The 67,800-nt window shown below is 39.2% G+C and overlaps 1 protein-coding gene across 4 annotated transcripts; it reads right to left on the bottom strand.

The window, feature by feature from the left end:
* Nucleotides 1–8,087: 8,087 nt before the first annotated feature.
* On the bottom strand, nucleotides 8,088–66,614 carry LOC148016199 (Plastid-lipid associated protein PAP / fibrillin family protein). 4 transcript variants are annotated; one of them, XR_015688122.1, is made up of 13 exons: nucleotides 66,276–66,613; nucleotides 65,970–66,023; nucleotides 65,636–65,710; nucleotides 65,430–65,549; nucleotides 30,745–30,936; nucleotides 30,579–30,662; nucleotides 30,406–30,498; nucleotides 30,271–30,324; nucleotides 27,929–28,011; nucleotides 27,743–27,850; nucleotides 26,764–26,844; nucleotides 8,478–8,530; nucleotides 8,088–8,175 (listed from the first exon to the last, which is right to left on the bottom strand). XR_015688122.1 is itself a non-coding variant. In XM_087664398.1 (12 exons), exons 1-11 carry the CDS (start codon nucleotides 66,519–66,521, stop codon nucleotides 26,769–26,771), a joined length of 1,185 nt encoding a protein of 394 aa, XP_087520524.1. In that variant the 5' UTR covers nucleotides 66,522–66,613; the 3' UTR covers nucleotides 17,368–17,580; nucleotides 26,764–26,768. The 4 variants fall into 4 exon arrangements, 3 of the variants coding, with proteins under 3 accessions (XP_087520524.1, XP_087520525.1, XP_087520523.1); XM_087664398.1 differs by lacking the exons at nucleotides 8,088–8,175; nucleotides 8,478–8,530 and adding an exon at nucleotides 17,368–17,580; XM_087664399.1 differs by lacking the exons at nucleotides 8,088–8,175; nucleotides 8,478–8,530 and having other exon boundaries at nucleotides 26,531–26,844; nucleotides 30,579–30,638; nucleotides 66,276–66,614.
* Nucleotides 66,615–67,800: the final 1,186 nt, after the last annotated feature.

Here is a 67,800-nt window from a genome sequence, read left to right as displayed (position 1 = left end):
GAGTGAGATAGAGAACAACAAAGAAGAAAGAAAGAAAGAAATATTAACATCCTCTAAGCTACCTCAAAGGTGCTTGTGATTTCAAGAAAAGAAGTACTAGAGTTATAGTAGTTATTATATAAGTAAATGATCCTAAAGTAGCCTAATGCTTTTGTCTGTCTTAAAACTCTAATGTCGCTTGGTTATTTACTTATTTGGTGATGCACCATCATGGTGTCATGTGATTGAACCATTGATTTTCCAATGTTGGCCTTAGTTTTGTTTCTAACCTATATGACTCCAAATATTTTTGGTGATTTTCATCCTTTAGTGCCTCTTGTGTTTCTTCATGCCACTCATTAGGAAGGCCTTCTAGCCTGCATGAGATGTAATCATCTTTTGGAATGAAGCTTCATTAACTATATACAAAAGACCATCTATCTCTCATACCTTGCTTATATTCTTTATTCCTTATTTTAATTTCCTTCTATGCCTCCTCTTGTACTACTCTTATTGCCATATCCTTGATTTTGTCTTGAATCTTCTTATTATTTGTAGTCACCTCCATAGTCAACTTCTCTTCTACTTGAGCCAAGCACATGTGCACCTTTAAAAGTGATCCTTCAATGCCACATTTTTCTACTTCGAGATTGTAAACTCATGGATGTAGCTATTCCTTCCATGTGCTTGGCTCTTGAATTAGCTTGGATGGTGTTTCTAGGACAATTGAGAAAGTCATTGGGTAAATCTTACTATTAGGGTAAAAATTCAACTCTAATCCTCTCCCTTAGATGGCACCTTTCTATAGGGGGAGATCAAGAGATTGAAAAAATTATCTAAAGATGCTTATGCATGTGAATAAACTCTTATCTAAGAGATGGGGGAAGAGTTCCAAGAAATGAGCTACTAAGCATTACTCACAATTTCTCTTTTCACAAGCGATAAAAGCTAGAGTTAAGAAAATAATCATTGACAATAATTGCAATTGACCTTAGAGTACCTTGGAGCCAAATATTATGAATTTTTTCATTTAGGACTTCAATTGAGGAAGGATATTTGATTGACTTGGGTTCCAGAACCTACTCCACTTTGAAATAATAGGATCATATGGTCACTCCTTGGCCCATCAATATCAACATAACTATTGGATATAGGATTGCAAGAAAGCAAGTACATAGCTTGGATAAGAATAAGCTTGAGAAAGCACAACTCAAAGTGTATTGAGAAGCATCAATATAGAAGATTTATGAGATTAAGTATGCCCTAAAAGAGAACTTGTATATATACAAGAACGATGAGAAAAAACCTCCTAAAGAAGGAAAAAGTGCCAAGATGGCCCTAAGTATGTTCACACAAATCACTACCAAAATATTGTAACAAATCTCTCTTAGGAGTGATGCATAAACAAGAGTTTGCACTCATATATAGGGAAGTACCATATCTAGTTGATTAGATCAATCCACAAAGGGGAGTGAGCCCAAAGCTGCGGAAAGTCTTGAACTTCTCAAGAGACAAAGCCTTAGTGAAAAGATCTACAAGGTTGACTTGTGTTGGCACATAGGCCAAGCTAATCTCTTCTACAAAGAGTCTCTCCTTGACATAATGCTAGTGCACCTCACTATGCTTAGTATGTGTATGGAACACTAGATTTTGTGCAATTGCTATGTTGTTGTGAAAGTTGTATTGTACTTAGCTTTACAATTAGAAGTGGCCACAATGGGCTACTTACTCAAACATGATATACATGAGTTGCTAAACATAAAGCAAAAACCACTTGTGAATACTTTAGTGTCGTAAAAGCTAGCTCAATTAGAATCCAAAAAAGCATGTAAATTTTCAAGTATTTATTCTCCTTTCGAATAAAATAGCCCAAGGTGCCGAGTATTACTCAAGTAGGGAAAGATCCACCTCATTGCTTGCCATTGCTTAGTGCCTAGGTTATGCATAGACATGCTCATTTGTGGGAATGAAAATTGAATGTTAGGCCTTGTAATGTATATATAAATCAACCATCCAATAGTTTATTGAGACAGACAGACATCAAAGTAGTCTTTAGCATTATGAATAATCAACATCAAATTTGTTTCCATAGAAGTAGCAATATGCAGAGTAAAGAATATCCAATGCATTGGTTATGGTTTCATTGTACCATATTTCTTTTGTAATAAAAATGATGTTTCTATATTAAACTATTTATAAGAGTTAAATGACATAAATACATTGGTTATGATTTCTATAATTACATTGACTATATTTTTGGGAAATGCATGGGTTCTTTTTTTATTGTCATAAGGGCCATGTGGATTTGGTGCTATCCCCATCTTCCTCCATAATAAAATTATGGGAAGCTTTTCATGAGTGCAACATCCAACAAAATGAATACCATAAATCTTAACCATCAAGCTATACGATTATTGATGAAAGATGACATGGATCCTTTGTAAATAGCACGTCTTAGCAACATGAAACAAGGGTTTTGCTCATTATAGGAGCTAGCCAAAAATGCCCAAATTGGACATATCAAAAGTTGAATTCAACTCAGCTTCAAAATTAGCATTATGTGTTTCATTAAGACCAGTAAGAGTAGTATATCATCAAGATTGACCACAATGATTAGAGGCACATCACGCTCATGTCTTACATATAATCTACTCTTAGTGGGACTATTTTGAAAACCAGATGTAGTCAAGCATGCATGTATCTTGTCATAACAAGCTCAAGCTGCTTGCTTCAAAATATACAGAGTCTTTTTCAATCTATATACTTTGTTTTCTTGCCCTTTTCGAACAAAACCATGAGATTGAAAAACACACATTTTCTCATGTAAATCACCATTCAAAAATGCAGTTTTGATGTCCAACTGATGTACATTCCAACTGTTATGAGTCGTTAATGTGCAGATGGTACAAATAGCTTTCATATAGCAAGTGGGAGCAAAGGTTGCATCAAAATCAATGCCCTTCTACTAAGTATAACCCTCTGAAGGAAGTCTAGTAGCGATGATCAACGCTATCATCTCACATGCACTTTAACTTATAAACCCACTTTGCCACAAGTCTATCTTTGTAGCGATCAAGATTACCATCTAGCTTGTAATTTTGTTGAGCATGACCCTTTGCCAAAATCCTAGCTTTGTAGTGATCCAATACTACCATCTAACTTGCACTTTAACTTGTAAATCCACTTAGTACCAATGGTTTACTAGGAGCCAAATCAAATAAGAACCCAATACCATTTTTGACAATAGGATCATACTTAGATTGCATAAAAGTCATTCAATTTTTTGAAATTTGTGCCTCTTCAAAAGACAAAGTCTCATCCTCATCACTTAATTTAGAAAAAACCAATGGATAATCCCAAATGAGTATGACTACCTAACAATGCATCTAAGTTACTATAATGTAATGTTTACACTAGCCATTTTGGTACAGTCCTAGAGTGTTCAGTCTCTACTCTCTCATTAATAAGTGCATGATTCACATTTGCATTAGAATTAGGCTGATTTATGTTATCATGAGAAGTTTGCGTACGCTGAAAATTTGTCTCATTTGGCACTACATGTGACTGGATACAATTGAAAAGAGGCAACAAAGTATTATATATATAATGTGGGCATGCATCTATCTCTTTTGTACATAAAATTAAAGGTTGAAAAACATAATCAACCACAAAGATAACATCATAGCTAACTAAGATACACTTACTTTGTAGGTAGTATAACTTATGACCTTTTGCTTTCATTACTATACCCAACAAAAATACATTTTACAACTTTGGCATCCAACTTCATGTGTTATTGCATTGGTCCAAGCCATAGGCCAAGCAACCAAAAATAGGTAAGTGAGTCACAGATGGCTTTATACCATGCCAACCATCATACAGAGTGATAGATTATAAAGCCTTAGTGGGATGCATGTTAAGTACATAAGCTATACATAAAATAGATTCTTGTAAGCATACATCTATCTCTTTTATACATAAAAGTAAAGGTTGAAAAACATCTTCAACCACAAAGATAACATCATAGTTGACTAAGATACGATTACTTTGTATATAATATAGGTGATATCCTTTTGCTTTCATTACTATACCCAACAAAAATACATTTTACAACCTTGGCGTCCAACTTTTTGTGTTGTTGCACTAGTACCAAACCATAGGCCAAGCAACCAAAAATAGGTAAGTGAGTCACGGATGGCGTTGTACTATGCCAAGCCTTATATAGAGTGATAGATTGCAATGCCTTAGTGGGATGCCTATTAAGTACTATGGCCTACACATAAAATAGATTCAAGTCAGAAAGTATGTGGCAAAGCTTGAATCTTAATAATGCATCGTGCCATCTCCATGGTTGCTCTATTTTTCCTCTTACAATATTTTTTTATGGTGTATATGGCATTGATTGATTTTTTGTCTCGTGTTCAACCAGATATGTATTGGTATTAAAGATCAGAACACGAAGAGTGCCCACTTTACATCTTGACAAATTTTTAGCCATGCTAGCAAATTGCTTGAAGCACAAAAATGCTTTGGACTTAGCTTTATACTCATGCATGCTTGGAGTAGTAATCAATGAAAGTCATGAAATACAGGTTGTTGCCAAAAAATACTATTTACATTGGACCATAAACATTAGTATGTACATGCTATATTTTGTGAACATCTCTCATTGAACCATTGTTTAAAAAATGAACCACGCCGCATTTTATCGAATATGTAGCCTTTGCAAATGTGTTTCCTAGATATCTCAAGAATAGGTAGTGAAGACATCTGATGAGATTTCTTCAAATACATCAAACTAGTAAAGCCTAGATTACCAAAACATGCATGCCAAAGTTTTGCATTTGAAATTGCCTACGAATCTAAACTACACATGCCATATCTTCCACATATTTTCCATAGTTATTGAGCTTATATAGTCCACAATATTGTGAACTAGTTGTATCACCACAAGAGAGATCATGAATTATACATCTATCATCAAGGGGCAATATCAAGAGAAATGAACATACTGTATAAAGAAGTAATATGCTTTGTGGCACCACTATCAAAGTAACATATGTATGAATCCACAACAAAGGGCATAGTGCGTTAGTTAACACACACAAGTCCATTTTCATAAGCACACTTGCAAGGTTCTTTTGCATGCACGTGTTACCACAAGCACATAAGTTCCTCCTTGCGTTCCCTTGTGCCTTTGAAACATGTCTTGATGTATGTCAACAAGTGATAGAGTTACTTATGCCTATGTGTGTCATGGAGTTCATGAATTCCTATTTACAAGGTGTAGGATCCTAAGTGCTATGTAGCTAAGTGGTTGTGTATGGGTATGGTTGACGCACAACAAAAATTCATAGAGTTACACAAGTTCTGCAAGTATGCTCCAATGCGCACAAGTGCATACAACTACACATATACGGTTGCTCTTTTTACCTTGTATCTCACTATGCATGGTTAGGTACATGTGTATATGTAAAGTGTTGGATGGCTTGATGCACTTAATATAGGCTATGAGGCTAATTCTTTTTGCATAAAAGTCTTATGGATGGGGATGAATGCAATCGATTGTACTACATAATGAGTGGATGCATGTGTGTGGGTAAACAAACAAGGTGAATTTAGGTGGGAAAATGAATGCATTGTGGGATATGTTGCCTAAGGTTGACTAAGGTTTTCTAAGTTACTCAATGTGTGGTGGCAACACAATACAATGTTGAGGCGTAAGTGTGGTGAGGCATGAATGGATGCACACGTAGAAGATGCACTTTTAGTAGATGCACGCTTATAAGAATGGATGCTCTATAGGGTGGGTGTCTGTAGGGGTGAAGAGGCTAACAAAGTACAAATGCACCGTGCTTATGAAGTGAATGCATGTTAAGATTATGGCTGCACTAAATGAGTGTAAGTGAGGCTATGTGGGTAATAATGAAATTATGGATGCACAAGGGAGTGATTCTACATGGATATACTAAAATGGATACACCATGAGTTAATGAGGTGAGTGTTTTCTATGCGTGGTTGGATGACCATGAGGTCGTCTCCCCCCCTCCTCCATGGTGGGTGTGCCTCATGGAGCAACCATTGTTTTTGCCTCCTAGCATGCAAAGTTCTCATTTTGATTGAGGTAGCTCGGCCCCCTGCTCCGAGTTCAAGTTGACACGACTCATTAGAGTTGAGAATTTTGAGGAGAGGTGGGATTGACCCGTGTCGCTCCTGTGGCGGGCCACCGTGGTCCAAGATGGTTGAAAGTGGATCCTTGTGCCCAAAACTCTTCTATGGCGAGATTCAGTGACTTCAAGCGCCAAGTTGCCTATGTGTGAGTTAGACAAATGTGTTACTCATGCTGTGATGCAATGGTGTCTTCCTTGCATATCTTGTGAGTTGGCTTCAACTGTGTGTTCAAGATGCGATGCGAAGCTGCGTGCCTGCGAACCATGTTACTTGTGTGGGATCCATGCTACAGACCCATAGGACCGAGACAACATCATCAAAGTGCAAATGGATGTAGTAGGTGGCTACACATGGGTTGATGGATGCACAAGGGTGAAGGTGGATATACTATGAGTGGTTGGACACACACAACTAAAGTAGACAAGGGTAGAAAGGCAAGCCGTTGCTATTTTGAAACTCATCACTTTTCTATGTACTTGGCTATCCTGAAAACAAGACATATAGTGGGCCAATTTGATGTTTTCCTGAATCATTGCTATCATAAATTGAAAGACTGATGTTTAGGGCTAAAAGAGAGGTATTTTGGTGATCAAGAAGGATTATCATGTCTATTTGGGCTGAATAAGTTTCAAATTGTTCATATGTAGGTACATGGTTATTTTTGAATTGCATATATACATTGTTGTTGTCCAGACTAGTGTATGTGTTTTATTTGCATATGGGGCTGAATATAGTTGGGTTTATGTTGAGAAATAGTCTCAAGTTGTTGTATATGATAATATATATATTTTATGTGCACAAAACTATTCCAAAATCTCTATATAGCTCTCTCTTCTTCATAGTACCCATGCAAAAGCAAGGATGGAGTAAGTAGAACATCCCTACGTTTGGGACTATGTATCATATTGCCTCATCCCATTGTACTCAAATACAAGGCAATCATAGGTGTAATAATATAAGGGGAAGTATTATCAAAGGGTAAGGGGCTTAAGGCCTAGGGCCCAAAAGCAGAGCTTGTAGTCTGATGGCTAGTGCATGAGAAAGGCATGCATGAAAACAATCGACTAGAAGAAAAGAGAGACACTAGGTTGACACATGCAACTAGATTTAGATTTTAGAATTGTGTGTTTTTTGTCCAAGTCCTTGTTTTTTAATATTTTGGAATAATTCGGCATACTTTTCATTGTTTGAAAACAATAATTTAATATAAATACATTTTTGAAAAGAAGTGTGGATAATGCATACATCACTTAAAATGAAACTAAGGTAACATATCTAGTGCATGTATGTTGAATGATTTTTTAGAATATTTTCATCAAGTTTGGTTGATGTTTCTACATTGAAAAGAGTACGCATTTGACAAAGGACTTCTCAGAATTGCAAATAGTTCATCTGATAGATTCTACATGAAGGATTAAAAATACAATGAACATACTTGAAGCATATCAATATTAACACAATCAACCATTAAAAATGGGTCTTTGGCAAACGCCAGTGGTGCACACTGTAAAAGAAAACTCCTCTCATTTGACCTCACCTATAAGTACTACATCTTTTGGCTACAATAGTAATGCATGGAGTAACTTCTTTTAGAAACATTAACTCTTTACAATTACATCTTACCAAATTGAAGCAACTTTTATCCATATCTAGGCAATATGAATGTGTACCTTTTGAACTATGTATGAGAAATGAATGTGTGCTTTTTATGTATGATATTAATATTGTTGAATTGAAATAGGCATATCTAAGAAATAAAATGTTTGTTTTAAACTATATTAGATGAACACAATATTTAGGCAACATGAATGTGCATCTTTTGAACTACATATGAGAAAAAATCTATATTTAAGTATACAATATTACTTTTACTAAATTATTTTTATTTTTAGCCATATCTGAGTAAAATTAAATATCTATTTTAAACTATGAGTTCAATGAATAATACTCATTAGTTTTTAAAGCTAGTCATATTTGGCCAGAAACTTATCGTATGGTATGAGACATCATGTTGATGAAGAGTACCTTGCAAAACATAATTAAAAACCAAAAAGTTGCTTGGATAAAATCTAAATGTGGTAGCTCTCCAATTTTGCTAACTTTTTGGTTAATAATTAACTCATTACTTCATAAAAGCACAGTGTTAACACAAAAACAAAAAACATAAGCATGTTAAAGAAGTACCATGTCAAACAGTAACACATATCTCTTTGTTATTTCATTTTATTATGGGAAAACGTGTCATTCTCGCATATTTTGAGAAGATATGCACTTTTCATTTTTTTAAATGTTAATTATGATAAAAATGGAAGAAAATAGATTCTAACCTTGTGAAAGCTTTAATGTATCGAGATTGCAATCGCCTTTGCTAAAATCAATGCTATAATGATGAGACAAAATCGAATGATCAAAATATCTTCTATGGGATAACAATTATTAGTCTTATATTTAAAAAAAACAATCAATTATAAAATTGTTAACTTAAATAACACATGTATATTTGACACACACACACACACACACACATACTCTCTCTCTCTCTCTCTCTCTCTCTCTCTCTCTCTCTCTCTCTCTCTCTCTCTCTAGCAACACTATAAACTAACTAATTATGTAACTAGTTGAATAGGTAATTAACTAATTAGTTATTATCTACATACAACAATTACACAATATCTCTAACTAATTAGTTAATTAATTACAATACTAGCTATGACTACCTATCTAATATTATTGAATACGAATTTTTCTTTCAAAATAACAAAAAGTACATATGTTTCACTATACAATGTAACAATGACTAAACTACATAAGAATGTCGAAACTATTAGTTTTAACTATGTACGATATAACAAAATGAAACTTTGTACCTAAAACATGATGTTATTATAAATTCTAAATGAAACTATATAAGTACTTGAAGCACAACATATTTATATACCTAACTACAACTACGTACCTAAAAGACTACATAGCTAGTAACTAATGCAACTACGCTCCTAAAACTAAATGTAACTATGTAACTAAAACTAACTATGTATGTAAAATTAACTATATAACTAAATGCAACTTTGTACCTAAGATAATACATACTTGTAAATGAAACTATTTACCTAAAACACTATATAATTGCATAGTGTAACTATAACTATGTGCTTAAAAGATGACATGACTACATACCTAAAACTAATTAACTAAATATATTTATCTTACTTTACATTAGCGAGTGAAACTAATTAATTATAATGAACTCATTAACTAAATATATTAGACCCTGCTAAAAATAAAGAACAACAACAAGTAAACACTAAACAATCCTCAGCTTACCCTACTTAAACCTCCCTTTGCATCCAACAACTTACCCTCAACTTACCCTACATAAAAGACAACCTTACTAAAACCTTACTCTCCCCCCTCCTACTGTAACTCCCCCCAAGCCCTCACTATTAGCATCCCTCCTATGTAACTCCCTCCATCACCCTACCTCACATCACCTTCCTCTTATATGTAACTCCCTCCCTCACGCTACCTTCCTCTCATGTAACTATAAGCCTGGCATTGCAATTAGCTTATCCAACTCTTTGTAGTTATATAGTACATAGTTAAAACTAATAGTTTAGTCATTCTTATGTATTTTAGTCAACCTTTGTATAAATTAGCCAACCTTTTGATCTATACTCATATCCTTGCTATATCAAAAGGTGAGTCTGAGAGGAGGAGGCAAGCCAATGAGGGGCAAACACCAATTCTCCACCTTAGAGGTCGCAACGGGCTGTCACAAGTTTTTGAGAGTAATATGGGAGTCAAACAAGGTTGCCCGCTCTCCCCTACATTATTTGGTTTATGCATTGATAAGCTAGAGGAAATACTTCTCACGCCTATGAATAAAGAGGAAGCCAAAAGCCTGCATATTGGTATGTTTGCCATCTTGCTCCTACTTTATGCAGATGATGTGGTCTTCTTTACATATACTAGGAAACGTATGCAGCAGTTCATGGGGATCCTTGAATGGTTTTGTCAAGATAGTGGTTTGACGGTGAATGTAACAAAAACAAAGCTAATGGTTGTGCGCACCAAGCAATCAAAGACCCCACCAAAAGTACATTATGTGGGATAGTCTATAGAGGTAGTATCTACTTTTGAATACTTAGGGATTAAGATACCTGCAGAGACCACAGATGGCATACATGTGTGGAGCAGCAATTAGTGGCAGGGAAAAGCAAGTATTATCACTTTGAAAATAATTGCAACCGTCGTTCAGATACTAAATGCTGAAAAATACGATGTATGATTTTTTATGTATATATTCTACTGACGGTATTATATGGAGTGGAAGTGTGGGGGGGAGCATCTCCTCATCTGCATGGAACAACATTGAGAAACTGCAAAAAGCTTTTATTCGTAGACATTTGGGCATCAAAAGCACCACACCATATGTACTTACTCTTTTGGAAACTAGTTGTCGGCCAATTGAGGTACATGTTATGATCCGAGTACTGAGATATGCCACCCGAGTACGTCAAATGGATGATAGTAGGCTCCCCAAACGGGCATGGGATGCTAGCACACACCTACAGAAAACATGGAAAAGTAAAGTGATTTCAATAAGATGGGTGTTGGTTGGATATGCGAAAATGGTTTAAAGGGTGGGTAGTGGATAGATATCTAGATATGGCATCTGAAGATATATGCATGGACACATTTCAATCAGACCTCTTACGAGCGTACCAAGCAAAAAATCAAAGCAAGGAAGCAAATGGCAAACTTGCTTATTACAATATGCATATCTATCCTTCATGTTGGGAATCCTACATGTAGACAGAGGCACACACGCAGTCATACATAGCCAACCCGCTCTCAGTGGTATTTAGAAGGAGTATTGTACAACTTCAAACTCGGTCATACACTTTATTGATCGAGATGTGTGCATGGAGTGGATAGGCAAGAGAGACGAGGTTATGCAAGCTATGTGGAGGACTACATAGTGTAGAATTGGAGGAGCACATGATTATGACATGCCCAACATATGCACACATATGAGCTGACTTTGATATCCCTTTATAGGGGCCACTTCACCAGTTTTTAACTACTACTCCTATATCAAAGTTAGGGGCTCTCATCACCTGCATGTTACACTTTCGGGAGAACCACGCTGTATAGGTCATTCTCTCGCTGTATAGCTACCCTTTCCTGCCACGGGAGAGGAGAATCATTGTATATCTAGAAAGGTCCCATGGGTCATAATTTGGCCTTCCATGGACGATAATAAACTACTCTACTCTACTCTACTCTACTCTCTCTCTCTCTCTCTCTCTCTCTCTCTCTCTCTCTCTCTCTCTCTCTCTCTCATTCATGTTAATTCTTCCAAAATCATTGTGACAACTTACAAGGCTAATGTCGCCAAAATTCCCATTCACCATCACAACAAGAGTAGAGGGAGTGGAGTGAAAGTGAAAACAAAGTGGATGGGGCACCAAGATGGAACCCAATGGATAAAACAAAGATGGCCACAATAGCACACTGGACAACCACTTAATTGAACAACCAAAATAATTGAATGACCAATCAGAATTATACTCACCTAGGAAGCTGAAGATGGATTGTGTTGATGACCTACAAAAGATTGATTGTTTATTTGTATAATCACAATACATGATGTTATAGCTTTTGTTGCTTTCTTTTCTAGTGTTTGTTGCTTTATGTGCAGTCTTTTAGTTTAGTGTTTAATGAGTTTGCAAAAGAAAAAAATTAAAATTTAAAAAAAGATAAATCAAAACAATAAATTAGTTGCACAAGCAAAAAGAAATTGAACTAAGGGTGCATTGACTAGAAGAAAAGAGAGAAAAAAGCAACTAATTAAGGTGAAGGAAGCCTTATGATGGATGGCCACATACAATTGATCAAAATATAAGGCACATAACAAACATAAGGAACTTAAGAAAAAATCATATTTATCCAAAGCAAAATAGTTGTTTCCTCTTGTTACTGTCCACCTTAGAGTCCATCTTGGAGGAAGTAGACTTTGGGAGGGAATTCATAGTGATGACCTATGAATCTACAAGGAGAAGGCATGTCTAATGTGCCTAACTGAAGTGCCTTCAGTGGCGTGAATTTTGGTGGTCTACTAAGAGACATTTCTAAGTGACACTATCCAAAACTCTTGAAATATCAGGGAGTTTGTCACTTAGGTTCACTTGAGTCCACCTCATATAGGAAGGTTCTGACCATACCCATAAGAATAAACCTGAATCTGAATCCTACATAAGCTAAAGCCACATAATGGTCTTCTAACATTGGTCTTCGAGTGGCTACTTTGTACAAATCCACTCGACCCTTCCATGTAAGGAGTGAACAAGCTGTCATTGTCTTCTAGGAGGGCCAACCTTTACATGATAAGGAACACACTCTTGAAGATAATTCAAGAGAGACTGAGTTGAAGGAAGATTGAAAATATGTCTAGGATGCAATATTTAAATTGATAAAAAGACAAATATAGCATGAAAAAATGATGTAATCATGGACTATGGCAACTCCTTCACTATTACAGCCTCTACCTAGGTGGTAGCCTTTAGTTTCTACTCTAGTATTAGGGAAGGAGGATGTCATAAATGAGTTGGTGAAGAAAGTGAGAGATTTGGAGATTAGAGTGACTAAAACTTACCATCCTAGATGTACAAGTCCTTGACAAGCTCCTCATAGAAAAGATTATGTGAAAAGATGCATTTGTAGTGATAGTCTTGAGCATGAGCACAAAAATTGTGAGTCATTTAGAGATGCTAAAAGAAAGAATTAGGTTTTCTAGGGTCAAGATGGAAATATTTGTATAACTAAGACAGGTATGCCTATAGCTCCAAATTTCAGTTAAGGTGGAACGAAGAAGATACTAGATGATATGTTAGTAGGGGTACAAAGCCAAGGCTATTTGTCCACTTTAGGAGCCATACTTTGAGGGCACCATTGTGCTAAACAAAGGATTGTATCAAAAGGACATCACCGACTTCAATTGATTGAGGTGGTGACTTCAGATTTAATAGAGTAGGCTGTATATTTTGGGGAGCGCTATCGTAGGAGGCTCTGTAGAGACCTAACACAAGGAACTTTAGGCACTTATCTAGATAGTAAAACAATCTATATCTAGTAAATGCACAAATTTTTCTAGTTATCAACAACTAGGGATTTTCAAATTGTAACTAGGTTTTTAATTTTACTAGATAAAATGAATCTATATCTAGTAAAATTGCAATTGGATTTTCAATTTTAAGATAAAATGACTATATATCTAGGTAAATAAGTATCTACATAGTAAAACAAGACAATTTTTCTATATAGCATCTAAAGTAGCCATCTCTATATGTAAAAATCAAGTTATAACTAGTAAAACAAGTGTCCATAGTAGTGAATCCAATTGAATTCCTATATTACATCTAACATAGTCACGCTTATATAATTAGGTTAAGTACCACATCACAATCAATGGGCTTAGCCATCAACCATCTAACACAATCTTAAATAAGATAATGGTTAATGCACACTTATAACAACATGTATGTATACATCCTTTAAGATACACTTCATGCATTTAGAGTATTTTTAATTCTCACATACATGGCATAAGTAAGCCAAACAAGTTTACATGTAGATGAATAATTACACTCAAATATCCTTTTCTTGATAATATAAATATTTTCTTTTCACATTAAAACAAAATAAACAATGAGAATATCATCTTATTCAACTCAACGATTGTGATGTTTACACAACTGCAAATAGTTCCCAATAGTTAATTGGGTGGGCCCTTCTAAACTAGGGGCATACCTATCAATTAACGTAATAGAGTTTTCACCTTATTGGGCTCTTAAGGTTGTAGCTATGGGGATTCCTTTGACCTAATCACCTATACTTGAGAAGTCACCTATTCAAGACTATTGTAGTGCTAATGTCACTATTTTTATACTCCAATTGTTACAATTATCACATCACGCAAGTGTAGAAAAGGCATGAGTAGTAAAAAGTCACTCATTCAAACACCATAGAAGCAACTTGCTCCTTTAGTGGAATGAGAAACCTATGTGCTCGTGTAAATCATATTGCTTCTTAGTTTGGTATCCACATTACTCATATTTTAAGAGTTTTTTTTTAAATTGGTCATTCCTAAAGCATACTTAGAAAGCGGTCAGTGCATCTGAAACTCAAATGTGATATAGATTACGTGGAAAGAATGACTTGCACTAGAACTAAAAGGAATTGTTAGGCAACACCTTCATGAGTTTCCATTAAGATATAAACTAATTGTTGATTAGCAAGACCATCAATCATTGTGAAAGCCATTGCAAAAAAACTTAAAAATAGAAAACATTAGATTCGATGCAAAAGTTAGGGTTTGTCCAAATGGATTTTAAAAATGGGCATTTTCCAAATAAACAAGTCAAATGTTCAAAAGTTAGCTACACTTGTGACAAACCAATGATAACACATGGTTTTTAAGAACTATTTCAACGGGAAGTGCCGCCACAAAAATAAACATTTACATCTTGGTGATGATGTGACCGAGGCATTCCGATCTAATGTGGCAACTATTTGTTTAATGTGATGGATAAAGATTTGTTCCAAGGGAGTGCTTCATATGAACTTTAGCACATCTAACTTACATTGCATGACGTATCACATTAGATATCACCATGGAATTAGAGTGAAACTATGATAAGTCAAGAGCCCAAGCCACTTGAAAACCACAATCAAAACAAACTTCTCACATAAACCTAGGGCATAGTATTGAGCACTACACAAGAAAGGATTTGAAGTAAGTCCTTAATATCACATGAATATTTATAGCACTTTACTACAATCAAATATGTATTCAGGGAGTTGCCTTGCCTTCAAAGCCTCAAAACACCCACCATCTAATACCATATTTCAAAGGCAACATCATTGGGACTCATTTCATTTTGTCATAATAAAATGAGTTCATATGAAAGAATAATATCCAACACTAGAGACAATGATTCCAACTTGAATACATCTAATTATGTATCCAAAAGTAAAATGTATCGAGGGAATGAAACCCCTTAGTGAGGGAAAAAGATGCATTGATGGTCTTAATACATCACTACCAAAGTATTGTAAGTATGGTAATGATGATAATGCAAGGATTTTGAATATTAAGATGATGCATCATACAAACCCTTAGTGGAAGTAGAATGTCAACTTAGAGAGAGAAGTGGTTGTGTTCTTCCACATCCTCTCTTAAAAGTTACATATTCACATGGATCTCAACATTATTGGTAATTTTGATAAATAAATAACTTACCAAAGATGGATATATATTTGATAAGTTATTTATTTATCAAAAATTTCTTAGTATAGATTATATCTAAATGGAATTAATACTAATGGACACAATAATATTTCTCTTGTAGGAAAATTGTAGCTTTGAGCAAGAAGATATATAAGGAAATTTGGTAAGATTTATAAATTTTCATCTCAAGTATTATCTCTTTTATTTAATTATTTTTATTATTTTTATTATAATCATTTTATTTTATTTTCTTATGTATATTTACCTTTCATTATGTATATTTTCTCTTCAATTTTAGGAAACAAGTTGCATTGTATATTATCCAGAGGTGGTGGAAGACCAATGTAACTTTTTAGAGGATAACACATCACATGTATGTACACCATTCACTTATTAATATAGTTTGATACTTGAAATTCTAAGATTTTGATACTTTCAATTTTCTAGCTTATATTAGTTGGAATCACAAAATGATGATCCACCTCTTATTTCAATTTCTAATTTTAGCAAACATAAAAAAGATAATGAAATCATGGTTGGTATAATTTGATTTATAGTCTTTTTTCATTGATTTTCTCTAATACTTAACCTATGTTTCAAGACTATTTAAACTCTAATCATACTTCTGTGGAGCTTCTACAAGGAATTCCAAGTGTATGAGGATTCTGTTCACACACACACACACACACACACACATTTCTATACTTATATATGAAAATATATTTCATTTTTTAATGTTATTTTTCTTATATTGTAGGTTTCATGCAATATTAAATACCCTCTTTGTCAAGATACATTCGAAGATCATAAGGAGGTTGAAATTGCACAAAAATTTATGAGGCTACGAAAGGTATGCTTAGCCATCTCTCAATCATTTGTTTTAATAGATGCAATTAATAAATTATATCTAATTACAAGTTGTTATGATAAGATGAGCAATAAAATGAAGCAGAGCAAGCAACATCAAAAGGCGAGTAAGGGGGAAAAGAAGAGACAATCTGAGGTACTTCTTTGCATTTTTAAAAGTAAATGTGATATAATTTTATCTTTTTAACTTTAATTTCTTGTCTACACCATAGGCTCTCACCCATATTGATCCATTTAAAAATGTGGATTCTCCTAATGTAAAATTGTCTTAAGGAACTTTATCGTGGTAACTCAATATTATTATATATTAAAATTATAAAGTAGCTAATTAACTTATGATATACTAGCATACTAATTTATATTATCTTCTTTTAATGCAAGTTGTTAATAACTTTGAAGAGAAAGATGAAGAAACAATCCTCCTAAAATATCTGGACATCCAATCCATTGATGAGCTATATACATCATTAAAGTCCACATAATATATACTTTTATAAAGAGAGACCCTAGTTTTTCAAGATGACATAATGAGCAAACATTACTAACCATGAGAAAGTCTATTGTGGATTGGTTACTTTATAGATAGAAAATTATTATCATAAAAATCACAATAAGCCTTTGAGTATTGAGGATATTTGTATCCTAAACTAATCTCTTTATTAATGAAGACAATATATTTTAATTATTTAACTTATTTTTATTTGAGCTTTTTACTATATATGAATATTTTTTACTAAATACATGATTGCAACTAGTTTTTTTACATAGAAAAATTTTACTATAGCATTGGTTTCCTATGATACAAGTCTTCCATGAATTGGACCACATCTTCTTCCTTTTGTCTTGAATAATAGCTTGAATTCCATGTTTGAAGGCTTTGAAAGAAATATCCTCTCGGAGGAGGGCACCAAAAGGACAAGAAGTATTGTTCATAACCATAATGGACACAAAAAATATAGATATTGATTTAACTTAGGGGCTAGAAATAGATTTTGCTATTGATCATATCAATAATAATCTACTACAAAGTTTTATTTCCCTCTCTATGCCCAAAACCACGTGTTAAGATTGTGATGAAACTCAGTGTCTAAGGGCAAGTTTGTTCACACAATCACATATATGTTCATTAGAAAGGTCACACCTCTAGCACCATGATCGACATGCATAGAATAACTTAGACTATAAAGCACCACGTACACATAGGTTGTCTCATATGACATGAGAGCATCTTCAAACTTGGAATCTTAGCATATAATTTGACAATCCACTACCTGTGGTTCACACACATTTAAGAGGGCATCTTTGAAGCACTAGACTAAAGGAAATACACAATTCAACATGTCATTGTCAATTATACAAATATGACTTAGGAGTTGAAATAGTAAAATTTTACTATATCAATAACTAGGAAATTTTGAAATTCCTATACATTAATATTTTACTATATCACTAACTTGTAAAGTGTTCCACTTTTACTAGTTGAGACTTTTTCCAAATACTTTGATAAGTATCTTAACAATTCCTCTTTTTTTACTATATGGGAAAGTGTTTAGAGTTCCTTGTGTATAATAGCTTGCATACATGAAGAAAAAGGCCAGTCTGACTTTCGTTGTAGCTCATCCATAGGAGAAATGGACTGCAGCCACACTAATATATTTTTAGCCTATATGCTTTATTCAAAAGGGAAAACTAGCATATATTATTTAGCAGTAGGCTTGGTTATCCTATGTTGTAGCACAATAACAGGGGAGATACAACTAATGGAGGGATGATTGTTTGCAAGCAAATTTTCTAAAAGGAGAATCATTGAAGTGAGGATGAAAAAGTTTCATCCTTGTGATTATAAGAAGCTATGATTATCATCACTAAGGCTTGCACTGTTATCAATTATTCTCAAAAACATATTGCCATTAGTTTGACAAGCTCCCACGGAGTAGAAGCTTGCACTAGTGTAAGCATTGGTGATAGAAGTAGACCAAATGTGCTAAGTTAACTACAATGCAATCTACATGGCCAACAAGTGGAATATATAACAAAATTTCACCCTTTTTCTTGGAACATCAAAATGAATGTATGACCAACACTCTCTCTCTTCTGCACATATGCATGTTATCTTCCTACACCATTCATGAGACTATATGGACCAAAAACATTTGGATCATGATTGGACCCTTTATCTTCTCCATTAGAATCCCTATGGTGGCACATAAGCTAGTTATGCAACTTCAACAATATGGTTTGAAGAGCATATGTCAGGTCTATTCCACTAGTGAGTCATCTCGTGTTGAATTTGTGGTGCTGCAAATGCCTCATGGTTCATGTATCTATAGCCTATTGAGAACCATTTGGTCATCTACATTATCCATATTGTGGCATGGTACAAAACACCATAAGGTTTTTTGTTCTTCATGAATGCCCATGCAAGAGGTCTTTAGTTTTGATGCATCAATCATATGAGAGTCGACATTCACAAAGTAATTTCTCTCTATTTCACTTAATATGGGATAACACGTATATAATCTTTCACTTAGCTTTGATGTTGATAGCACTAATACTTGTATTAAAAAGATTTGGTGTTTTGGATGCTTCAAAGAGTTTATATTTTTGAAGGAATACACTGTGTTTTGTCTTGTAGATTGGCTTGATGTGGTGATGTTTAGCATCTTGTCCTCCATACACTATTTTCTTCATGACTATCCTATTGTAAAGTCCCCCCCCCATCCCCCATGCTTCCCTCGTGACCCCCGTACTATCCCCCCCCCCCCCCCCTCCTTAATTGAAAAAAAAAATACTAGTTTAGTTCAAGTTTTTTTAACTCCCCCTCTCTCTCCCCACCAATAGCACATCGGGGAGAGAGAGAGAGGGAGTGATGTGATAGTTAAGGGGGCATGCAGCCCCTAGGTGGGAGGGGTGGCGGCCATGCCACCCACCTCCTCCCCCCTCCTATAAAAGGAGCTCTCCCCCCCCTACTGTAGCATAGCCCCCCGTCTTCTGTGCAGGCGCCGCCCCCCCTTGGCCGTGACGTATAGCGCCCCCCCTCCGCTACGGACTGCAACAGCGCCAAGGAGAGAGAGAGGGAGTAGGAGAAGAAGAAGAAGAAGAAGAAGTGGGAGAGAGAGAGAGAGGAGGGAAAAAAAAGAAGAGGGAGAGAGAGAAGGAGAAGAGAGAAGAAGAAGAGGAGGAAGAAGAAGAAGAGGGAGAGAGAGAAGGAGAAGAAGAAAAGAAGAAGAGGAAGAAGGAGAAGAAGAGAGAGAGATAGGGAAGGAGAAGAAGAAGAAGAAGAAGAAGAAGGAGAAGAAGAGAGAGGGAGAGAAGAGAGAGACAAGGAGAAGAAGAAGAAGAAGAAGAAGAAGAAGAAGAAGAAGAGGAAGGGAGAGAAAGAAGAAAAACAAATTGGGGAGAGTGAAAGAAGAAAAGTTATGCATGTTGAAGTCACATTGTTTGGGCTTAGACTCCTTGTGAACCCACGTACCACTTCCTCCCGCCAGGGCAAAAGCAGTCGATTTACCTCAACAAGGGTTGCAAGACCAGGAACGCACAAGGGTGGCACCCAAGAGACGAGTTACAAGGAGCACAAGTGCTGAAGTTGCGAATAGGTTTAGGAACATATCCAATGCAAGCAGAGACATGAATACCACCAACCCTCCAGCAACTATAGCTCATATCCAGGTTGTACCAAGATTTAGATTCTTCTCACACATCTTGAATTCCTAAATAGAGGTAGAATTGCATGTATTCGCCATTGAAGGGGTTAGGATGGGTTAATCTTCTACCCTAAATAGGTAGCCATGATTAATAAAGGTCAAGGTGAAATCACTTAGTTCATTTAAAGGAACTAGAAGGAATTTGTTAAATCGACCTTGCAAAGCCCTAACCCAAGGGGGAGAGCGAACTTTAGGGTAATTGATTCATGCTAAGCATATTGCTTGGAACTGTTGAAATGGTTTTAATGAAGGTTGATCTTGTAAAGATGGATTGTTGGCCCAAGTTATGCTTGGTTGTTTGAAAAGAGTATCTCCAAGTGAATGTCGACTAGTTGTGTTGGTAAGAGGAGAGAATCTTACTAAGGATAGGTGGTTCATAAGCAAGGTGATTGCTTGATGTGGTTTTGGATGCTAATCCAAGTTGTTTGTGATTGATGATTGCATGGCCGGGTCTGAGATGATTGATTGCCATAGAAACAAAAGGGACGTTTTCCCTAGTAAATGTTATTAAGCTAGTTGCTTCAACTGTGGTTGATTTCCTAAAGGGATAATTAAGGAAGGATGGCGCTAGCTATCCCTCGCGAACCACCAAACCCTAACCAAGGGGGTTATGAATCCGCACCGGGAATGTGGACCGAACCTGCCGCGAGAGGTCTCTCCGTGGAAATTACTTGGCATAGGAGGACGCTTGGGTGCCAATGGGAGCTCTGGCCGTAAATCCCAATGCCTCCAAACCCTACACAAGTGTTCTACGTGACTCGGGATGGGATCTCGAGGCCTTAATACTAGTTACAAGGCGGAATCTTGGTAGGATAAACCTTTGGGTTTTTATTACCGGGAGACGGAAGGATTTTTCTGCGGAGGCAGAAAGGAACACTTAATTCTCCTGTATGGGCGGGAGACAAACATTAATCTGAAGATAAGTTAAGGAAGTGTTTGATCCTGTTTTATCTTGTCTTCATGTCCGTGCCCTGAATTACGTAAAGGAACCTGTGACTAACGGGTTATTTAAGGAAATTGCTTTTATGTGTCAAACATAATGTGGTAGGTAATTAGTTAACTAAAACAACCCCCGAGGGAAGCGTGGTGGATGTGACTGTTGGGTCCATCCTACGACAAGGTGGTCTTAGTTAGCCGAGAACTTTCCTCAATGGAATTTATTTTATGCGAACGTTAGATCGACAAGGACCTTAGAACTTGTAAGTTAAAACCCTGATTCATACCGTTTTAGGGGGCCGGAATGGGACTATGCCCTACGGGCAGAGAGGTCGAGCAATGCATCCCTCTCGTTTCCCATTCTCTTTGAACCAAGTGTGATATAAGTCTGCTTTGGCCCAGTTGTGTTTGCGCAAAGTGAAGTAGTTGTAGACCAATGCTAGAAGGCTGTTAGGAAGACCCGATTACAAGGAACCTGGACTTCAGATCGATCCTAGTGGAAATGGCCAGATAAGTTCCATTGCGGAGCAGACTCGAGAGACCCTAGTTGGCAAACCCCGTGTCATTCCTTGGGAGTGCCGAGCGGCGTCTTCTAGATATATCTCTCGATGGACTGCTAAGACGTGCCCCGCAATTTGAGGAGTAGGCACGTTACACCTATATTGATGTGATAGCTTACAAGCTCCCTTATAGGTAGTGGATTTTGATGTTTCTCTAAGTGGTTGAGTGGTGGTCTTAGGGTATATTCGACATTTATTTGTTTTGTTACACTACCAAGATTACTCCAAGGGTTGTGATCGCCAAAAGCTACACATATTGAAACTAAATGCCAAGCCACAACATTAGTACTCCTTGCCTCTTCTCATCGATTTGTGTTTGGACTTTTTCCCTTTCATAACTAGCATGATAATGCCAAGTCTCTCCATATCTTAGATGAACCTAATGTGGAAGGCCAAAGGAAGAGTTCTACAGCATGATGGAACCTACAAATGTCAAATTCGTCCAACATGTAAATTTACAACAGATCATGAAAGATGTGCGACACATAAGCATTAAGAGGCTATTAAAAATGCACTTTGAGTCAATTATGGATGAATTGCAGTAGTTTGAAGGCCAAACCATATCTTACTACTTGCAACTCTATACAAAGAAGTTAGAATTTGTTAGGGTTCCTACAAACTAGATAAGCATGTAGCTTCAAATATTGGATCTTTTGTAAGAGTTATTTTTCCAAATCATCTCACAACCTAGAACAATTCTCAAAAGCAATCAAGGATGAGTATTTTATGAAGGACATTGAACGAATAACAAAAAGAACTTTCTTGGAGTGGATTTCTAAGCCTAACATGGGATTACCAAACATAATTCCTGTTAGAGTTTGGGTGTAGGTACAAATAGATGAATAGAACAAATCAATTGACATTAGAGATGGAGAAAGTGGAGTTCATTTTTTCAAGCTACAAACTCTTCATTACAATGCAATCTTGAAAAGATTTTAGAAGATGATGATGCAAAGCACGAGCTAAAGACAAGAGACTGGAAAGATATATGGAATGCAATGTCAAAGCTTTAAAAAGATAGAGAGGTAGAGATAAATTGGCCATCGCAAGAGCCATTCCAATTGCATAGAAGACAAAGAAAGTAAGCAAACAACCATTTGTGACTGCAAACTCCTACTTCAAAAGGTGATACAATGGAAGTGCTAGTGAAAGGAAAGCAAGATTTATAGTTAGAGTTTGCAAGGTTGGTAGATAAAAGTTGTTTTATAGGACCTTCTGGATCTAAGCCTCCAAATCTTGAAGGATTTGTGTACCAATGCATTTGGTATGATAGTACATAGAATGCACAAAAAAGTTGTGACACTTACAAGGATGATTCAAGCAAAGATTTAATTTTCTTCAAAGATGGGAAGATTCATTTGCATGAAATAGGACTGCCCCTTTACCAACTTTGAAAATAGTGGTATGAGAAAGCTTTTGGAGCATATGTTTGTCGAGCATGCTTTTGCAGCATTTGAAGCTTTGACTCACGACTTATAATTTGAGAATGTCATAAAAAGTGATGTAGAAAGTTTAGGCGTGGCTAGTGGCAAAAATGAGCTTTGGTAGTTCCAAATTGAACGATGCAAGTAATTGCATTAGAAAAATGATTGGTTGAAAGGGTCATGTAGATTCTTTTTCTATGTGTGCATATATTGCTAAAATCCAAAATATAAAGATTGTCGTAGAAAAAATTTGAAGAGGAGGTGATGGTTATGAAGGGATATCAAAGAGGATAGCTAGAGGAGCTATTAAGCCTAATTTGGAACAATGTATATCTCTTGCAAGCTCTTCACCTAATGTAACCATGGAAAATGCATCAAAACAGAAAAAGCAAGATCCAAGTAGAGATAAAGCCAAGCATCTAACTTGTAAACTATAGATAGACATTGAGATAACTAGTGATCTAAAGAAACTCTTAGAAGAGAGGGTTTTAAATAATAAAGTAGAATTTACCTTGGTGAAATTTCAGAATTGCAAAGAGAGAACTCCATGATGAAATCATTGATATTATCAAGAGGAAGCACTAAATTGTGGGTGAATCCATCAACACCACCTTGTATAGTGAAGAATATGTATTATTGTAGGTTATACAAGATATTCAAAATTTGTAATGTAGCTCCTTACATTATGTGTCAAACATGAGAGAAATTGTGATAGTCTTTGGGAGTATCTAGTGCCCCCGATTCTAAGAAATTCAAAGAGTCATGAGAGAACGGACTATCAACAAGTTCCATTATAAAATAAGACTATGATGAACACGTACTATCAACAAGTTCCATTATAAAATAAGACTATGATGGTGTTCAAAGGAAAGATTCTCCTCTCTCTTTTTGCAAATAGAGATGCTTTTTCTACAAGGTTTGTAAGATTTTTAGTAGATGGTTCATTTTGCTTTCAAAAACTTGAAAATGTGCATAGACATGTAGGGCAATATGTTCATAAGGCTCAAAGAAGCTAAGGAAAGATGGGTTTCTTGATTCTAATGAATGTATTTTCGTAATTTTTTATGAGTTGTCATACACCGATATTATGGCAAATCTTGCTATTGTGATTAATTCTAGGCTACATGCAAGCATGACATTATTGAAGTATGCTCTTTTGATACGTAGTGATAGAAGATTTTGAAAAATAAGCACAAGGATATGTAGATGAATGGTTATAGGCATAGGTTGAAAGGATATATACAAATGTGAAGTTAAAGTTGTTGCTTTGGCACTTGTCAATAGATATGAATGTTCAAAGGAGGTGGATGTTGTGTAGCTTTGAAGATAGACATTACTCTATGCATGCAAGCAGAGAGATAAAGCAAAGTTATAAAGGTAGAAACTATAATGAGATAAAAGTTGTTGTATGTTGGTTTTTACTATCATAAACTAATGCAAACAAGTCTTTTGAAGTAGCTCGCTATTGTCAAAAACCTCTTCTCCATTTAAATACATATTTTTCTAAAACTTTTACTGTCGTGAAGAACACTACAACCTTGTTTCAAGAGAAAGAGTGAAAACCTTAAGTCATGGACCGACGTATGTTGGTTTTTGACAACCAAGAACCAAAGCAACAATGGCATAATATTGAGCTAAATTTGCTTGAGTTAAATAAAGCATTCTCAAAACTCAAAAAATTAATGAAATTAAACATTTATTTAAATGAAACGTGGTCCTAAAGAGTCTCCGTCTCATATGTAAATACTAAAGCTTTGCTATCTACACTTCATTTGAAAAGAAAATCTCAATCGAAGTTGTCCTCCATTATTGTTGATCAATTAGTATCTACTATTTGACCTTCTACTATAATTTACTATGATTCCCAACTCCAATTCAATTACTACTAATGCTGATGAAGTAATTAAATTTAAATTATATTCTATTGTCAAAAATAGCCATGTACACCACTCATTGTTAGATAAGTATCCACTACTATACTTGCTACAACCAAACACCTTCCAAGATTGCCTTCTTGCTTTTCGAGTTCCATTAGGAGTATGACCCACTCTCCATCACACCTTGATTCTTAAGACACTAAGTTCAAAAAGTAATATTCATTCGCCACATAATGTATTCCTTGCATTAAGTATTGTATATTATTCAAATTAATTCATTTGATTATTCTATGTGTTCACCATCTCTGAGTTACTCTTACCCTAGCTATATTCTATTATCAATTTGTGTTTCTACCAACTTTGCAAGGTTTTGACACAATTGGAGATTCTTCTAACTACATTAAAAATGTGCTTCACTATTCCAATACAGATGAGAAGCTACAAAGCTACTCATAGCACACAAAGCCAAGATGATCAAAGACCTACATAATGGGATTGATATCACACCAAAGCGAGATGGATGAGCATCTCTCAAGACTCGCTTCGTAAGTATTACTTTTAAAAGCAACAATGGAATCAATATCACACCCAGGGAGAGATTGACAAGCATCCTCCAAGTAAGTGTTGTGCATTATAGTTTTTATAATTTTTTATTTTGCTAATTGCATTGATAAACTCTCATTTATAATGTTCTTTCAAGAAGAGCAAAAACCTAACACGAGAAAAGACATGGGGCAAGGCATGAGTTACCTAGCTTCGTCGAGAAGTTATTGGCTCAGAGGGGAAAGGCATATTACTATTCAATTTCAATGGATTGATTGGTGTGTAGAAAAATAGAAGATATCTTACTTTATTTGTTTAGTGTTAGAATCAACAAGGGAGCCATCCATGAGAGGAGAGTTCCGATTAGGAACGTGTGATGGCTGATCAAAGCAAAGTGTCGCTCTCATAGTCTAGACTCTACATGGCAAGACCTGGTATGCTCTGTTTCTTCTACTTTCAGATTACTTTTGTGTGATGCATAGACCTTGAACATACATAAAAGCCTTAGTGATGAATATAATGCAATGTCAATATGTTGCATTTGTTAGCTGGTCTATATAATTTATGGATTATATTGTTGGTTGGTTGGCCGATTTCTGGGTAGTATGATGTTGACAGAAGGTATGCTGAAGGGATATCTAGATGGCACGTGGGTCATGCCACATGGTACACATACACATGCAACGGCTGTGCTATTAATAATTATCGTAAAGACAGAGATACAGCAATGCTTCTTCAGCTCATGGGGAGAGGAGACACGAGAGGATGTAGGTTTGCCCAAACTATTACATTGGTTGAAACTCCAGAGATCATGAGCTCCACCAATTGTCTTTCAATGCATGACCACCATCATGTCAGTGCCACTCCGACAGACCTACGATGCAGCTTCATCATGCTAAGCGACTGAATATCACTTGGATATTCAGTCAGAGATGCCAGATACAACAGATGGAGATCAGGAACATTCCATATGCACATGCCCCCCCTTCCTACTCTGCTACCACTGCCTCCTCTAGGAGGTATATTTGATACACTGTGTCATGTAAACATTCCCTGACCACAGATGCCTAGGACTCTTTCTTAATGTACCATCTATACATACATACTGATGAAATATTCTTGTCTATCTTATACATTAAGATATTTCGACTAATCAATGTGAATCTGTGGTTCCATCTCCAGGAAGTTCTTAATTTGGAAATCTAAGCTTGACAAAAACATCAATGTCTGAAAATCCCTCGATGTAATGAACACGTCACGAGATTTCCACATGCTAACCATTCAATCCTTACCAACCCAAAAATCACCTCCTAGGAATATCATTTACCTTTTTTCCGAGCCTGAAATCAACCCATTCAAAGATTGCATATATTACAAATCTTCCAAAATGCTACAATGGGAGAGACTTACCCTCTCTACTCATCATCTCTAACATGCACAAAGGTACTGCCCTTATTGCCACGAGTTATCCGAATTTTGGAATCCAAATACCTGTGTATTCAAAGTGAGGAACACCATTAGCTTACTCTTGGAACATCAAGAAGCTAGTGCTCTTAAAGGACTCCACACGCACTGTTGCATATGTATACAATCCCACCATCCAACGTTAGTAGGCATGCAGTGTTACATGTGTTTCTAATTTCCACCTTCCACACATTCAAATTTTCCACAAAGCATGCCTAGTTGCAGTTTTTGGAAACACTTGAATGGTCTTCTTGTGCATAAGTGCCTCCGAAAAATTACCATTCATAATAACTTACTCATTATGATAGATACACTGGGCGATTCACAGCACTATGCCAGACTCAGAATTATCTGAAAATCAAGCACGAAGCAAGGCAACACAAAGAAAATTTCCTCATCTATGGGCAACAGCCTCTCCCTCCAACTGTACCTTGAACCTGGGGGTAAGCCATCTACGGGTAAACATCCCTTTTTACTGTAAGCCTAGGTGTGTAAGCACCTGATCCGCAGCTAGAAAAAGGCTTGTAAGGATGTAAAGGATTATTCATACACTTTACATCGATCGCTCTGCCTTCTGTTGCACAGCTATTCACCACCTAGAGTTTAACCTCGTCCTCTGCTCTGTTCTAGAGCTTGGAGTACTGCACCTGTTTAGACTAGACAGCCATTCCTTCACAACATCTACCGATCTGCCTGTAAGACTGGTGCAGTAGACACAACATCAAGTCCTCTTTCCTTCTGTAGTGGCTAGTGCAGTAGACATATACTCAAATTCACTTTCCCCTGTTTAGTTTTGATTCAACCAGCTTTCGAAATCTAACCCTTGGTGCTTGAACCTACGCTTCAATGATTTCTGCTTTTCTCATAAAACATAGTAATAGAAGTAGAGTTGCTAGTTTCGTTCAAGACATAGTATTCCACTTACAATATATCTGTGAAGCCAGAGCCAGTAATGTTCAGAGGCACCGTTAATGATCCCAGCTCCAAAGCTGCTCCTTCAATATTCACGTCACGCCGTTGTTTTGAACTTACTCTGCCAAGATTACGACCTTCAGTCTGAATAAAATAAAACAGATATAGCTATACATCTCAAATTTGAGTGAAATCTTACTCGGATCTGGCTTTTGCCCTAAGCCTTAGACCTGGGAAAAACTCAACTAGATTCTCTAATCTGCCACTGTTTGCCATTACTATCTGCACAAAATGTTAACTGTTGAAATGTCTGCTTTGATGACTTGAATTTGATGCGCCTAAATGTTGAAAATAGAAATAACCAATACTTAGAATGTGGTGTCAGCTTAACTTGCAAAGATGTTTATTAGGTCTGAGCAATATGCCTTGCCGACAAAGCACAAATACAAGTGCCACTTCACATCCAGACTGATCACTGGGAAAAAGGGAAATGGGGAGTCAGCTTGCCTTGTCAAAGTGTCTCTTATGTAAGTGCACAGAGTTTGCCTTTTGGGCAGAGCTCAAACAAGCAGTGCTTCACATCCATACTGCAGTCTGAGGGCTCTCTATGTCAGTGATTAACAATTTTCCCCCCCGATCCCACAAGAGGGATGGGGAGGAGGAGGCACCTCCACTACAAATATTAACCGAGAGAGTAAGGTGATAGCCATGTTGGCACTGATCCTATTACTATTCATAGATTAATAGCTCACCAGCCAAATGAGCAATGAATCTTGACCCACTCGCATTCTCCTCCTAGCTGACCCTACCACGGAGGGGAACCAACCGTATTCAGGTGGGTAAGGTCCCTGAATCAGATGAACACACCATGTGAACATAAGCATTCAACCAAGTGATGCACCCGACAAGACTACAATCCACAAACTAGCAATCATCAGCCAAGCTTTAACAGCTAGGACATCACCATTGGGATGTTGGGAACGTATTCTCCTCTACAAGACTGTGAGACAGGTCATGGAGAAGGTTCTTGTGCAGTGGTTGGACGAGAGGCTCTCCTCAACAGGAGATTCTAGAGCCACTTGTTTGATGCTCAAATATCGAAACATTATTGGCAGCCTTACACGGTTGCAGACATGAAAGGCATGGTCCTAGTTCTCATTCAAGCACTAGTGACTATTGTTTTAGCTGAGCGTCAGAGGTCATACATTTACTCTCTCAAAGGTCATTGGGACCAGTTATTGTGCAGAGACTCATACCTGCAAGAGCTCACATCCCTATTCCTTTGTACTTAAGGTAGGAACACCTCTTCTTTGTGCTGCTTGATGGCAGCTCTTGGGAGGATACACTACAGTCTGAGAAGAGTTTAGCATTTGTTCTCTTTCTGCCTTCAAGCCCATTGGCTATGACAGGCTCAAAGGCTCCAGACACTCCAGTAGGTTGTCCGTATTGGCAAGATTGTGTACTGGGAGCTTTGATACTTAGCCTTGGCCATACCAAAGTCAGCTATTAAAGCCCTTAGCCTGCCATTGTCTGAGAGATCAGGAGAATCCCTACTGACCAGTACATTGAGAGCTTTCAGTTCTCAGTGCATGATACATACACTGTGAAGGTACTCCATCCCTTGGTTATCTGAAGCATAATGTCCACTGCTGTGAGATGGGAAAGAGAAGGATTGAAACCATCAGAGTGCCTGTTCGTTTATCATACTTCTTAAATCCCCTTCCATCAGCTCCATCACCAGGCTGCATTTCTTTCAGGCTGGATTGCCTGTGCAACAAATCATTTGTAGCACCTTAGGATAACTCATCCCGGATTGAATTGCAGCCTCCTGGTAAAGGACTGCTCATCCACATTAAAAGTCACTTTTTGGCCATATGATTTCCCACAGCATATGCACCATGTCCTAAAGACTCCTGGATCAAAAAATCAGTGGGATTTACCCGAGGGCACAGTATAATGGCTGATTTTGCCTTGACTTGTGGGTGTGGGTATGCATGCAACCACGCACAAAGAGCACACTACATTGCATCTTAATAACCCATCCCTGGCAATATGCAAATATTTACTTTACTTTTGCGCTTGAAGAACATGATGCAATGGTTCAGGTCCAAACCCATTTGGAAGTCCTGTATAATTGTAATAGACACAAGAAGTGTAACTTTCTTCTTCAGAGTGTCCAACCTATCCCCATTATCCTTGGAATGAGATGATTCAATCCCTCAGGCATTGGCTAAGCCCTCTGTTACCATGATCTCTATCTTTCAAGCCAAGGAATATCCTGGGCTGCAACTTCTCCTGATACCCCTCAAAGTAAATCATAGTAAGAATATGTTACCTTGTGATATGTATTAAAGTTGTCAGTAACTCAACTTAGTAGGAGGAGCCATATACCCTGCCACGAGTGCTCCTAAAGCATCAAACTGCTAGGTCCCTCCTAGGCATCCTAGCCAAAATGCAGCATGAAAAATCCCATTTATGCTAGACAGCTATCTTTTCACTCAAAATCAACTTTATAAAGGTCTGAGGCATGATCCAAGATACCTGCCAGCTCGGGAAACCTGTAGTAGACTTTTGTAGCCAGTTGGCATCAGCGGCCTGGATATCACCAACCTTAACTTTTATTGGAGGATAGAAGATACAAGTCATGATCTAGAAGGACGAATTAAATGAAGTTACCTGTGAGCTCCATACTAGCCTCCATTTTCCAATGAAGAGTTCTGATTCTGCAGGATTTTCTACTGGGTTGGTAGAAACAAGCTCCTCTATAACCTGTAAGACGAGCCAGGTTCAAAATAGGAAAATATGAGCAGTAGACTTTATGGATGTTGGACACACACTTAGATCAAAACCTCCTGCACTCCTTGTCCAGCTGAGATTGCTTGAAGCAAGCGCTGCCGTAGTTCAATCTCCTTTTGCAATACAAAGGTAGTCCCCTTCAGGCACCAGTCAAACCATTAGTTGGGACAATTTAGAGATATACATGCATATGCAGGTGCTTCAAGACTGATGAAAGACCTTGTTCCCTTTGGAGATTCGAAAGTTGCCAGAAGGAGAAAGGTAAGTAGTGTCCAACCAGCCCTTTGCTTCATCACCAAGTAATCGGAAGGGTACCGGATATGGCACTTTGAAAGGTAGAAACTTGAAGGAGAAAGCTGCCCTGTCAAATTGGAATAGAATGCGTGTACCTGTGGCTACTGATGCAGCAGCCTAGAAAGATACAGCAGCTATTTAATGCCAAAAATATAGTAAGACATTGAGCATTCATCTGAAAAACATATAGCATTCCAGCCAAAAACTGATCCTCTGTAAAGTCTTTACAGACATTTATGAGCTAGACTCTTCTGCATTGTGTCAACATCTGTGTGTATGCTGAAAACACGGTAGCAATAACAATATCTATTTCTGTGAACCACATACAAACAAATGGGATGTTTGTGCCATGCGATTCAGTTGGCTTGCTTCAGATACTGTTTCACAATGTATAATAAGGATTGAAGACTTAAAAAGAACACTAATCCTGTTCCCCAAAAATTCACCAATTGAAAAAGCCTCACTGTGTTCCTATGGAGCCATCATGAGGGATCAATATTCAATACCCACACAAATGTATATCAGTTTATGGAAAACACTGTGTCAATAATAATCATCAAGATTTCAGACATTTTGCAAAGGACCATCACAAATTAGCATGTCCTCTGGCATACAACCTCAATAGTCAGGCTCTTATATAGATGTGTACATCTGTGTCTATATAAACCTCTTAAGAACATCATCATGTGAAGGCCAGCAGGCTTCTGTTTGTAGCACTTCCAAAGCAACAAAAAAAAAGTTTACTTCTGAACTCCACATACTTCCTTTTCTCCTTTCAAAATTACTATTCTACTGATTGTGCTACGAGCGAGCTCTGGAAAGAAGTTGGCAGCAATGGTACAAAATATAAACCCAATGACAATAAGTCGTATGCAGCGGAACAAGGGTAAGATACATGCGTAAGTGTAATCATCATCATCATTTTACACAAGCTACTGATGTCAAGAAGAGTGCATTTTTTGCCTGCCCATCCACATGTCAAGTGGCACCACCATTGCAATGTCTTATTGCCCTAAGCAACTCAGAAGAGAGAGGAGAATGTGAAGAGATGAGGGGATCTGAAGGAAAAAGCAGCCAACAGCAAATCTATATTGCACTCCAGCCCGTATGCAATCCTACAGCCAATGAGCACCCTATGTCCAATGCTATGCCTCTCTAGGGTGACCCTTTGGGCTCCCAAGGTAAGATAGCTATCAACTCTGTAGTCTTGGTAAGTTGGTAGGCCCTTGGCAGCCGACATGCACCCCATGCCCTAGCTATTTTGGGGTGGGACACCTTGGGGTATTATGGCCTTAGCTATGCTTATAGTCCCTTTCTAGTTGTCATTTTGGGCTGAAGAGGGAGTGTTAAGCTAAACGACATTACACATTCAATCTTCATTAGCTCATTGAAACAACCCCAAAACTGAAAACATTACCAAGTTTCTATGTCCGATAAGCCAAAACCCTAATTTGGAGAGGATCCACATCCATAACTAGAAAGTTGCCCAACCACTCTCCTTATCCCTTGTGTTGCAAGTTACACCAATTCTTCTTAGCCTCCATTCATCAAGAGTCTCATTCATCCTATGTCATGGTGATCCCAACTATTGCTCTTCTGCCGGCAATTCCTACAAGCTATGTTTTGCCCCAACTTGTTGATGCCATCATCATCTATAATAAGTCATTTTTGCATTGTCAGTACTTTTCTTCATTAGCCTCTACTCCAGCTGGTAAAATCAAAGCACTTGGAGTCTGTCTCTAATGGACAACTCACATTGACACCTCCCTCAACCTGCTCCCATGAGAGCCACCAAATATCGAACTACTATGCCTTTGAGCATCTTGTACACTCTTTTCTTCATTTTCAACATTCATTCATTCACCTCAGAGTTCTCTTTCTTCTCTATTTGTGTTTATGCGTTTTGTTTTGCATTTTGCATCTTGCATTTTGTGTTTGTGTTTGAGTTCTTTGTGTTTCAATCATGGTTGTACACTTAAGTATTTCCTTTTGCAAACTCTAGCATATCTCCACAACCTCTTATATGACACCTTAAATTTCGCATTCCACATCAGCCTTAGCCAAGAATGCATTCATTGGCAAGACTCATTTTAATGAGTCTAACTACACCACTTAATCTAATCTCATGACACATATCTTAGATTCATAGAACTCATTGGACATTGTTCACGGGTTGGAACCCCAACCATAACCCTATTGGGCTCCTCCAAAGGTTGTCCATGCTTGAAAAACACAAAATGCTTCTGCTATTATTGAGTTGATGCAATGTCTACTACCTAAATTTCACTCACAATTGCAACATTTTAACCTAGCATCTAGATGGTGGAAACACTTGACTAACCCCTATGCGCTTAAGGTAGAATCCATCGTATCAATCTCAACCAAGACTCTAAGAGTTCAAAATCACAAATAGGTATGACCCTAAGGTAACGTCCTTTGATGATCAAGTCACATTGTTTCTTACTTCAACTTTTTTTGCAACAAGTGATCTCATAACCGACCGTGCCCACTTTCTACGAGTTTGAGTGCCAACTACTATATTATGCATGGTAGTTTGACCAATTTCATAAGAGAACTCCTCTCACACTTTCGAAGGGGGCCCTTGCTTCCACTTCTCAAAAGGGAAAGAAAGGGAAGGACAAGAAAGATAAAGACCAAAATCAAGAAGAGAAGTTGATTGAATCACAAGGGTACACCCACTCACAACTCAAACAGGGATGGCAAAATGTACCACACGGAAAATTGGCATTGTCAAAAGCTTGGCCATTTTGTTAACAAGTGTCGTTTAAGGCAAAAAACACATAACCCAATAAGCCTATTGTAGGCGATCTCATGGACTATGCGTTGATTCCCTTTGATCCATGATTTGGGCTCCCTAAGTTGAGCTAAAAAATGCATTATATACAGCAGCCCCAAAGTATGCTTATTACTAAAAGCTTCAATAGATTATCACTTTCTAGAGAGTGTCTGTGTCCCACATGCCACACCCTAAGTTGGGAAGATCCACTCATCTATAAATAGATAGGCTGGCCGCTGCCCACCACTCAGCCCAATCTTGTCTTGCATATTTTTTGTACCCTATCTTTGCTATCCACACACCTTCACCATAGGATATCTCAATTGTTGCAACTATCCACATGCCTTCACCATAGGATATCAGTAGGTGCCTACATCCAACCCTCCATTAGCCATTAGTGACTATTTTCAACCCTCGAAGCTTGCATTTACTGCTGGCAATTGCTGATCAAACATCAAGCAAAAGTTCCCAACCTTCTTCTCCTGCCTAGCAACCATGAGACTGTTGTGTTTTTACTGTTGCAAGCATCCCCAGTCTGCATTTTCTAATCAACAACTATCGCTTACCTAGCAAATCATCGTTTAGAGCTGCATTTGAAGAGAGTGAGCCCTGAAGTGGAAGCACGGAGCGAAAGCAAGAGCTATGGTAGGAGCAAGAGTAAGAGAGAGAGACACAAGATGTGGGAACTCCAATAGTCACAATGTGTGTCCGGCCTTCCCTTTATTTAAATGTCACTGAAAGAACAAAGAATAAAGTGACAATGATGGGCGCATGCCACCTACAATGTAGATGTGTGCAGCTAACTAATACACGGTGCAGGTTCTGTCAATGTAACTAATGCACGGTGTTGTGATGATATGCGGACAGAGTGTGAAAAACTCTAGAATGCATCATCATCCGACTTTCTTATTGATCAAGAGAGTCGACGTGATCTGAGTCATTAGTACTAGTGTAAGTGGCATGGATTATCTAAAAATACTAGATTTTTAGATAATTTTAGCCAATTTTTTATATTATTTATTATAAAAATCCGAAAAAGTTAGGAAAGCTTCTAGATTAGGATGGCATGCAAAAAGCAAGTTGCTTTTTCAACCAGTTATGGGATTTTCATAAAAAAGACAGATTGGCGAAATCGCGCGCGTCGCAATCGCTGTAAACAAGATGAAAACTGCAGTTTGAACTAGAAGAGGAAGAAGAAGTGATCTGGGAGATCCGTGACCAACGTCCTGGACTTTTACCCCCCTTTCGGAGCCAACGGAGCCATCAAATTTGGGTTCCAAGCAGCAGCAGAGGAGCTGTAATTTTGATGCACATTTTGTTTTACGAAGAAGATCCAGGAGATCTAATGCCTAGAGATTGCTTCTGAGTAGTGCAAGGATTCCAGGTTTTTTCAATACATATTGATTCAATTCATTGTGTTTTGTCTTTATCGTGTTTACCTCTTATGTATTCTTTATCTTCTCTTCCATCTCCTATCTCTACTTCCTTCTATCTTTAATCCTCGGTGGATTCGACCTTTCAACAAAAACCCCTCCGACATTAGTGAACGCAACTTGAAAGGTCGTCAGAAGAAGGAAATACAAGATGGGAGAACCTTCAAACACAATCTCCAGTGATGTTTTACAATAGCTGGTGCAAAATATGAAAATGCTTATGCAGGTACAACAACTGCAAGCTTCTGCTCAAACAGAAAGTATTGTGATGAATGCTTTGCAAGTAGTTGAGCGTGAGGTGAAGTTATTCAATGGCAAAAATGTATCTGCATATGTACACACCTATGCTCAAAAGATGGAATTCTTTGGGGTGGCTCAACCTACATGGAGCCGTTATTTTGTACGTGCTACTGTACATGAACTAAATGCACGAATTACTGAATTATACATGCAAGATGTTGACTAGGTAGCCTTCAAGAAGACACTCGGGGAAGAATTTTACATTGAGGATACCAGTTTGATTACGCGCAAGACTTTTCAGGAGTGGGTTTTACAACCCAATAAGGGTCTTGTGGCTATAGAATTGTTAAGAGAATTTGAAAGTCGATTTGAGCAGTTGGATCTTGCAAAACAGCAAGCTCTTGCAAGTCAAAAAATTGAATTGTTTCTACATGCAGCTAATCCTGAGCTTCAAGAGAAGCTTGATAATTTAATGGAGGATCAGACTTCAGAGACAAGTTTGAAAACAAAGTGGAGACATTTCAAGAAAGCTGTTACTGCACTTGTGAAGAAGCATAGAAGAAGATAAAGATTGCATGTCTCTAGCTTGCCCACTGTTACGGGCAAGACAGTTGATGTATCCAGTAAGCCACATACTTCTATGGCTAATACTATGGTTGTACCTACTATTATTACCTCTGTTAGGGAAGATGTCTTAGATGAATTGGTCAAAGGCATGCGAGATCTTCAATTGAAGGTTGCAACATTGTATGAAAAAGGACAAGAGGAAAGGGGATGGGCAACAACCCCTAAGCCAGGAAAAAGATGTATGTAGTGTGATAGTTTGCAGCATGAAAGAAAGGATTATGCTGCCTATCAGGAGACCTTGACACGACAGCTCATCTTTTGAAAACATGGCAAGATCCATACACAAAAAAACAGGATTGCCTCTTGCTTTGAATTTCGGAAAAGGGAGATATGCAGAAGTTGTTGAAAGACTTGGCAGTTCGAAATGCTTATGCGGCGGTACATGCTTCTACTTTTGGTCTACAGTTGAATAGAATACATGACCAAGTGATGACTGGTCCAAAGGCTGAAATATGGACATATGTTTTACATGCAACTAAAAAGAGAAAGGTCACTGATAGTGAAATGTCTCATGCAGGGCAAGACATTCGTGGCATAACTAGTTGGAAATCACTAGTAAATGCATATTCAATAAATGCATATTTAGCAAAGGTACAAAACACGAATGTACTTGTGGAAGAAAAAAGAAAAAGACATGAAGATAATGCAAGGACATCTAAAAAAATGACAAGAAGAAGTGTGGATCAGCCTAAAGTAAATCAACCACCTCCCGAGCATGTTATGGAAGAGGTCAGTCAAGAGCAAAAATTGAATAACAACCAGAGGGCAAAAAGAAGGGCAAGCAGCCAGAATATAAGTTGCAATCTGACATTGAGACAGCCACAGATCTTAAGAAGGTTCTTAAAGAACAGATCTTAAACAGTCCGGTGGAATTCACCAACCACCTCCCGAGCATGTTATGGAAGAGGTCAGTCAAGAGCAAAAATTGAATAACAACCAGAGGGCAAAAAGAAGGGCAAGCAGCCAGAATATAAGTTGCAATCTGACATTGAGACAGCCACAGATCTTAAGAAGGTTCTTAAAGAACAGATCTTAAACAGTCCGGTGGAATTCACCTTGGGAGAGATGCTTGGCATTGCCAAGCGAAAATTTCATGATGAGATCATTGACATAATTAAGAGGAAGTGTCAATTTCTTAGTGATACCACTAGTGCATTGCTACAATTTGAAGAGGAAACTGGGGTTTGTTGGGTACTCAAGCTGAATATGAGCATGAAGTAAGTACTGGATTATCTATACAAGATGCTACTAATCAGTGGACAGCAAGTGGAAAAGATAAGAAAGTGGCTGAAAATGCATTGTCTTGTAGCAATATGCATAGTGGAGTAAGACAGATGCAACAATATGGGAAAGAGACTCTAGGATTTATTCCTCGAAGTCACTACACAAGAAATCATTGAGCCAGAGCTACCACTGAAACGGTAGTGAAAATAGGGGAACGTAAAACTCCTTGTGTTGCTTTACTTGACCATGGGTCTGAGATAAATGTCATTGAGCATGGATTGTATGAAAATGATACATGGCCTGTAGACACTGATCATGGTTGGCGTTGTTAAGAAGACTGCTAGGGTTTGCACTGAGGACACACAGAGTGTACGACCACGATAGAAACACAAAGACACAGACACAGACACAGAGGGCAAACTCAAACCCTAAACGGAAAACTCAAAACTCAAACACAAACAGAAGAAGAGAGAGAGAGAGAACACAACTCTGAAGTGAATGAATGTTGTAAATGAATGTAAGAGTGTACAGTGTGCTCAAGGGCAGAGCAATATCGGAGTGTGACGTCCACCGAAGATGGATCCTAAGTCTGTGACCACCAGTCGGAGTGTAGGAGTGCTAAATAGTGAATGGCAGCAGGCTGGTCACCAAAACGCAGCAGTCTGGAGGCTGGAAACTGGTAAACGCAACAATGTACCACCAATCGGGGGCTGGAAACTGTGCACAGTCTGCTATAAACAACAGCCTGAAACAGTGTCTGAGAGTGTCAGGGCCTGCAATGCTGAAAATGCAGGCTGGCTAACCCTAGAGATTATGGACAGCAGGCTGAACAGCAGTCTAGGACAATTTGGAGCAATTGCCAACAGCTGAGAGCTGTCACCTACAGCAATGGACAGGCTGAAGATGATGTGGCTGCAGTCGATGATGGCTGGACAGCAGATGGAGGTGGGCTGCAGGCTGGAAACTGGGCGCCAACAGCAGCAGAGGGTGTGTGGGCTGATGTAACCTGCAAAACACGGATGATTGCTGAATGGGAGCAACCTGTCTATTTATAGATGTGGAAGGGCACTTCAAAAATTAGGGTTTTCACTAAACTTTCTCGAACCGCTCCCCGTTTTAGGGTTTCCACTGAACTCTCTCAAACCGCTCCCTGTTTTAGGGTTTTACTCTCAAAGAGAATTTTTAGTGTGTTTTGGGGTTGTTTAAGAGGCTAATCAGCAAGTAATGCATATTTTAGCTCAACACCCCCTCTCAGGCCCAAAACTAAGCCGAAAGGTTATGCCAGCCATTGTAATATTGATGTACCCCAAGGTGTCCCATCCCAAAGCAACCAAGGCATCGAACAAAGGGTGCACATCAGTTGCCCAGTGGCCTACCAAGACTACAAAGGCGATGGTTATCTTACCAAGGAAATCCAAGTAGTCACCGCAGAGAGGACAGGGTATCAGACAAAGGATGCACGTCGACTGCCTAGTGGCCTACCAAGCCCGACAAAGACGGATGGAACTACATGAAACTTTTGTATGAGTGTGTGTGTGTTTTTCTTTTTTTTTAAGAAGTGTGGTAAATTTTATGGGATGCGGCCGATTGAGAAATAGTAACCCAAAAAACGGAAGTAGGGAGGATACACCCAACACATCACAAAGCAGTACAAGCTAACCCATCCACTCAGGGTGTCAATGACAAGGAAAAGTAGGTGATAAGGTATCCATGTGATGAAGAAGGATGGTGGTATAGTAACAACAGCCGCCGGTGAAAACAGCTTAGGATTCGCTCAAGTGGTGCTCTGCACAATGAGATGCAAAGTATGCTACATGCTGAAGAATGCTCATGCAGCAAGTGTCACTTGGACAGTGTCCCTCATGGAAAAATTGTTCACTTGCCCAAGCGCCCTAGTACAAAGATGATGAAATCATGCAATGCAAAGGATAAGGTACAACAGGGAGGAGAAGCCGATGTTGAAGACAAAGTGTTGCCTGTAGAATACCAAGAAGGGTAGGAACCCTCTCTCAACCTGAATGTAGATGCCAAAGAAGGAAGAGGAGCCTAATGTCGGTCTTCGTGTGGTGCCGAGAACCATAAGGAATGAAGAGAAGGAGGAAGCATCCCACCTGGAAAAGCTAGGTAGAAGTCACCGCCATGATAGCATCAAGAGAGATACTGCAGAATCCGCCTTGGGCGGAGAAGCCTCCATGCTGGTAGAAGAGCAAAACTCCAAGGATAATGAAACCATGAAGGAATGGCACACATCCCAAGTCTCCAGTCCAAGTAGGACTAGGCAAACCTGCATGTTAGCCCTACATGGAAAACAAAACCTGCAAAGGAGATCAAAGTCTACAATCACTGAGGTTAGTAGTGAGATGCTTCAAAAACAAAACTAAACTAAAATGACAAGATAATTGAAGAAACAAGTGCAAAGATACAAATGTGTATATGTATGTGAGTAAATGCAGCGGAAGACTTAAAATGTAGAGACAAAAATCCTTTGGGCCCAACTCTAAGAGTGTGAAAAATGAATGCTAGACTGACCTAGGGTATCCGAAAGGACCTAGAGACATGCTAGTCTAAGAAGGTGGCCACCATCGCGTACGTCCAGTAGCAAGGCTCTGCCAAGGGAACGCTTGACGAGGTGGGAAGGAAGGTGAGATAGATGCATGAAGTGCAACAGGATCGGAACTTGCAGACCAATCAACCAATCCTTCAAGAGTAGAGAAGGATGGCCGCTGAGACTGTCCGGGTGCCACATGTCCAGCAGTCGCTGTGGAGGCTAGAGGAGCAGATGGGGCAGCAGCGGAACGTGTAGCCCTGCTGGACTATGAAGTCGCAACGGTCTGCTGGGGCTTTTTAGGTGGAAGACCTTGGGCCTTGGAGCGACACTCCTCGTCCATATGGCCTGCTCTCTGGCAATGTGTGCAAAACCGGTTTTTCTTAGGGAGTTGTTGCCAGATAGATCTTGATTCTTTGGTTCCATCGGAGGAAGAGGAGTCACCCTTTGATTGGCTTGCCTTCGCATCTAGCGAGTTCTTGCCACTGGTGGTTTTCCCTCCCAAAGAAGAAGCAACCAACCCCCTCTGCTCTGAATAAGGCTGTGATGAGGATTTCTTATGGACTTAATCATGCAGCCTTGCGTAACGCAAGAACTGACACTCAAACTCGTAGAAGATTGGCAATTGAGGTTGGGAGATGATGTATTGAATGAAATTGAAGTATTTTGCAGGCAACTTATTCAAGAAGAATATAACCTGATCGTCATCTGACTTTGGAGAGCCAGTAGTGGCGAACTCGGCAAGTAACCGCCTATAGTCAGTTAGCTTGACTTTCAGATCGTCCCCTTTCTTAAGAGAGAACTCTGAAAGCTCAAAGTCGAGATTGATGCGCCGAGTACAATCACGAGCCACATAGAGGTCGAGAAGGTGACTCCAACACTCTGACGCGAGCGAGAAGTGCTGCAACTGAGAGTGAAACTCAGGAAGCAATCCTTGCATCAGCTCAACATTGGTTGTAGCATTGCGGACTCTCCATTGACGGATGCAGTCAGGGTAAGCTAGTCGAGGATCCGGCATAGGCTCTAGACCAATGACGAGGTCCCAAAGACCCTGAGACTCAAGCACTTGTTGCATGAAATTCGACCAAGTAGTGAAATTTGACCCGTTAAAACGTGTCTTATCCGTGAAGGCATTCTTGGCCGTTACAACAGGAGTGGTAGTACTCGGAGATGGATAGTGTGTGAAAAAATGTAGTGGGTGTAGGATGGGGTAGTGGAGTGCACTTGGGAATGGGTCCCACAGTGCCCACCAGACATGTGGGTAGTGTGCAAGGTGGATCCATAGGTAGGGATGGGCTGACTAGACATGGCATGGTAGCCACATGAGAAACCCAAGGAGATGGGATGGGGGAACACTAGGAGCAAAAGATGGGAATTCCTGCGTAGGTGTAACCCAAGGAGAGTGTGAAGACGCACCATAAGCTGAGGATGAAAACCCCTGTATATGAGTGGTCATGGGAGATGTGAAGCTGGAGATAGTGAGGGGGATGCTCATCACAATCGACCCAAGAGTTATGGGTGTGCTCATTTGCTGAAAGGTGAGAGGCACTGTGTTAAAGGGTGGCATTCCCCCTAACGAAGTACCATAGTGCAAAGAGGTAGAGCATGGGGTGGAGAAGAAAAAGGTGCTAGGAGCAGAGATAGTAGATTCAACCCCTAGGGTGTGTGATGCAGATGTGGAGTATAATCCAAGATTTTTGAAAGATGATAAGAGATGATCAAGGTGTGATATAGAAGAGGGTGGGATGGGAGGGAAGTGAAAAGTGTGTGTAATATGCTCAAATGAAATAGAAGCTGTAGATGTACTTGAATTTCGTCTGCTTCGTGAACCCCCTCTATTGAAGTTCCATACGCAAAGCCATCCGGATCCTGTACCTCAAAAGAAGAAACAGACGAGGGTTTTGATTCATGCAACACAAAAGAATTGTACAAACCTGACATTGGACCTAGCGGAGATGATGAAGATGGATCGCCAGACGTTCCAAATGCCGTATGTTCTCCATGATCGGAGAGGTGGCCAGCGTCACCAACCGGTCCGAATGTGATAGCAAAATTGGTAGAAGGGGTGTAAACATCACCGTACTTGTTACGATAGTACTCCTCAAAGTCCTCCTCTGTCATGTTAGTGAAATCTGGTGAAGGTGGAGTGTCGTCCTCCTCACCGAGTCCATAATGCCGTCTCAGGGCCTCCAATGATGGAGAAGCCTAATAAGACATCATAGGAACTGGAGAAGGTGTCTGGGACATTGTGATTCGGTTACGAGTCGTATTGTGTGCCTTGCACAAAGACTAGCTCTCAACAATATCCGCAGGATACCTTTACAAGAGCACCGGCTCTGGTATCATGTTAAGAAGACTGCTAGGAGGACACACAGAGTGTATGACCACGACAGAAACACAAAGACACAGACACAGACACAAAGGGCAAAACTCAAACCCTAAACGCAAAACTCAAAACTCAAACACAAACAGAAGAAGGGAGAGAGAGAACACAACGTTGAAGTGAATGAATGTTGTAAATGAATGTAAGAGTGTATAGTGTGCTCAAGGGCAGAGCAATATCGGAGTGTGATGTCCATCGAAGACGAATCCCAAGTCTGTGACCACCAGTCGGAGTGTAGGAGTGCTAAATAGTGAATGGCAGCAGGCTGGTCACCAAAACGCAGCAGTCTGGAGACTGGAAACTGGTAAACGCAACAGTGTACCACTAATCGGGGGCTGGAAACTGTGCACAGTCTGCTCTAAACAGCAGGCTGAAACAGTGTCTGAGAGTGTCAGGGCCTGCAATGCTGAAAACGCAGGCTGGCTGACCCTGGAGATGATGGACAGCAAGCTGAACAGCAGTCTGGGACAGTTTGGAGCAGCCGCCAGCAGCTGAGAGCTACCGCCAACAGCAATGGACAGGCTAAAGATGATGTGGCTGCAGTTGACGATGGCTGGAGTGCAGATGGAGGCGGGCTGCAGGCTGGAAACTGGGCGCCAACAGCAACAGAGGGTGTGTGGGCTGATGTAACCTGCAAAACAAGAATGATTGCTAAATGGGGGCAGCCTGTCTATTTATAGATGTAGAAGGGCGCCCCAAAAATTAGGGTTTCCACTAAACTTTCTCGAACCGCTCCCCATTTTAGGGTTTCCACTAAACTCTCTCGAACCGCTCTTCGTTTTAGGGTTTTACTCTAAAAGAGCATTTTTAGTGTGTTTTTGGGGCTGTTTAAGAGGCTAATCAGCAAGTAATGCATATTTTAGCTCAACAGACGTATGAGGGCTGCAAATAATTCTTCAAGAGAGCTTTATGATGCATGTCCTAATGTAAAAGTGACAATTGGTGATGTACAAGAAGAGCAACGCTTCTTTGTACAAGATAATTCCTCATATGCAGTGATTTTGGGACAACCCTATATTACAAGAGTGCGTATGGAAACAAAGGTGCTTGATGATGCTTATGCAAGAGTCAGAAGCAAGGATGGAAGGAAAGCAGTCCAAATTCTTACTGTTTGTGTTAATCATCCTAGAAATCCGGATACGCTTCGAGAGTCTCCTTTGGCTCCAAATACAAGGGAATTCAAAGACCTGGATTTTCATTAAGCATTGTTGTAATACGGGGCTACAGTAGTGCTGTTCAGAGGGTGTACTCGCCTCTTGATGGAATGAAGCATGTATTTACTATTGGTTATCCTCAGTTTACAGCAAACAGTTCATGCTGATTTAAGCCTATGGAAGCTATGTGCAAGGCTGAATGCATATCTATGAAACCGGCTACTAAGGAACTGAGAGCATTGGGACTATTAGCTGAAAATGAAGGCATTTCAGGCATCTTTTATGGGCTGAATATTAATGACACTATGGCTGAAATTTCAACAACCATACATGCAGAAAATGAGACTAAAAACAGAGTGTTGTCAGTATGTTCTTTGGATATGTATGATGTTATAGCATTGTTTGCTCAGTAGGAAGGATTACAATGGGCTGAAGCACTTGTGGAGACAAAGTATAAGACAGTTGACAAAAAGGTAAAACCAATTGCTTTGCCACTTCCACCAGAGAGTGAGGGTTTATATGAAAAAGTGTCAAGACAGCCAAGCTTACGGGATCCTAAAGATATAGATCATCAGTTTATATCTGAAACATTACAAGAATTGAAAGTTGGTGCAGAAGGGTTTCTTTGCCTGCTAAGAGAGACTGTTTTATGTGGATGTTGGCTAGGCATAGAAAGGCATTTGCATTTCAGCCAAGTGAAATAGGTTGTGTGGATCCAAATGTTGTCTCTCCTATGGTCATATTTACTGTGCCACATGTATCATGGAACTTGAGGCCTATTCCAGTGCCTAAAGCTTACTTGCCAAAGCTGATGGATTTGCTAAATGAAAAGATTCACATGAAGATCTTGGAGCCCTCTTCAGCCCCATACTCAAATCGTTGGTTTACTATGCCCAAAAAGAATGGGGCTTTGAGATTTATTCAAGACATACAACTCGTCAATAAAGTGACCATAAAAAATGTGGGTGTTGGTCTTGTGGTTGATGAATTTGCAAAGGCTTTTGCAGGCAGAGCAATCAATTCTTTGGGTGATCTTTACTCAGGGTATGGTCAGTTTCAGCTTGCAATTGAAAGCAGGGATATCACAACCATGAAGACTCCCTTGGGATTAGTATGGATGTGTACTCTCCCACAGGGTGCAACAAACTCAATGGCACACATGACAAATGCTATGAATAGGGTACTCAGGGATTTTATATCACAATTGACTATGCCTTTCTTGGATGATATTCCAATAAAAGGGTGTGTAGTGGATGAAAAGAATGAAGAGATGGATGCTCATGGGTGCAAACAGTTTGTTGCAAACCATATTGTGGATTGTGAGAGGATTTTGACACGTCTAGAAAATGTGCATTTAACTCTTTTTGGACAAAAGTCTATCTTTGGAGTTGAAGAGGTTTTGATTATTGAGCATATGTGTGGACCCTATGGGAGAAGACCATCACCAGCAAAATAGATGGAATTGATAGAATGCAAGATGTATACACGAATGTATCAGAGATGTGTAGATCCTTGGGAGCATGTGTGTTCTATTTTATATGGATTCCTCACTTTACACATGTAGCCGATGCTCTATATCAACTTCTGAGGAAATGTCAAAGATTTCATTGGGAAAGGAAGCATCAGAAAGCAATGAAGAAATTGAAGTAGCTCTTAAAATCTACTTCTACATTGAGAAAGGCTGACTATTCACATGGAAAGCCTATCATTATTACTGTTGATACAAGCCCAATCGGGATTGGATGGCAATTGGGCAAGATGATAAGAAAGGGCAAAGATATGCAATACGCTTTGGTGCTAAAGTATTGACTGAACGACAGAGAAAGTATCCACAGGTTAAAAGAGAATTATGGGAAATTGTGACAACCCTTAAATGTGATAAGGAGTATTTTATGGGTGCTCATGTAGTCATTGAGACCGATTGTTTGCCGATATTGGGTATGATTACTAGTTGTGCTACTCCGGACATTGCTATGCTCCGATGGATTGGATACATCAAATCTTTGAACCCTGAATTTCAGCATATTGCAAGAAAAGATAACCCAGTGGCCGACATGTTATCTCGAGCACGCTATGAGAATGAAGATGGGATGATAGATGAGGAGGAAGAAGATGACTTTCTTGCGGCTAAAAATGATGTTGCAATAGTGAATTTAGCAATGAAAGGTGTTGCTACAGCATTAACAGAAGCTTGGACAACAAAGAGAAGACACTTTAGATATTTTGCATCTTGTGTAGAAGTGTTTCTGGAAGACAAATATGCAGGAGAGTGGCTGAGAATTAGTCAATACCTCAGTACATTAACAAAGAGAGATGAATGGTCAGATGAGGAGTTTAAGAAGATCAAGAGGAAAGCCTATGGGTTTTTCTTAAAAGATGGATACTTATGGAAACATGCTAAAAAGAAACAAGGTATGCCATTGCGAGTTTTGGGTGACAGAGCTTCACAAGTAAATGTTATGCATGAATTTCATGAAAGCTTATGGGCTAGCCATAGAGGTGTTTGGGGTACTTTTGCAAAGATCAAAGAAAGATATTGGTGGCAGGGTATGTATAAAGATGTTGCTCACTTTGTGAAAACATGTACATGTCAAATGTATTCATCTGTGAAACATCGGGATGGATTGTAGCCCACATATCCATTGTCTCTTCATTTTAAGTGGGTGGTGGATTTGGTCACAATGCCTACAAGTCTTTGGCAAATGAGGTATCTTGTGCTTGCCCGTGAAGACTTGACTAATCAAGTGGAAGGGAGAGCTTTACGTACTAAGACAACAAATGTTATGTGTACTTTTCTCTTAGAAGAGATATTTTGTAGGTATGGCTATGAGGGCAAAATTACAGCAGATAGGGGTAAGTTGGATGCAGATGAAGCTCATGATTTCTTTGCATAGTTGGGGATAAAGCTTGCTTTAACTTCACCCTATAACCCTGAAGGAAATGGCAAAAGTGAAAGAGATCATCCACCTATCGTGAAGGCATTGGCAAAAGCATGTGGAGAGAAGGTAAAAGAGTGGCCACGATTGCTCCCTTATGCTTTGTGGGCTGACAGAACAACTCATAGTGCTATTATAGGCTACATGCCTGCAGAATTGATGTATGGTCAAAAACCTATCGTGCCAATAGAAGAGATGACAGTCACATGGAGTGTGCTACCTTGGGAGGAGGAGTTGAATCGAGAGGAGTTGTTGGCCTTGCGCATTAGACAATTGGAAAGGAAGTCAGAAGACATAGAGGCAACAGTTGCAAAATTAAGGGCAGCAAGGATACAGAACAAAAAACAGTTTGACAAAAGACATAGACTGAGACCAAGAACCATACAAGATAGGGATTGGGTATTGGTTTATGATAGCAGTTTAGACAACCAACATAGGGCTATGCATAAAGTTTCCAAAAGATGGTTTGGACCCTATGTGGTAAGACAGGTATTTGACAATGCTACTTATGCATTAAATGAGATGGATGGAATAGCCATAAAACTTTTGGTAGTAGGGAAAAGAATCAAATTATTCAAGAGACGGGAATCTACTATCTATGAGTTGCTAGAATTGAAAGAAAATGGAGGCCATGACACAGGGGTTAGCCAGGAAGATATGGAAGATGAAGAAGGAAAGAATATGGGTACAGAGGATGAGGAGGACTTATAATCCAGTGACAACTAGGATTTTGGCACATACCGAAGAATGTGCAGGTTTAGAAGGGGTGGATATCGTGATTCTATGCGAACACGGTGTGAAAAACTCTAGAATGCATCATCGGACTTCTTATTGATCAAGAGAGTCAATGTGATCTGAGTCATTAGTACTAGTGTGAGTGGCATGGATTATCTAAAAATACTAGATTTTTGGATAATTTTAGCCTATTTTTTATATTATTTATTGTAAAAATTCGAAAAAGTTAAAAAAGCTTCTAGATTAGGATGGCATGCAAAAAGCAAGTTGCTTTTTCAACCAATTATGGGATTTTCATAAAAAGACAGATTGGCAAAATCGCGCACATCGCAATCGCTGTAAACAGGCTCGAAATTGCAATTTGAACTGAAAAAGGAAAAAGAAGTAATTTGGGAGATCTATAACCAGGCGTCCTAGGGTTTTACCCCCTTTTGGAGCCAACGGAGCCATCAGCTTTGGATTCCGAGCAGCAGAGAAGGAGCTGTAATTTTGATACACGTTTTATTCTACGAAGAAGCTCCAGGAGGTCTAATGCCTGGAGATTGCTTCTGAGTAGTGCAAGGATTCCAGGTTTTTTCAATACATATTGATTCAATTCATTGTGCTTTGTTTTTATCGTGTTTACCTCTTGTATATTATTTATCTTCTCTTCCATCTCCTATCTCTACTTCCTTCTATCTCTAATCCCCGGTGGATTCGACCTTTCGACAAAAACCCCTTCGCAACGGGCAGCTAGGCACACATGCCTTTACCCCCAACAACCTCCCACTTAAAGGCAAATGTGCCCCTAGTAAGAAGAGAATAAGCAAAAAATGTGACAAAGTACATATGTACATAAGTACAATTGGATGAGAAAAGACGTTATTTCATCTAACGCCCATCATCTTCCTAAGGAAGGCAAAGCGCTCTGCTAAGAGACTTTTAGAAAGCAAATGTGCAAGATTTTGATTAGTTGAGATCTTAACAAGCTCAATGAACTTGTCCTCAACAACCTCTCGAATAAAGTGATAGCGCACCTCAATGTGCTTCATCTTCGCATGAAAGACCGGATTCTTATCCAACTGAACAGCACTTGTAGAATCCAAATGCATTGTAAGGATCTCATTAGTAATGCCAAGGTCTGCCACCAAACGGCCTAACCAAAGAGTCTTCTTACAAGCTTCAATGGTTATAACATACTCAGCCTTGTAGTAGAGTGTCGTGCATTTCTACACCCTGGACAACCAAGAAACACCACCTCTAGCAAAGGTGAAGACATAGCTAGAGGTGGACTTTCTACTGTCTACATGTCCTACATAATTAAAGTCAGTGTATCCCACGACTCCTGTATCCTAGCCACCATATTAGGTACCTCATGATACCCTTGACGACATCCCAATGCCATCTATTAGGTGTATCTATATAGCAAGCCACAACTCCAACTACAAATGCTATGTCATGGCAAGTGGCTATCATGGCATACATCAAATTGCCCACTACGGATACATACGGGATCTTGGCCATCTCGGCCTTTTGTTCATTAGACTGCAGACAATCGGCCTGACTAACCTTCACATAAGAAGGTAAAGGACAACCAATAGACTTAACAACCTGCAGATGAAACCACTCAAAAATCTTCTGAATGTACTCCTGTGACAAGTAAAGGAGGCCCTTAGAGCAATCATGCGTGATGCGCATCCCAAGAATATATGAGACATGTCCCATGTCCATCTCAAAGCTCTTCTTGAGCTGACCTTTCAAGGCATCCAACTTATCATGAGCACTCCCAACAATTGATATATCATCCACATAGAGGATCAAAATCATAAGGCTACCATCACGAGTCCTCTTTGTATATAAACATGGATCTATATCACTACGGAAATATCCCCTGTGAATGCATAAAAGCATCAAACTTGTAGTACCATTCCCTAGGTGCTTACTTAAGGCCATAAAGTCTCTTTCTCAATGTGCACACTAGGTGGTTCTTGACAAGTTTTGCAAAGCCCTTAGGCTACTCTATATAAATCTCATCATGCAAGTCCCCATGAAGAAAAGCTATCTTGACATACATCTAATAAAGATCCAAGTCAAGCTGAGCAACCAAAGCCAACACCAGACATAGGGTCGTCATCTTTACAACAGAAGAAAAGACTTCATCAAAGTCCACACCATGCTCCTACTTGAAACCCTTAGCAACCAATCTAGCCTTGTATGCTGGCGTGGGGCGTCCACGGATACTTTTCAACTTATACACCCACTTGCATAGAAAAGCACGCTTTCCACTAGACGAGGGGACTAAATCTCACATATGATTTTTTTGCAGCGAGTCATACTCTAATTGTATGGCCATTTTCCAAGAGTGACTATCACCTCTACGCATGGCCTCATCATAAATAAGAGATTCACCAACATCTATCACCATAACATAATCCATAGAGAACTCAAATCACGTAGGTTGTCATCTATCTCTAGAAGAATGTCTCAAAACACGCTGGAAAGCTTGGACATCTTGTGGAGTATCAAAAAAGGCTCACAACTAAATATATGCAAATTAACATATGAGGGAGGTTTTCCAAAAAATACCTCCTTTGCAACTTGATAGCCAAGAGCAATACATGGAAACCGATTTATCAAGTGTATTACAGTAGTAATTCCCTCAGCCCAAAAATGTTGTGGTAAGCCCAAAAATGTTGTGGTAAGCCTACCAACACTCCTCCTCAAACTCAACTCTATCTCTGTAACTCCAAGTAAGCTTTGGAACTTCTGAAGCTTCTCTGCACCCAATGCCTTTGTGAAAATGTGTGCTGACATATACCAAGTCAATCTCCCCTGTAAATATCTTCTCTCTCACAAAGTGGTAGTGCACCTCAATGTGTTTTGTCCTAGCATGGAACACCGGATTCCTAGCTAGTTGTATGCTACTCATATTGTCACAATGAATGACAACTGGACCATCTCCCTGCACATCCAAATCACCTAATAACTTTTATAGCCATACCACCTCACATGCTACCATAGCAGCACCTCTGTACTCAATAAAGCAACTGTAGGTTGCTTTTTGTTACTCCATGTAACTGTTGCAGTACCAAGGGAAAACATGAATCCACTAGTAGATCTTTTGTCTGACATGCTACCAGCCCAATCTGCATTTGTGATCTAAAGACCTGTACATCCTTACCTGTCTCATAAAAAAAGTCCATAATGTAAAGTGAACTTCACATACCTTAATATACATCTAACTGCATACAAATGAGGCTTTCTAAGCATCTGCATAAATTGACTGACATGGCCAACAACATAGCTCAAGTCTAGCCTTGTGATAGTCACATAAATCAAACTCCCTACTATCCTCCTGAACATAGTAGGATATTCTATCTCATCCCCAGCGTCAGTACTCAACTTTACATTTTGCTCCAATGATACTGAAAGAGACTTACATGCTGTCATACCATACTTGGATAACATATCCAAGCCCTATTACCTTTGGGATAGCCATATACCATCATCACATCTAATCACCTCAATACCAAGAAAGTATCTCAGCTCGCTCAAATCCTTCATCTCAAACTTCTTCTTCAAGAAGCCCTTAACTTCAGCAATCCCATTGTCACTATCACCTATAATAATCAAGTCATTCACATAGATGACTATGATAACCAAACCTACATCTCCCCTTCTCATATAAAGTGAGTATTCAGCATTGAAAATACAAAATCCAATATTGACAAGATACTCTCCAATCTTGTCAAACCATGCTCTAGGTGCTTGCTTCAGCCCATAGAGCACCTTCTTTAACCTACACACATATGTGGGATGCTCTAAATCCTCATAACCTGCCGGCTGCTCCATATACACTTCTTGCAATTCACCATACAAGAAGACATCCTTAACATCCATTTGTTGCAAACTCCAATCTTTGGTTGCTGCCAAAGCAATCACACATCTAACAATTGTCATCTTAGCAACGGGATTGAATGTCTCTTCATAATCTATGCCATATGTTTGAGCATAGCCTTTTGCAACCAGTCTAGCCATATACCTACTAATGAAATAATCTGCATTATGCTGGACTTTGTAAACCCACTTACAGCCAATAGCTTTCTTACCCTTAAGCAAGGGTACCAAATCCCAAGTCTTACTAGCTTCTAATGTAGCCATCTCCTCATCCATTGTTGCATCCCAATAAGCATGACCAATAGCATCCTCAAAACAAGTGGACTCAACATCCTCAACTATCTTCACCATATAAGCATAATGGTGAGCTGCATAACCTTCAAAACCAAATCTTTTAACAAGGTATCTACATAGTTGCCTCCGTACGTGGTACGAAACAGTCCGTACAGTACGATTCGTACGGTATAATTTCGTACGAAAAAACTAGCATGTTTTAGCCACCTGGCCTGCACGTACTCTTTTCGCGTATTTTCCTGCACCCCGCGTCCCGCGTTTTTTGCACCCCACGTCCCGCGTTTCCTGTAGGCTGCAGTGTGCACTTTGCACTTTTTGGGGGGGGTGGGAAGCCTTGGATACCTCACCCCACCCCCCTTTTCCAAATTCCAGCCATCATCCATGCAAAACTTAATGCTCCTCTTTGGATTCCTTCCAGGCTCCAACTTGCAGCCCTCTCTTTAGAGTCTAGACTTTGGATTTCTTCTCTCTTTAGACTTTGAATGTTTGAACTTTGAACTTTGACCCTTCTCTCATCTACAAAAGGTGCTCCTCTCCTCCATGCTTCCACACCAATCCAGCAAGCACTTACAAGTTATCATTCTCATCTTCCTCTTTCCCACACCCTATTGAAGCATTTGCCATTCTCAAAGAGTCAAATCTCATATCCCATCCCCTCTATCCTATACCCTATCAAAGCATTTGCCATTCTCATCTCCCATTCCCTCTCTCTCACTCTTGCTCTTTCAACTTTACCCCACAACTTTATCCCAACCCTCGAGCATCTCGAGTCTCCCTTTCAACTTTCAAGACTCAAGTTTCAACTTTCAAGAATCGAGTGTCGAGACTCTCTCTCTCTCTCTCTCTCTCTCTCTCTCTCTCTCTCTCTCTCTCTCTCTCTCTTTCTCTCTCTCTCGGGCCTCTTTATTCGTCATCGGCACCATGACTCGTAAAAAGCACGAGGCCTTCAATTTGCATGCCATCCATATGGAGAGGGACACAAAGAAGTCCAACTCCCACCATTGGACATGCAAGTATTGCGGAAAGCGCTATACAAGTGGTACAACTCGGCTTCTCCAACATCTTTCCAAGACGGGGGGACAAGTTGCTCCATGCAAGGAGATCCCTCCAAACATTGTGGAGGAGATTCTCGCCAAGATGAGAGGGGGATCCACAAGAGGAGGAGGAAGTGGCTTATCGGCACCAACTCCTATGCCTACTAACGAGGAAGCCTCCAATGTGGGCGTATCTTCAACGGATGCGGGAGAGGCCTCTACCATTGGTGGTGGGGGCTCCACATCTGCATCCGGCTCCGGTAAAAGACAAAGAGTGGAGACTCATGCGGTACTGGAGAGACAATCATCTCTCTCTCAAGCACCCGGTCATATGCGTGGATCGGTTGCCTTTCTTAGAGAAAGGCAACGACTTGTGGACATTGAAATTGCACGCACGGTGATTGAGTGCAATCTTGCATTCAATGTCCTAAAGCAAGAGCAATGGAAGAAGATAGTAAGAGCCACTGCCAATGTGGGTCCATGTGAAGGATGGACCCGTGTCACATACAACGACATGAGGATGAGAAAGATTGATGAAGAGAAAGAGAGGATTGATAGAGCCCTTGATCCTATTCGGGCCGCATGGATAAAATATAGTTGCTCCATTCTCACCGATGGAGTGATCGTAAGAAACCGGGCATCATCAACATACTCGTCTCATATCCACTCGGCACTTACTTTTTGCGGGCCGTAGATACCGCCAAGAGAGGGAGAAAAACGACGGCCGCATTCATCTACCACCACATTCGACAAGCTATCATTGAGGTATACATTGCAATTTGCGTTTTAAATTTGTTTCACTTTCTTTCATAATGAATCGTGATAAATCATAATATCATCATTCATGATTCATAATTGAAATTTGATTTATACATAACTTGTAATTTGTAAATTGTGGTTGTAGGTGGGCCCCTCAAATGTAGTGCAAGTTGTTACCGACAATGCATCGAATTGTCGACGCATGGGCCGTTCAAATCCCAAATGACTAGTAGATGCATCATTACTATCCATCACTTTCTTCTTTCCTTTGTCTTTGCTTGCAACACTTGTAGATCCACCTAAAGATATGGGGCTACTCCTTAGTCTCTCAAACCAAGGGCTCACTGTAGGTGTAGTACCAAAAGATGATTGTCGTCCACTAAGACTCTCTGATTCTTGATTTTCTTTCTGCACATAGCTATCATGATCATTATCATCATCTAAAACATCACCAACATATGCATACCAACTACTCATCTCATCAAAAATAACATCCTTGCTCACTCTGAACTCACCTGTGATAGGGTTATAACAATGATACCCTTTCTGCTCTAAAGAGTATCCAATAAAAATACATTTTTCAACCTTTGAATCAAGCTTCTTCCGCAACTCATCTAGCACATAAACATTTGCAACATAACCAAATACCTTCAAGTGTGATACATCGGGCTTCTTGCCTATAAAGCTTTCTTCAAGAGCCATCCTATGAACTGCAGCTGTGGGAGTTATTTATAATATAGACAGTAATATGAACAGCTTCAGACCAAAAATGTTTTGGCATATTCTTTTCAACCATCAATGCCCCTGCAACTTCTACAATATGCCTATTTTTTCTTTCTATAAACCCATTTTGCTGTAGGATATATCTACAAGTAAATTGTCTGTTTATGCCATGAGTCCTCAAGAAACCACTAAACTCATTAGAGAGGTACTCTCTCCCTGATCTCGAGCACTTAACTTTCAAGCCTGTTTCTGTTTCAACAACTGCCTTGAAAGATTTAAAGTGCTCAAATACATCACTCTTTTCTTTCATAAAATATACCCATAGCTTCCTTGAACAGTCATCAATAAATGTGAAAGTATTTGCCACCACCAAGATATACATTCTGTGTAGGCTTCCAAACATCTGTATGCACTACATCAAGTATATTTCTGCTCACTTCTCTGTCATGCGAAAAGGATTGTCTTGCCTGCTTACCAAACTAGCATGCTTCACACACTTTATGAAATTCTATAACTCTAAAATAAGGCAATCCTGTAACCAATCCTTTGAACTACATTAATTTCAGCCTTTGCACATTTGCATGTCCAATATATTCATGCCATATTTCAATGTCTGCAACCACTCCTTTTCCTTTAGCATACATAGCAACATCCATTGCAAGAATTCCAACATCTAAAGTAAACATGCGGCCAACTCTACTTCCTTTTGCAACCAACTTGCACATATCATTAAAGTCTTTTACAAAACAACCTTTTGCATTGAATCAAACCTGCAACCCTTACTCTACCATTTGGCCAATAGACAGTAGATTCTTTGTGATTGATGGCACATGTAATACATCTGTCAGACTCTTTGTTTGGCCATCATGCAAGGATAAGGAAACCTTTCCAATGTGTAAAATTGGGTGGTATGAATCATCATCCGTCTCTGCACATAACCTGGATTTTATAAATCATGCATCTCTCCAAACCATTCAACATGACTGGTCATATGATTAGATGCACCTGAATCGACATACCATACATCATCATGTGTCCCCTTTTCTATGATTGCATTCATCATATGCTGCATAACAAACAAACACTCATTTTTGTCTTCATTCTTGAAGACAATGTATAGTTTCCTTGTTGCAATTTACCATTGCGAATATCATCCTTCTTAGCATAACAATGGGCTGCAATATGATCTATTTTGCTATAATAATGGCAAATAATAACAGAATTTCCAGAACCTATGTTCTGCCATCCACCTCTTTCTCTAGAGCTCCCCCTGTCTCTAAAGTTTCCTCGGTCTCCTGAAATCTACATTTCACCAAATTGCTGATTTAACTTGTTTTGCTAGTTATCGCCAACACGTCCCATACCACGACTTCTCAAAGAGGATCTACCACGTCCCCTTCTTGAACTTGAGTAAAATGCTTGGACTTGTTCGCCATTTCTTTCAGACGAGTCACCCTGCATATTGATCTCTTCGGTAATCATGAGAGAGACTAGCTCATCAAAATCTGAAAATGGCTTCCGTACATATACAAAATTGACAAATTTTTCATGCCTTCTCATTATTAAGGCTACTTAAAGTGGATGAAACCTAATTATCATCATTGGGCATTGCATCAATCGCTACTAAAGCATCTGCAATGCTCCTCACCTTCAAAACATACTCATTGACAAACATTTTTCCTTTCTTTAAGGTATTCAACTCTTGCTTGAGTTGAATCTTTCATGCCTTTGTATTTACTGAAAACGTGTTCTTAAAAATTGTCCAAGCTGCACGTGAAGTTTCTGCATATCTCATATGTCCCAGCATAGTATTATCAATTACTACATATAGCCAATATATCACCTTTTTGTCTTTTGCATTCCATTCTTTCCATGCCTTTAATTCATATGTAGTCGAAAGAATACTCAGCTCTGGCTCCTTTTCTTCACCTGAAACAAACTCATAAAGACCCTTTCCAATGAGGAAGTTCATTAGAAACTTCCATAAAAGGTAGTTGTTCTTATCGAGCTTCTCAATAATGGAATTTCCATTGTTCTCTGCCATTATCACAAAAAATAATACAACACAGCTAGTCTTCTGCAACCTTTCACAACAAGTGCACAACAATACACCAAGCAACCTTTTTCACTGATTGCTCAATAGTATATGTAATCTGCAACCTGTTTGCAAATAAACCTTATGTTTGCTTCCTGGCAAAAACCTCAAAAATTACAAATTTGAAATCTGTAACCTATACACCCACTTTCGGTCAATACAGTCGCAACCACACTATATCCTCAAAACGGTTGTCCACAACCTTGCGGCTCTAAACTTCAAACATTACAAATTCAAAATCTATAACCTATACACCCACTTTCGATCAATACAGCCAAAATCACAGTATATCCCGAAACTGTTGTCCACAACCTTGCGGCTCTAAAACGGGGCCTGAAACGGTCTTTGATATCCAAATAAGCTGTAGACAAGCCCTAGAGGGCTTGACTACAGAATATACAGTACTCTGCTCGCATGCCAAATCTCACAGCAATCTGAGATTTTCACTCTACCCTGCTTTCGATACCTCCACATACACTATCCAAGAGGAGTGGAAGAATGAATGGGAGAGCTTCTTACCCGTTGCTTGCTTGCTCGAACCTTGCTTCTTTTCCCTCACTTCAGCCTTTAAAATCAGTCTCTCTCAGTGGTGCCGCTGTAATACCAAAACAAGAATCGTGCGGTGGGGGGACTTGCTTGAGCTGTTACGCCAAACACACTGTATCACTCAACAACACAAAAAGAGAGATGGAAGCCAAAACGTTTTCTTGCTGATTTTTTCTTCTTCTTCCACACACTATACAATGTACACAAAGTATAGATAAGATACAACATAAAGAAAAGTGGCCTACTAAGTCAAACAGTGCATAACAAACTACACTAATCGATTGGCCCTATATCTTTGCCAATTGCAAGTAGGTGTAAGAAACTAAATATAATAAGTGATAAGTCAGTGGCCATGTGAGTATCATAATGACCACCAACGTGGTAAGTGTAGACGTGCAGAGCCATTTAGCCAGGCAGTCCATCATCAATGTCCGCACGTGTTGAGCTTGCCATCTCAAAAAACTTGTCAATATTAAAGATAGCACTATCATTGGAACCACCAGCCATACTGAGACCAAGTAAATGCACAAAAGGGCAAAGCAGATTGCTATAACAATCTGCAAATCAGTCCCAAAGCCACTGCCAGATCAAGCTGAAAACAAGGGATACTAACCAAGTAATGAACTGTCCAGAAACTCAATGCAAAGAGCTGTCAAATTAAAGCAATCGCCCTCATGAAAGTTGCCAAAATTTGCAGATACAGTTTGCTACAAATAAAGTACAACAATAAGAAAACCGAGCCAAAACTAAGCTATCACTGATACATGATAAACTCGAACTACCAAGTTATCATGCATTGTATGAGATATGTAAGAAACTCTAGCAACCAACATACATAAGACAAGTATCCAAAGCTGTCAGCTGTAATCTGTCAATGTGAAAAACATCAACTGGCATAACAGTCATGCATGTAACAGGTCTTGGGGTAACAAAAGAGACCAACCAAAGACACGACTAATTGAGAAAAATCTCAATAAAGAGCCAAGACAGGTATAAGCTCAACTGCATAACCACAAGCTCTATGTAACATCAAAGTCAATGAAGCAGCTCCAACTTGAACAAAGTCAGATGTAGAATGAGCAAGCAAAGCTCAAATACATCATGTACATAGCATCAAACATTCAAGATCCAAGTGTATACATCTGGAGCATCCGAGTTAAAGTAGTCAGCAAAGCATCCACTGTAACATCCAAGTAGGTAACTGACAACCAATGTCAATGTCCAAAGCTCTAGAATAACTCAAGTACAAGTCAAAGGCAAAGCCCAGTGTCCGTCAAGCATAGCAAAGACATGTAGCATCCATATCACACATCTAACATCCAAACAGATAGCCCGAGTATCATCAAATAATAAGTGGCATAAATTGTCTCAAGTAAATGCCTGTTGTAGCAAATGACAGACAATGTCAATCAATGTAAGCTTCAATCACTGCTCAAAAGCATTCCAAAGGCATAACAAAGTAGGTAACATAAACCATAAGCATTGGTATATCAACCCAAGTAGTCGATAAGCACCCGAGAAGCAATAAGCATATATTCCACTAACCAAATTGTTGAAAGATATGACAAATTATATATGCTCTAAGAATAGATGCTCTAAATCCCATAAGCACAGTGAGGAGTGTGGAACAACCCAAAGGCTATATAAGCATATACTTGGTTCTTATTTCAATACAATGCTATTGTACTTTGTACTTCCAATCTATGTCCTTGTCATGTCCTACTCAAGATTGTGTTTATGAGTCCAAGCACTTAATCTTGGAACCTAATTCACTTGAGTAACAATCATTATCTCTTGTCTATGTCATCATGATTCTAATCTTTGCCTTCCGATCTCCATAACCAACCATACTCAAGATCCGTGTTTCTCAACATGATATCAGAGCCATGGTGAGCATAGTTTCTCACAGCTTCTCCAACTCCCCACAACCTCAATCCAGCTCAACTCTATCAAATGACTTCATTTCTCACCTCCATCTTCACCCTACTTTCTTGTTTACCATAGCCCTACCCTGCTTGGAGCAATCAGATTTTCTTATACAAGCCATATCTCAACTAACTTTCTTCTAAGGATTTGTCTCTCAGCTCAAAGCGCAACTACTTGGCACATCACAGCCCAACATTGGCTACTCTATGCACCAGCATTAACAAAATTGGAGATTGTTGCTTGTCCTACACCGTTTTTAGTCCGTATATCATGTTCTCCCTGCACGCAACGCGATCCTCCCTGCAACCATAGGGCTTTTGGAGCCCACCTCATAGGCCTTCTACCCACCAGACATCTCCTGAAATGATTGCCTGTACATGTTGTTGTCAGTGAAAAACCACTCGGCCTATCAACCCTAAAACATATCAGCCATAGCCATTGACCTTCAAGCTCTTTTCCACTTCAATTTCTCACTCTTTCCAACTCAAGTAACCCTCTGTCGTTCAGATCTGGACAGTTTCTAGCAAGTGCAGAAGATTTGAAGCAACCCACCTGAACTCAAGCAGTCCACCTAAAGATCAAGAAGACCACCTAAAATCAGGAATCATAAAGCCTAACATCAAGCTAATATCTCTTGATACTAACCTAGTGCTTCTTGGCACTTGTGTTCTTAGCACATTCAAGAAAAACTCATTTGTTGAATTTATCTAAATTCTTGCAATGACCAACATGAAGATTTTTAATGTGGAATACCCAATTGAATAAATCCCTTGTAAGCCTCAATCTCATTGTAAAAACGATAAACATTGCTTGAGTATACTCGCAGTAAAACCTCCTTCAAAATGTCTAAACTTGAGCAAATAGCCAAATTCAATAGTGAAAGCTTTCATGCCTGGAAAGAAAAGACAATGTACCATCTCATGAGGAAAGACATCTGGGATCTATTTGAGGATGATACAGGAGATGCAGATGGCAAGAAGAAAGATGATGATGACGGATTCGTTGAAGAAGTCCAGCTTAAGACAAAAGATTGGGAAAAGATAAACAACAAGGCTCTAGGCATCATTACCTAGGGACTATCTGATGGTGTATTGAACCATATCTCCAGTATCAAAGATGCAAAAAAGGCATGGGATGAGCTTAACAAGATCTTCGAAACTCAAGCTAAAAACTCAAAAGTAAAGTTACTCATACAGTTCTATAAGCTAGATTTAAAGGATAGTTTTTCTATGACCATATATATTAACAAGTTTAAGAGCCTAAAAACTCAACTTGTAACTTTAAAGAACATAGATGAGGATGAAGCCATAGGAGTGCTACTAGCAAGTGTAAATCAAGAACCATATTAGAACCTTATGTCTACCCTAAGTAATAATCCTAATCTCTCACTCAAAGACATTGAGCATTCTCTACTTGATGGAGAAAGTAAACTTAAAAACAAGGATGCAAAAGAAACCACCTCAAAGGACAATCTCTTGTACACCAAGGGAACTTATGGAGCAAAAGGACATGGATGAGGATTCAACACCAACAACAAGGATCAAGTCACATGTCATTGTTGTGGTAAAACTAGGCACATGGCCAATGAGTGTTTCCATAAGAAAAAAAGCACAACAGGTGCAAAATGGTAACCATCAAAATCAATTCATGCATGAAGAAGATGAAGAAGATACTTCCACTATCGACAACAACTCTAGCAGATTGTTTTGAATAAATTTTCAATGTATCTTTCCCATAGTGAATCTTGTGTTTTCCCATAGTGGATTTTGTTTCTCTTAGTGGATTTGCTTTGTAAAAAAAAAAAAAAACCCTTACCAAAGATATAAATTTTCAAGCTTTAACTTGACTAGACTGCCTATGAGCTAGTCTTTGGGCCATGTCATCATGTAAGGGGGACAAAAGCCAGCAAGTATAGGAACTCATCATTTAAGGGGGAGTATTGAAATATATGACAAATGATGTATGCTCTAGGAAGAGATGCTCTGTATCCCATAACCACAATGAGGAGAGTAAAACAACCCAAAGGCTATAGAAGCATGTACGTGGTTCTTATTTCAACGCAATGCTATTGTACTTTGTACTTCCAATTTGTGTCCTTGTGATGTCCTACTCAAGATCGTGTTTATGAGTCCAAGCACTTCATCTTGGAACCTTAGCCACTTGAGTAACAATCATTGTCTCGTCTATGTCATCATGGTTCTAATCTTTGCCTTCCAGCCTCCATAACCAACTATGCTCAAAATCCATGTCTCTCAACACAAATGAGCTTCAGCCCTGCTTATTACAGCAACCAAATCACTGTCAAACTGAGCAAGAACAGTGCTCAAATTAGCTCCAAAATGAGTTCAAAGCATAGGCATATCATCCCCGAACATGGTAGTATCATACACAGCCATTCAGGCATCAAACGAGCATGCCACTAATCATGAGACATCGAAGACAGGGGGCTGCCCTGTTATTACAGCCTATAAATTGTATAAGCACATTCAATAGCTGAAGGATAACACTCCAATGGAATGCTCAAGTAGCAAAGGTCAATGCCAAGGGGTATTCCCACAGTATAGAGGACCACGCAAATGCTAGAGGGGCTGCAAATGAGTTGAAGGGAATTGTGCGATTGTTTTCAAGACCTGTCCAGACTGGCACATTCAGCGCAAACCTAAGATAAAGGGCTGCTCCACGTTTTGCATGATAATGCTGGTTGGGGAGGGTAGCGAGGCATTAAGAGGACCCCGAGAAGCCTTCGAGCAAGCTCAAGCAAAGCGGGAAGCAAGCCAAGCTTCAATGAGAAGCTGTAGGTATGGCTGCCCTGTTTTTCAAACTGTACTATAACTAAGCTGAAGTGTGGCTCAAGAGCTCACTAAAGCCCTATAGCATGGCCAAACAAGTGGGGAACAAAGGAGGGTCACAAATCATACCTCTTCAAGCAACACTATGGCTGCCATGAAAGGAACTATTGTAGGTATTCGAAAGAGAGCTGAAACAATGCCAAACCAAGCTTGAGCTCGTGGAGAAGAAAGCTCTAATACCAATTGAAGGGAGTGAGCCCTAAGCGGAAACATGGAGCTGAAGAAAGAGCTATGGTGGAAGGAGCAAGAGCAAGAGAGAGAGACACAAGATGTAGGAAGTCCAACAATCACAATGTGTGACCAACCTTCCCTTTATTTAAATGTCACTGAAAGAATAAAGAATAAAGTGGCAGTGATAGGCGCCCGGCACCTGCAGAGTACAGGTGTGCGAGTAACTAATACACGGTGCGGGTACTATCAATGTGACTAATGCACGGATGCTAGGCACAGGCGCCTTTACCACCAACAGCATTCGCAGCTTTAGCAATCATCTACACCATTGAGACTGTATTCAGCTTGCTATCAACTCTTCCGAGGTGTTCCTATAGTGTTTAGCCTAATCCAAATTCTCCAAATCTGTGCTTCTTGTTGTTGTACAGACAAAGGCTGTCTGTTGTGTTTCAAGATCCATACAATGTACAACACTCTCTCCAGCTCATACCCTCTACCTCAGTCCTTCAAAGACGAGTTCAAGGTTCCATATTCACCTTACATGGTGTTTTTATTTCATTGAGCATTGTATTTATTCATTTATCTTTTGTGTTCATTGTCTCCAAGTTACCCTAACCCTACAGAGTACAATGTTTCAAGATCCATACAATATACAACACTCTCTCCAGCTCATACCCTCTACCTCAGTTCTTCAAAGACGAGTTCAAGGTTCGATATTCACCTTGTATGGTGTTTTTATTTCATTGAGCATTGTATTTATTCATTGATCTTTTGTGTTCATTGTCTCACAATTACCCTAACCCTACAGAGTACTTGTATCAATCTATGCTTTGAAATATAATTGTGTTTGTATTCTATGTTTGAGTATTTCTTTACATGGTATCAAAGCTAGGTACTCTCTGAAGAGACTTGGCTTTTGATCTGAAAGCTAAACGTCAGAAATAGGATCTCAAGGAGAAGATGACTTCAAACATTTCTTCAGCACTTCAATCTCTCTAGAGTAGACTATGCCAAGATTTGAGCAGGAGTGGGCTTCACAACTTTTTTTACAAGGTTCCAACACTAGTGGAGAGACATCAAACTACCATGGAGTCTACAAACCATATGAGATTTCACAAGCCAAGTTTGATCTACTCATGCATCGAACCTAACAACAATTAGAAGGTAATATTGATTGTTCTCCTTTAGATTCAATGCACAATAATTAGAAGGTAATATTGATTATCTATTGGTTTTGCAGGAAAGACGAAACCTCCACTTGTGTCTTGCCATTCTATTAGAGAAATCAGCACAAAGTACAAGCCTACCCTTTCTTCTCCTCCATCTATTCCTGTGTCAAATATGCCCACTTTTACTTCTGTATAACCTCCTATTTCTACTTCTGAGCAAGATTTTAGTGATAATCAAGATGAGAGAAATCTTCAAACTTTTCATTTAATTCTAAGTCCTGAAGAGGACCAGTTTTTCTATGTAAACAAAAGAAGCAGTACGTATAAGAAAAACTCATATTTTCCTTCATGTTTTGTTTCTCAAAGTCACAAACTAAAGTTAGTACATCATCATTTCAATTATCATCTAATTTTCAATTTCCTACAACACATGAATCTCCATTCACTTCAATCCTTCCATAGCACAATTTTCAATCGCACTCTTCTCTTCCACTACTTTCACAGTATTATTCACATCACCATTCATCATTTCAACTATCCAACCACACATCACATTGGGGGAATCTTCAAACATAGGCACATCACGTTCCTTTAGGTCCTCTACTTTTGCACAAATAGGTGGTAGAGATGCATGGGTGGTGGGGATTTATCCCCCAATCAAACCATCCATGAAGACCTATATGCAAGGGTATCCCACCCACACATTTCAAGCCCTAACCCAACCACCTATCAGGACCTACATGCAAGTGTATCCCACTCTCACATCTCAAGTACCAACCTACTCTCCCATCCACGTGGCCACACAATCTTGCAAGTTGCCAAACAAAGGCCACTCATGACTGATCAAGGGAATGTCCTAGATTTGGCAAGGATTTGCTCTTCAGATTCAAAGGGTGCCAAACAATGCACACACTAGAGAGTGGCACGGATGTCAATAGCAGCCTTTACCTTATTACGCAATCATTTGATAGGAGGCTCATTTCCACCTTTCAGCTCTGTTATCTTCTCTAAGTTTTGCAAGAGACTAGAGCCTTGGACATCTTCAAGCTTTGTTTTATGGTCGTGGTACAAACCTTTCTATTGTCATGACTTTCATTTTTAATTTTCAGACTATCGGTCAAAAGAGAGATTCAAGAATGAATAAGACAATGTTGTGATGCTACTATAGGACAAGAAGTTACAAAGTGCTTGAAAGATGTACTTACCATTGGTGAACCATATAAACAATGATATTGTTTAGACCTCAATCAAGCAAATGCCCTATAAAATCATGTATATCTATGTGTCAACAATCCCACAACTGATGCCATCAAGTCATCTATAAATAACTATGCGGTGCGTTTTTTTTCAACTTAAATCAAATAACATATAGTGAGAAGCCTAAGTTGCTGACGAGATAAAGGCCTTCAAAAAGTCTTGCTTTTTCAATAGGCTTGAAAAGTTCATACTAAATAGTTACAAAATGTCCAAGATGGGCTTCGCACAAGACCCAATTTATCATTTGCCACAAAACTAGAAATGCAATCCAGTATTCCCAAATGATACCCAATAGTGTTTAAGTTGACAAATTGAGGCTTCATTTGTGATATGAATCTCGTCCAAGATATTGAGGCCTGTATCACTTTAACCCCCTTTTGTACCATAGCATGAGGGATGCTGGGCAAGAAAAGTTGAAGGCTGCAACTTCAGTTGTACTGGACTAGTACCAAGATGAGCCATTATCAAGTCAACCTAAATATTGGCCAATTGAGTATTGCTTTTAGCATTTACAGCCTGCAAATAGGCTACTCTTTGTGGCATTGTATGATCATCTTGATCAAATTACCCTCAATATACCACTGCACCTAATTCTCCCAACAAAATGGTTGTATGGATCTCCCTCATATATCAAAGATTGCTGCAATCATATCATACAATGGAACTACTTAATGATGAGTGCATGCACTACTTTTTTGAAAATGGTTTATTTTTAATGCCATTTCCTTCAGGGTTATAGCTGACGTTAAAGTAAGCTTTATCCCCAACCGTGCAAAGAAACCATTACCTTCATCTACATCCAGTTCACCCCTATCTATTGTAATTTTTCCCACACAGCCATACCAACAAAAGATCTCTTCTAAGAGAAAAGTACACACTGCATTTATTATCTTGGTACATAGAGCTCTCCCTTCCACTTAATTAGTCAAGTCTTCACGAGTAAGTACGAGATATCTCATTTGCCACGAGTAAGTACGAGATATCTCATTTGCCAAAGACCTGTAGGCATCGTGATTAAATCCACCACCCACTTAAAAGGAAGAGACAAGGGATATGTGGGCTACAATCCATCCCGATGTCTCACAAATGAATACATTTGACATGTTTTACATGTTTTCATAAAGTGAGCAACATCCTAATACATGCCCTACCACCATATCTTTTTTTATCTTTGCAAAAGTACCCTAAACACCTCTATGGCCAACCATAAGCTTTCATAAAATTCTTGCATGACATTTATTTGTGAAGCTCTATCACCCAAAAATCGCAATGGCACACCCTATTTCTTCTTAGCATGTTTTCACAAGTACCCATCTTTTAAGAAAAACCCATAGGTTTTCCTCTTGATCTTCTTAAACTCCCCATCCGACCTCATTTTGTTAATGTGCTAAGATATTAACCAATTCTCAGCTACTCTCCTACATATTTGTCTTTCAAAAACACTTCTACACAAGATACATAATATCTAAAGTGTTTTCTCTTTGCTATCAAGCTTCTGTTAGTGGTGTAGCAACTCTTGGATTGCTAAATTCACTCTTACAACACTTGTACTTGGTTTCATGAGAGTTGTACCTATAGTTACAATGGCTACCAATTCAGTTTCACTAATCAAAACATCATTTTTAGCTGCAAAAAATTCATATTCTTCCTCCTCATCCATCATCCCATCCATGTTCTCCATGGTGGATTTTCACCCCTCTAGGGAATTCCAACACAGTAATATAAAGTTAAGTGTAATACCAAAGATACAGGAATTGAGAAGTCCTTTAAACACTGCTAAGACATGTCAGACTTACTTCCTTTCATCCGATATATACAGGTATAATGTGCGTCATACCTCCACTTTCAGTTCACCAATGGCTTCAGAAAACCTGACAATGTTAGACACCCTTGGATCAACAGCTCTGAGAACAATCTCTTGAAATACGCTGAAAGTATCAACACCAACAAACGCTCTCTGCAACATTACAGGGTAATGGGACGTGAAGTGGACATTAACTAATGCAATACATTTAATGCATAGAGAAATTCCTATAGGATTACCTGAATGGGAGAGGCAGTGCCTGGTCGTGTGGTGAACATCAGCCTCCACCTTCCTTCTATCAAGCTCGAGCTTGTCTGCAAAGGAAATTAGCTTGCCTCTTAATACAAAGGCAAAACAAAAGGAAAATGTTCACGTGACTTCTTTGATGGATATAGACAGAACATGCTTTGCACTTGGCTGATTTTAAAAAAACCACTTTGGTATAACTCATTAGGTGTCAAATTTGCAACATGAACGTTGAAAACTAGCCATTTAGTATTAGTTCACAAGTTTAAGATCTGATGTAAAAACCTTGTGCATATGCATCGCTGCAAAAGAATGGACAGAACTTACAGGTTCATCAATGCCTCCAGCTGCTTCTAGTGCTTCAACTGCATCTGATATTCTCTGCAATTGACGAAGCACGTATAAGGTGGCATTTTCAAGCCTTTACATACCAAGTACTCTGCATTTTCCTGAGTAGAGAATCCAGCACGTGTCCCTAACACGTTGCGTGTTGCTTTGCAACAGCTACTTTGTGCTAGGACTGCACATGTGGACCGTCAACAACGCCACTTGCATGTAAACGCCATAGCTTTTTGACCACGCAGGCTTAGTTGAATTCAAGGGAGGTCACTCGAAGCACTGCAGGATACATACCTGCAGCTTTGCCGAAGATGCTCCTCGGCCGCGGCCTTGAATGCCTATAAGAGCATCAATGAGGTCGACCTCTGCTTGATTGATGGTGGAACCTTTCCGATTAGCAACGGGAGAAGATGTCGAAGAAGCTACGATTGGAGCAAGAAATTTCGTCCTCCTTCTACACGCAATGACTCGATGGTGATGATGATGATGCGAAAGGTCACAGACGCCATAGCAGCTTGGAAGCGACTGAGAAACAGACATCTCTCTCTCTCTCGCTCTCGCTCGCTCGCGTCCAGTCTCTCTCTCTTAGTAACACTCTCGTTTGTGCTAGCTGATATGGCCACGTGGCAGCCGCAGCGTAGTGTGCAGACATTGGTATTCTATACTTCAAATGTATCTACGGTGCTGTTCCCATATGGGTGTCTGATGGGAAACCGTTTTCACACTGAAAACCGGTTTCCCAGTACCAGTTGGGTTCCCATGGCCCCGCCCGGGCCCCCAAGGAAGTTTTTTTAAACATCATGCGAACTTTGAGCTTCCTGTGTTAAAAATCATGCGACCTTGAGCTTCCTGTGTTGACTTGCCGATCTTCTTGCCAAGCTCGCCCCACTTATACTGGCCCACGTCAGGGTTCTACACATGTTGTCACTTATATTTGAGCCTTCCTACGTGCAAGCTCAGGGAGGGAATGAATAGCATTGCATGTCAGCTTCATTTCTTGATGTTAAGGCTTTTGTGTTGCTTCAAGGTGCATATGTAGGGAATGCATAAATAGGTTGTCCACCATTGAGTTCACGATGATAGTTGGTATCAAATACCACAATGGAGAGGATCCAATGCATGTTCTTGGTCTACAATTGTGTTGGATAGTATTGGCCCTTCTCATTGACATATGCAAATGTCCATATTGACTAAGACAGGATTAACAAGTGTGACCAAATTAGAATCAACCTTGGATCATCAACATTTTTGACTCGCAATAGATGATGCTGCTAAATATCATGTAGTGCGATGGCTATTTTTTGATGCATGTAGATAAAAATGAAAAGTGCATGTTGTTGCAGAATTAGCTGTGTGCAACCCAAAACTTTGTTTTCTAGTGACTCCTACGTCATAAAATAGATTTCTCCTACAAAAGGCAACTATAACCAAGTTGTGAAGACATAGCCACCAACAAACGATTAGTCGAAAGGAAATACAAATGCAATGCAGATTTTATTTTAATAGTAGCCCACAACACGATAACTAGCATATATCCAATTGGCTTAAGTACTTGCAAATGGCTCACAACACTTTCATTTAAAATTTACCTCTATATGTAAACACACAAATGTGTAGGAGAACATGGCATTCTTGAGGCCTGGAGAGAAGATTGACATGTTGGAAACCAAGGTAGTTCATACATGAACCAGATACTTGGCCCCCTACAAACCTTGTGAGGCACACTTCAAGAGCAAGATTGCTGCACTACTAACAACATTGGTCTTCTTGTTCTTGAAACAACTTTTGTAAGATGACAATTCCAAACAATGCATAGAGG

The sequence above is a fragment of the Lygodium microphyllum genome, chromosome 23 (genome assembly GCF_053477565.2).
Source record: "Lygodium microphyllum isolate KBCC chromosome 23, Lygodium_microphyllum_v1.1.10, whole genome shotgun sequence".
In the NCBI taxonomy this organism is placed as follows: domain Eukaryota; kingdom Viridiplantae; phylum Streptophyta; class Polypodiopsida; order Schizaeales; family Lygodiaceae; genus Lygodium; species Lygodium microphyllum.
The sequence above is the reverse complement of the archived record's forward strand: the minus strand, read 5'-3'. Positions and strand labels throughout refer to the sequence as shown.

Bases quoted from the DNA above. Each gene is read 5' to 3' on its own strand.
- LOC148016199 (XM_087664398.1), bottom strand. From the start codon at position 66,521: ATGTCTGTTTCTCAGTCGCTTCCAAGCTGCTATGGCGTCTGTGACCTT. The intron at 28,012-30,270 runs GTATCTTGGATC...CATTTTGTGCAG, and splicing joins CAGGTTTCCCGAGCTGGCAG to ATAGTAATGGCAAACAGTGG. The intron at 26,845-27,742 runs GTAAGTGGAATA...TTGAATACACAG, and splicing joins TCTGGCTTCACAGATATATT to GTATTTGGATTCCAAAATTC.